The sequence below is a fragment of the Mercenaria mercenaria genome, chromosome 14 (assembly GCF_021730395.1).
Source record: "Mercenaria mercenaria strain notata chromosome 14, MADL_Memer_1, whole genome shotgun sequence".
Lineage (NCBI taxonomy): Eukaryota > Metazoa > Mollusca > Bivalvia > Venerida > Veneridae > Mercenaria > Mercenaria mercenaria.
Genome location: NC_069374.1, coordinates 16,464,105 through 16,536,193, shown reverse-complemented (window position 1 = coordinate 16,536,193; position 72,089 = coordinate 16,464,105). Strand labels below are relative to the sequence as shown.

Genomic DNA, 72,089 nt, shown 5'->3' with positions numbered 1-72,089 from the left:
GTTTGAGACAGAACCATGTTTTATTTGAGAGAGCAATCATGTTGTTCGAATCACTTCTCAACACTTTTTCGACATATGTCTCTGCCCCAGCGTAGTCGCGCAGAACAAAGCATAAGAAAGAAATCAAATTCCATGCTCTATGCCATTCAATGTCTGTATCATATTCTTCAGACCATTCTTCAAGCAGAAGTTTGTCTTTTATTTTCCTAATGTCTTCCGTACTAACTGGAAGGTTTTCAAAAACATCAAAGCTTGAATGATACTCCTTAAGCTCTGCTAGTATTTCTTCCATTCCGTTCTTTTGAAATGACATGCAGTGTACCCTAAAAGCAAAGAGATGCTAAATAAGTATTATCGAACAATAAAAGAATAAGTCTTAAGTACCCTTATTAAAAACAATCATGTCGGAAGCAAGCGTGAAGAGGATAGACTGTACTTTAGAAGTACGCCGACATGAGTCAAAGGTCAGTGAAAAAGCACCTAACAATAAACGAAACTATTTTTGTTTCTCCGGACCCTGTCTTTATCATTTATACTAAAACAGGAGTAATATTTATAACCAAAAATGATACTTAAAATGCTTATTTATGTTTTCCTACAGAAATCAATGCAGAACCGCGTAGCATTAAAAATTCTCCAGACACCGTCTTGAGTAATTTGTAAGCGAACTAAAGTAATCTTGATAAACTAAGCTGATATCTCGAATGCAGATTTCTTTATATGATTGATTTTTTACTCACATAATATAAGTATTGTAATTATGTAACAATTGTTGTCCACATATGTTACCTAACGTTCGCCAGCTTTAGGGACGGAGGGGTAGTGTAATAAATATTTAGCTCCTTCGTTTTGACACCATCAAACTTTGGTATGACATTATATCAAAATAAATGTAATACTGTTATCAATTATTAAAACAATTGTTAGGTTGGTATATCGCATGGCGCTTCATGACCTTTTGATCTATTCCATATAAAACATAAGTCAGCTAGATAAGTCTGTAGATTTCTTAATATTGAAGTTTACTGGTGATTATTTTATAAATGTGCTATTATGTCTTTAAGTATATATCGTTCAAATTTTGTTTAAAATAACCGTAATTTAAGGAAATCAAACTTTCAGCATTGAGTTTTTTTACGACCTATCAAAGAGTCAAGAATTGTTTAAATATAAGCGAAAAAAATATATATCATTGTTTAAATACAAGCGAAAAATGTAAGTCATCTGATAAAAGTGAACATTTATCATTTATTGATTAAAAGAAGAAAAAGTAAAGTATTATATAGTAGAGAGTTTGAGATTTCAACCTTCGCCTTCCCCTTCAACGTCTCTCATATATATTTGTGGTAAAACGTCACCAATATGCGTGTATTTTATTTATATCAGACGTTGCTACTAAAGTTTTCCATGTAATTTCAAGTAAGCCTGAGACTTCGTTTAATTACTATGTGAAATAAAAAGCTTAGTTTCAGGATTTCTGCTTATTAAGTTATTCTATTATCCATATGTATAACTGGACTAAATTTGATGCGAAACACTATCAATAAGTATAAGAATATTGAAGTTTTGTTTGGCTAATGATCTTAACTAAATACATTGAATTGAACCTGGAAGTATGAAGTCATCAACTGATTTTGAGAAACTTTGAGATTTTCTTCAAACTTTAACTTCTACGGCATATTTGTGTCCTCAGGCGGTATTGATTATACCAGATGGGCCTTTTTGTCGTAAGAAGTGAAGTTTTGAACGTCCGAAGATGTGATATCACGAAAGTCAAAACTTCAGTCTTTGTACATCTACTCTGTCCACATACACGGCATCAAAGACTGAAATCTGAATGGAGGCACATGGCATGACACTTGAAAAATGAATGATAACGCGCGATTATCATTTGGTGGAACATTTTATTTTAACTTCCAAATAGAATCGATCCGTTTCTGCCGGACACTTAATAAGACAATTGCGTTTTAATTATAAACGTAAAATGGTACTAGTAAGACGGAATTTTTTTTTGAAATATCAGACAATTTTAAATCTGTGATATCATGATGCGAGAGGTTTCCTGTTAGCCGTATGGGATAGCTCCATTTTTTACATGCACGGAGCCAGAACATGGGAGAGGGGCATTTGGGTCAATCCTCCTTTGATTCTTACATTTTACAAAGAAAATCGGTCTTGAAACTCGGTGTGACTACCCCCCTCTTAACGTTGGTGTCCTTCTTACCAAAATTCCTTCATCTGCACATGCTTTACTTATGAAATAGTATATTCAAACAAATACGTGTATATGCCCACATCTTATTTTGTGCGACAATTTTCGTCTCCACCTAACAGTTCTTGACTGTTTCGCTAGACACATGGTGCCTTGGCACGATTATATTGTGCTGTCTGAGAGTTTGGCATTATACAGAGTCAAACTGAGTGTCATGATGCCAAAACGTATGATATCACGAGAGTATCTTACATTTGTTTCAAATCGCTTGTTAAATGTATTCATAAATTGTGTATATTGGCTCATGTTATCAACATATCTTTTAAAAGGTTAGATTTTCAACAGGAACAGTCTACAAGTAAAATGCGTCTTTTAAGGAATTCGATGTAGAAAGTACCAATTCAAAGTAAAAAAAAAATTTAAGAAAAACTATGAAATACTAGGCAACAGCCTTTTGTGTTTGCTTTATCTCATATATTTAACTTCAAAGTATATCGAGAAATGCATTTATTGTAGTTGATGTCTCATGTTTTTGTTTAAAAAATATTAACTGTAATATATTTCAAGAACACCATCAACAATAGAATACGTTGATATGATTATCATTTTTATTTCCTCTCATGTATGATTTACAATCATGCATTGTATACTGACATCATTTTATATAAAATGTTGTTTGTTTTTTTTTTTTTTTTTTTTCTTTTGTTTTTTTTTTTTTTATTTTGTTTTTTTGTAATCGCACTAATATCCATGCGATGATTATGTTAATTGAAATGTTTTTATTTAATTTTCATTTCTAAAACCTCTTGTAAAAGTCCTGCACTTTCGGACAATTGATATCAAAATGCACGAGAAAAACGTTCATAATTACAGATAAATTGAATGGGCGGATTAAAAGAAGTAAGGTTCATTCTAAAGTTTGAAATCTCAAGGAATTTCAATCGAACTTCAACTTCATACGTTAACCTCGCAAGAGACGTTGAAGGGGAAGGCGAAGGTTGAAATCTCAAACTCTCTATTATTTTAGAGTTGCCTTCCCAGTTTGTTTGCTGGATATTGCCTATACTATGTGGTGTTTGTGAAATGTTTTCACTTGAATTCAGATGAAAGAATAAAATGAGCGATTGCAATATGAGTTATTGCAGAACTGTTTCCTTTTCCGAAGATAAAAGAGAAAACAATTAAAACACATAATTTCATTACTTGCACTGTGATTCATCTGAACAGGACTTTCGCCTAGCAGAAAGAGTCTTCTACCTTAGGGTGCATACAATAACATTAAAATATGTTTATTTTTTCTTGAGTAAACTAACTTATATCTATTTGTGGTCTATAAATAAACTACTCTACATCTTCTAAATATTACCCTCCATCTATATAGCCAGTGTCATATTGGAGAATCATTTCTATATTATATATTAACTGGTTCTTGTCATAGAAACCACATTCATAAAATTGAAAATATATCGAATATTCTTATTAAATCTCTTGTACTTTTAAATTTACCGGTATTACAGAATAAAAGACAGACAGAGAGACAGACAGACAGACGGGCACAGAAGCGTACAAAAAAAATCGACGTTAATCAAATAATCCTTATTGTCTGTAATGTTTAGTTTATATAGTCTTTTAGCTGTCGAATTAACCGGGATCATATCTTTACTGCTTGTTGACATAAAAACCACATTTTTTAATACAACAACAATATCAAACTGCTTATATATTCTATATATTGCTTTCTATCTACTTATATACACATTTTCAGATAAATTTATGTTTTAATTGTATAAGATCCGCTTTTTTGTGACAGACACACGGACGGACTGACGGATATGAGCACACTTTAGGTCTTACCCGGTAACACACCTTAAGGGGACTAATTACAAAATGAACCACAATGCATATGAAAATGGAAATTTATACAATTTCGTATGAAAGAGGTATATACATTGTTACATTACACAGAGACCGTTTTTACATGTAGTATAAATCGAAATTAATAACATGATTTTAAAGAACTATTGGGCAATCAGTGTGATCTAAACTGTATAATATTACTGTGAAATGTTTCAGATATTTTCGTCGGTCGTGAAAATATCAAATATATTTTTACTGTTTAGAAACTGATAAAATGAAAAAATTCGTTAAAATCTGAAAAAAAAATAACTTGTTTGTTTTAAATGTTGTGTTAAAATACCTTTCACTCATAACCTCCATTGTAACTCTTAAGATATTTATCTGGTGTTCTATATATTTCAGAAAATATGCAAACATTTTTATTGCAACGGTTTGAACTATGAACATGTATATTTTAGGTTTTTAAGCTTATGTTATTTCAACATTCCCCACAAATGTAGCAAAATATTTTTTATAAATACCTGTATAATTCTACACCGTCAAATGTACTAATCCAACATGTCTTTTGTTTAACACTGAATCAGATTTAGAAGACATGAATGATTGTAAATTGTTTTCTATACCAAGATATTGTTTAAATCTCATTTAAAAGCTTGCTGTTTATCTGCGTGTAACGTTAAAGGTAATAATCGGTACAATTAACTACTATATTTCAATAATAACATGTCAGACTATAATCTTATCAGATTTCATTTTGTAACAAAAGCGAAACGGTTTTTTTTAAAGCGGGATAGAATCTATATAAGCAGTTATTTTCGTGCTGGTTCTCGATATAAGCAGCTATGTCAATGCCAACTCTTGTCGGAAATAAAGATACCAATCACAAAAGCTTATAATATCTTATATATGTAGTTATTATCATGCTAACTCTTGTTTAAAGATAAATAGCATCTCAAAATGTAACCTGAACTCTACATACGATGACCACAAAATTAATTTTCATGCAAGTTATATTTTTAAGCTACACAGTTCAATCATCCTATAATTAATGTGGATTTATTTATTTTCAATTTATGAAATTATCTGTTCTGTGCCATTTTGAAGAATACTAAATCTATATACATCTCTCTTTCCATGCTCAGATGTTACTCTATGGTGATGAAACCCTATTTCTTTGGAGAATTCTTTGAATTCCACATAATTGAACGGCGTTATCTGACTCTAGTATCTCTGGAACATCTTAGGTCGCGAAAATTTCACGTAATTTCTAACACGTTACTGTATACCGGATGTGGACCTCGTTTCCTCGACCACTGGATATCTCGTTCTCTTATCAATAATCACTAAATTATAGTGACCATCTGCATACGGTCCTCCGAAATCCATTGATATTGTTTATCACTCTGTCTCTGTTATCTCAGATGACTTGACCGGTTCTTGTTTCTGCTCCACAATTGATACCTGACAGTGATAACATCTGGAGATTTGTATTCTCAACCAGACCATTTAAACCTTGAGACCAATATTTAGTTCTCAACATCTGCTTTGTCCTGGTTATGCCGAAATGACCCATTCTATGAGCTGCTTCTACAGCCGTATTCTGTAGTGTCTCAGGTACAACTATCTGTCTGAACAGTTGTTTAGTATCGTTCCTTTGGAGCGATAAGGTGATGTCTTACCAAATAGTATGGTTTCATTTTTGGTCGCTTCTTGTGTTTTTCCCAAGCATTTCCTCTTATGCGGTCCAAGACATCTTGAAGAATGTCGTCTTTTAATGTGGCTACTTTTACTCGTTCAATCATCGGCCCATGTTCGTTATCAACTGACATGTTGATCGTATGAGCTGTACGTATTATCGGGGTCTGCTTCACTAAGAGGATGTCGCGATAAGTAGTCTATTGGACCTGCTTTGTCCTTGCGTGGTTCATATACCAATTCAAAATCATTATCTTGCATCTCCATGATTCATTTCTCGCTTCGTGATGGCAATTTAGCATCTGTTTTTTAACCTTGAACATTGCTATCAGCGACTTGTGAGACGCATTCGTCTTGAACCTTGGTGTTCCGAGAAGATACTTATCGTTTTGGTTTATTTCACAGCAAAAGCATTTTTCTCAGTTTGACTGTATCGTTTCTCTGCCTGATTCTTTGACCTACTGATATAAGGTATAGGCCGCAATCTCTGGCTTGTCTGGCTTGTCTACTGGAACAGACCGGCTGACAGATCTTAATGAAAAATAGCTTCATTGCGGATTATTATCAGTTTCCTTAGATTGAAAAATGCGTGTTGTGTTGTCATTCGGTATGCTGTCTTTCAGTGTTTGAAATGCTTTCTCTTCTTCAGGTCACAACGAACGGGATTTCTTTCCCTGTTTACCCTCGTAACGGTGCTGTAACTACTGCATATCTCGGAATGAATTTTGAAAGGTAACCTATAATACCTAGGAAACTTCGAACCGCGTTACTTGATTCTGGTGTTCTGCATTCTTTGACTGCCTTGAGTTTTTTATAAGTCGGTTTAAGTCCATCGATTGTGAATCAGTAGCCATAAAATTCTAAGTCTTTCATGCCAAATAGAAAATTCTGTTCGTTGAGTGTTATGCCAAGGTCTGTTGCCCTCTGTAGTACTGCTTCTACTGTTATGTTGTACTCTACCATGTTGATGCCGCCAATCAGTATTTCATCCATCTGGTTCAGACAGAAAGGAATAGTTCCGAACATTCAAAACATCGCTTCGCCGCAAGTCCTGTGATGATTTTTCCTAAATATCAGTCTTTTAGGCTTCATGTTTCCCCACGGCGTGCGAAATTTAGCCATCGATCTGGAATCTGGATGCAACATGAGCTGGTGGTATCCTTGTTTCAAGTCCATTTTCGAGAATACTTTGCAGTCATGAATTTTGTAAGTAACATCTTCTACTACCGGCGCTTGTCAGGTTCTGTTTCGCTCAAAGTACCTGTTTGGAACTCGTAGATCACCACTTGCTCGTATCATGTGCGGCTTAAGTTTCTCTTAAGTATCTCAGGTTGGTTTAGTTTGAACGACAAGTGGAGAAAACCAGCTCACGGGTTCTCCAGGTTCCACCTTTTCGAAGATGATTTTTTTCATCTATGCATTCATTTAGCCATATTTCAGAGGTTCTGGAGGATATTATGGAACATGCCGCGGTTTCTAAGCAATTGCTGAAGCATCAGTTTTTATTGAATGGTCTCTGTGCGTTTCTTTCTTGAAGTCTATTTATGTTATATGATCTGCCAGACCTGCAAACTGCTGTGTTGTTGAATTTTCCGCATGTATCACATTTAACCATAAGCAAGGCACTGCTCTTTTAAAAAAGGATGTTCCTGTCAAAATGTTTACAGTCTTTACTTTTGTCATTGTCTCGTTCATCTCTTGTAGCCAAATGTCTCTTCTTTTTCTTGTTTATCCTCGCAATGTCTCCTTCCATCTGGTTTGTATTTGAACTTAGGTGTCTTCTTGAAGTAGCACATCGCTTAAAGCTTCATGAAATGTCCGTTTTTTATAAATGACATTGCGTACCATGTTTGAGTTGCTTGTTGTTTGCATGATATGTTCCAGGATATGACGTGCTGCGTACTCAACAGTACCTTCTCCACTCATAGGTCGCATTTTGAATAAAAGATATCTATGTTTATTTTTCTTAGGCGAAAAAAATATTCTGTGAGCTTACTCTTCAGCTTCTCATATTTTGTCTCGGTGTCTTGATCCGGCAAACGTCTACTAAGCCTCTTGAGTTCTGGCCCGCCGTAGATATTGCATCCATATCGTCATCCTGTATCCAAAAATATCTAAGCTGCCTTTCAAAATCATCTAACTTTCGTCCCAAGAGTCGCCCGTTTCTAAGTGGTCAGCATCAATGGATATCAATTGTCCAATTTTACTCTCTCACAGTGAAAATGTATTTGAAGTTTCAACAGTTACTAAGATATAAGCTTAGTAAACTACAAAATCTTAATGAAAATATGTAGAAGCATACGAAAGGTTGAGTGCAACAGCTCTACCTGTTTCTCCGAATCATCGAGTTGTAAACTGCGAAGTAGTGTCTGTCTTAATTCATTCGGCACTTGCTGAGAATGAGAATCGGTTGTTTGATGATGAGGAAGATTTAACATTTGACTACTTATCAGAACATGATATATCATAGGGTGACGAAAATGATGATTAGTTTTGTACAGTTGTGACGATACTAATACTGACGGAGAAGAAGATGAGGATGGTGATTATGATAATAAGGATTCTAATGCATTTACATGTTATTTGTCAAATATCTGAGGTGTTTGTTTTACTACATATATGCCTACTAAGTATATATGTTGTCATGATCATGACAGACATAAACCAAACTTGGTATCATCAATAGATTGTACGCTCATGCTTGGTAATGTGCAGCTAATGATATTTTATCATGTCATTACTATAACAACTGTTTGATACAGCCTGTCTGAGAAAAGCAACCTTTCTAACACTGTGTAAACTTATGTTAAAGTCCAAAGACATCAGATTGTGTCTGCCTTGCATTTAAGAGTTACAAGTAACAACGCACACATACTGCACTAAAATATGTCTTTAAAATCCCAGATATTGTAAAATAAAAGCGGAAAAACAAAGGCTTACCTTGTGTTCTGCTGAATATGAATGAACAGTTTTAATTTGCTGCCAAGTGAAATTTTATCCGACGTTCAGTTGCAAGCCTGATACCCATTCTCACCAAGCAAACGTTAGATGTGACTTAAATACACACGTCATAACGCCGCTTGACAGAAAAAATAGGAATTACCGTTTCTTTGATGATTTTAATCAATAGCATTCCATTCCAGATGCATTATTCCTTGATTCAAGTGCAGAGAGTTATTTTCCTGACAAACGTTTGTTTAACATGAGTCATTTTCCGTTTCTACGAGCGTTTCCGTAATATTTTTTTTTGTTAATTGCAAATACGATAGGCATACGCTATACATTAGTGACGTGGCCTCACGTTCCTAATAAGAGCACGGTTATAAAAATAATACGTTGTGCCCTTTATTTCGCATGAAGGTAGAATAAAAAGTTGTTAATAATGGCATGATAAATAGAATAACAGGAAACTGTCTTTTAAGAAAGGGATGGAGCTCAGCAAGCCACGCTCTTTCCAGGACCATATTTAGCCTCGTCTGAGAAACCCTTTCTCAAAAGACAGTAACCTGTTATTCTCTATTTACGTGTTTTATCCTTTTTTAGTTGAAATATGAATCTGTTCGGGCGATTTCTCCTGTGTTTATATGTGTACAAGTAATTCCCAACGTTTTCAGTATTACTTGCATCTTTTTCCTAAAGAAATGATTTCACTCAAAAGCATGTCATATAATCGTTTTGAACTAGATTCAGGAAGAAACAGTACCGAGTGATGCTCAAATTTCAATCATAAAAGAAGGAAATATTTTTTTTTTGTTAATAGTCATACTATTATTCTCGCAGTGTACGATGTCACAGAATTTAGTTCACTGGAACCATAAATGTTTAGCACATCGTTTAAGGTCACATTTACCCTTAGTTTTGTTTAAAATACAATCACACGTGATCATCTATTGAATATTACAAATGTCCTTATGTAATAAAAGGAATTAAGTTGAGAAACATTGCATTTAAGGAAACTTTAATTATCCGAGAATACTTCGGTATTTGAACAGCAGAAGGACACTTTGATGGATTTATGCAAACCGCCTAGCAAACTAGGTTAAAGTCTTTTACCCAAAAAGAGGGGATGACCTGTGTAATCATCAATAAATTTGCAGGTTGAGCAGAGTTTTGTGACCTTAAATTCAGTTGTTGTTATTGTTGTTGTACTTTCTATCAACTGAAATTATATTGATTTATGCTTGTGGATATTATTTTGACATTCCTGCCAGTTGCTCATTTAGGAAAGGAATGATGAATATCTTTTGGGCACTACACTTTAAATGCAGTTTTGTATTTTCGGAATGGCAATGCATTTGAATAGAGAATATGAGTAAAAGTCTAATTTTTGAAAACGGATTTAATTTTAATTCAAAAATATGCAAATACAGATATAATAATAAGGTGATTCATGAGCATGAAAAAGAGACTACATTGGAATCGTGTCTATTTGTTTCTTTAAACTGGCGTGCCTGAAGATAAACATCTTTATTATTAGCCGTTTAGAAAGATGTACTTTAAATCTCGCTGTTTCCCACCCTTCTACTTCTTTTTAAAGAGTCAACTTGTTTCAAGTATTATTCTAATTTTATCTAATCTAAGGGCTAATTTATTTGAAGAGAAATGTAAACTATGATATAATGCTGCAAATCAGTTTACGATTCTGTAACATTCAACATTTTTTTTTGTATATAACATATTGTTAATAGATTATCTTCGTGATATGAGCAAAATCAGTATATTGATCAATTAAGAAAGTTAAGGGGAGACGAAACCCTTCTTCAAATCACTTGCCCCTTATCGATGTGGGTTCGAGCCTCATTCGGGGCGCTGAATTCTTCATGTGAGGAAGCCATCCAACTGGCTTGGTCGGTGGTTCTACCCAGGTGCCCACTCGTGATGAAATAATGCAAGGAGGGTCATCTGGGGTCTTCATCCACCATCAAAACTGAAAAGTCGCCATATTACCTATAATTATGTCGATTAAATTGTTAATATATGTTTTTAAAAAAATGTGTCTTTTCTCCGACATCGTGCAATGTTGACAAAGGTGGTCAGTCAATCTTTGGACCAGAACCGTTAATTTAAATGTTTATTGTAACAGTGTTTATTATGTTTATAACCCAATACTCGACCCTTTTATCCTTTAAGCCCCCACCCCCACCCCTTTCTGTATTTAGCATTTTGTATTTTGTACTTGTTGGATTTTTGAAGCAACCCGTACAATATTTTTACGTTACAGCTTCTTTTTATTGCGAGTCTGCTTTGCGATGCATGGCTCTGTGGCTGTATTTGGAGTGTTCTGTGCTTCCGGGAAAATACCCTTACCCTTTTTATATACCATGAACCTTACTTATGGTATGGCTCACTAAGTGAATCATTTTGTTTTGTACTGCTGCATGCTTCATTTAATTTGGCAATGTTTGGGCCACTATTCTTCATTATATCATTTTTATTAAAAGACCACTTTAATTTGTTATCATTTAATGTATTAAACAAGAACACTTCAACTCTTCAAATTTATGAAAACTTGAGGGAGACGTAAAGGTACCGTCTAAATTTCGAAAACAAATTTAATACATTAAAATGGAGGCGTACTCCTTAAAGACGTGCTACAAATTAACTGTATTCTTTTGCATTTCTATTATGATAATTATACATGATTTGCTTGAAAAGACTGTGAACAAAATGGAATAAAGTTACAAATTGACAGTGGCATATGTAAGGCCAAGACATTGTGTTAAATATCTAAACATTTTATTGAATGAATGTAGCAATATGCACATCACTTGATGTATTTGATGTATGAAGTTTAGACCGCATTTTGTTTCAACAGGGTAAAATAGTTATTTATCCATGTTTCTAAAACTATACAGACAAGGATTGACTAAATAAGTTTTGAGATGAAGTTATGAAAACACATTAATTCAGAGTTGACCCAAATTGTCAACTGTCATCTTGTAGTATAATTTTTGTTATACCTGTATTGATAAAACGATGTTCACGAAGTTAATGTGAGAGGGAAAGTAGGTTGTGGTGGGTCTTTAACAAAACATGGTTATACAATAGGTAAGCATCAATATAATTACACCTTTACTATTCATACCAATTATGTATTACATACAACACCTTTCTCATAAATATGACAATACTAAGTGATACTTCGTTTTATTATCATACTGTTAAAAGCTTTATTTATCAACAAATCTGCTGACAAAACATCTGAAGTAAAAAAGCAAATGTAAATCATTTACAATAGAATATATCTTTATTACCACACAATTGTGACAGTGCAAGGGAAGTAAACTAACAGATATCTCCGCTTGAAAGTACCTGATAAATACATACACCTGACATAAGTGTTGTCGTTCTTTGGTTAGTACGATACATGTATAAAAAACTCTCAAACGTTTAACATCAAAATTAATTCATGTAATAATATTTTATTTTATCTTAATATATCTGCCAAATTTCTGTCTAACTTCCTTTGGGATGATTTTAATTTTAGTATTGTAAATTTTTCCCATTTGGATGGGGATGTACCACAGGCTACAGCTTATGGGGTATATATTTCTCAATTAATTCGGTTTGCCAGAGGGTGTAGTCATGTCAAGCATTTCAATGAACGTAATCAGTATATTACAAGTAAACTTCTTCAGCAAGGCTACCGTTATTACAAATTGCGTAATTATTTTGTTAAATTTTACTATCGTTATTCTGATTTAGTTTCAAAATTCAATAGTAATTTAAAGACACTTCTGCGAGAAGGTATTTCTAAACTCGTTTTTATGGGGATGTGGTTTACAAACTTCGTAAGATCTTGGGTCATGGTAATTTTCCAAATGTGTTTGGTAAAATTATAAAACGTTTTATTAAAAGAGGTAACGACCCAACTGTTTTGAGACATACCGCATGTTTAGTGTTAACCCGTTTACAGTTGGACACTACGCTTCCCTCTTTGATTGTGTCTGACGGAAAAGAGGGAGGACTCTATGATAAGCAGTTTTTAAATCCTACCAGGACAGAACTGTTTTGATATCTGTCTTCTGGCCTGTTTCGTCGGGCCCTTAAGGGTGTTTCTCTTGTTGCTCTGTCTTCTGAAAAAACATTTAGTACATACGTTTTTTGGTTCTAAATGTTTGCTTTTTATATATTTATACCCGAGTATTTTTGTGTTTTACATGCCATGCTTTTTTGTTACTTGTGTTAGAGATTCACCTGGAGGGGATTACTTTTGTTTACACTGTCCCGTGTCTTTGGAACATGGTGGGGGTAAGAGTGAGGTTGGGTGCGCACCATAAACCGGTTTAAGCTTCCCAGTGGTGTTTTTGCCACTGTGCGTTCCAAGGCGGTGCCCCACTGTGTTCCTTTGTTTGTTCGTTTTGTCCTGATGTGTTGGCTTTGAGTGTGCGCGCGTGTATGTGTGTGTGTGTGTTTGTGGTGCACGCGTCTCCGTGCTGTGGGTTTCTTTTTGGGGAGGATGCGTTTTTGGTACGTGGCATTCCCTGTTTGATATTTGTCTTTGTTTTTTATGTGTATATATCTGTCACTTCAATCTGAATAATAACATGGTATAATAAAATGTATTTCATAAAAACTGTATGCGACCGCTTGGAAACATACGTTAACAGCATGAAAGGTCTGTAAACAGTAATATTCCACCTTGATAGATAAAAATATTTATCAACTTATATCTTTGATAGTGTGCCATTTCGAAGTTATATCAACTATTCTACATTGTATTCATGTGTGTCTGTCGTTTCTTTTCAATAAAATTGTTTAATAAACTTAATAAAATAAAAACAGTTTGAAGCATGAAACGAAACTAAGAAACATGGTAGCACACTCGTTCTATTGAGACTGTTCATGAGGGGTATTCATTTAGTACAATTGAGCGTTTTCCACCATTCCAAAGGACTAGAAAATATATCAAAATAGAAAAAGTGGAAACTTCACAGGTCGCTCAACATGATAAATACGAAAATGTTGCAGGCTACCTTGAGTCCAAGTACGGGGAGATGTTTTGCAGCCGCCACGTGGCACTTAAGGTAGTTCTGCACGTTAGGATCGATTGATTAAATTCTGATTTTTCAAAACTTCGGAATATACTAAGAAAATTCAGCAAATAAAAAGATAGTGTCGTGTGCTTGATTTTTTGCTAGACTGATTTGAAAAATTTCGACCTCATGCAAGTTTTCATAATGGGAGTCTGTGGGAAAAACGCAATTTTCAAAACATTTTCGCAAATAGAAATATTTCTACAATGTAGATTTTAATGAAACTTCTCACAGTCATAAATAAACATATTTCCTAAAATATAGTGCAATAAAATGTATAGGTCCCTGTGCTTATTTTTGAGATGTTTGGCTACGATTAAAGTGAACCGCCTATTTCAAGCTAATTTTAAGACATTATTTTGTATTATTGAACGTGTTAGATGTTTTAATATCATATTTTAACTTTAGAAAGATAGTAACAGTGCCATTTTAATACACTTATTCACAGGTTGTCCTTAATTTGTAAACTGATTTTCGTTTAAGTGCGCCGAATCCAGGCATTATTCTACGTTTTCCGGAACATGATTTACGTGAAAAAAACAACAAAATCATATCGCAAAGATTCAGGTGTGTATATAATAAGCTATATAAATAGATCAATGATAGGCTTGAAGTCAGTAACTTTAGATAAAGGCTTTTTAAAATGCTTTTATTTTTGTGATATTGTTGTTATTCGTCAACAAAACGCCGGTTGAAGTTCCTGATTGAAAACTGGATGTTTTTCTATGAGTCTATCTAAGTTCAGGAACTTGACGAAAGGGCTATTGATAACTCTTTCACACTTCTACAAGTATTTTCATTCTTGGTGAAGTCCTCAGGGACAGTATGAAGTTCCATGTCGATTATTCTATAACCACGAAACATGTCAGGGACCGTATCACGGGTTATTGTCTTTATAACCATTATAATACTTGATCCTGTTTCCCTAGCTTCAACGATTGATTGTAGTCGTTCCATTAAGTGCCTCATACGGTTTGCTACACTTTTATCATCAGCGTCAAAGTCAAATATAATCATGAAATGGTTCGATTTATTCATTTCATCTGTCATTCCCGAAAGCATAGAAGTTCCAGGAAGTAGTCTATCTGTTTTGAGTGTTGTTCGCAGTCCAAGTCGATTCATGATAGCCATCAGTTTCTTACCATTCTCATCGTCTTCGGTATTACATAATATGAATATGTCATATCTTTCTTCAACTGAAGCAACGTTTGGCGTTGCATTGGCTTCATTGATGTTGTTTCCTTTTCCTATTTCAAGGGCCCGCTGAATACGATATCGTGCTGTTCCGTCATATCCTTTTTTCAAAGCATCTATTCCGGCTTCTACATAGATTTGCAAGCACATTTCTTCACCCATCGTATCACCCACATTTGGTAACGTGCTTAGAGCTATCATTGCATCATCGCACAAGCCTAAATCGAAGTATTTTTCCACTTTTTCTTTCAATATCTTAACGCTTTCATCCTGAGTCTGTGCTATTTTTTCTAATTCTTTGAGAACTTCAAGTGCCTCTTGGTGTCTGTCCATTTTTTCATGCAGAAAAAGAAGGTCTTCTTTATTTTCTTTCGTGCGTGCGTTCCCAATGATTGATTTTAATGTAGAGGCAGATTTCCAGCAACATTTTAGCGCTGGAACGTTTGCAACTAATCTACATGATATTTCTATTGAACTTTTCAAATACATCTTCAGCTTTTCTTCCATGTCTTTGCGTTTATCATTTCTATGTCTTTTTCTAAGCATGTTGCGAAGACAAAGGCCCGCCTGTTCATAAGCATTAGCTAAGTACATGCGGGAGGAATGTTCATCTTCATCTTTTATTACATATTCAAATGATTTAAGAGCTTTTCCAGTCATCCCAAGCTGCCTGTAAAATAAGCCTTTGTCATACATTGCTCCTGTGTTAAATGCTATTTCAACTGACTTATCTAAGTGCTGAAGTATCATATCAGCAACATCTTTATTCTCCGTATAATCGATAGATTTAAGATGAAGTGTTGACTTTACAGGCAACATTTTCCTTGCTGATCTTTTCCCCTGTCCCTCAATTGACATATTCCATAAACCATATTTCCTACATCAATGTCAAGTTTCCGCTTTAAAGATAGGGCAAGATGATGATGCGCATGAGAGGTGCCTTTAGTTTTAACTGCTTTTGTCAGTAATTCTATCGAAAGTTCATTTTTTCGAGCATATCTAAAATATTGCCCACTCTTTTCAAGAACGTAAACATCATTTGGAAAAATATCCAAAGCAGTTCTGATGTATTCTTCTGGTTGTTCTGGAAGATCAGCGTTATCTAAAAGTATTTTCTGTACGGCACGGGGTGAGGTTTTCAATACATTGTAAACAAGTAAACCCACATCAGCATATGACCTTGCCTGGAATCTTTTGACACATATGCTGGAATCTTTTTGTCTTAGACTAATAATACGACAGTAAAGTTTTATCACACGCCGATAGTTGTCTAGAGAAAGGTCAAGTTCATCCTCATTAAATGAATTACTTAGATTTAACATTCTTTTCTCGACAAGCGCATAACCAAACATCCAAACAGAGAAGTAATCAGTTGAAAGTTTGCGGTCCACTTTTGTTTCATTTCCAATAATTCCATCGCACTCATCAATGATGTCCTTATACAAGCGTTTAGCTTTGTCATATCCTTTAATACCAATGCGTGAGTACGTAAACGCTATATCAGCTTTGGCGACTAAACATGCAATGTTATTCTCTTTATGTTTTTCAATGGCAACGTTTGAACGACTGCTGACGGTTGAAAATGCAATACCTCCCATCGACGACGTTGCAGTGATATTGTGCGAGAACGAGATAGAATGTTGGCACTTGCCAACTAAGGAGAAGTTAGAACTGTTCGGTACGTGTAAGCTTAGAGTAGAGAACAAAGAGATCTGTTTAGGAACTGCAGGCGAGACTCTGTACTACGCCGAACTGAAAGTGATGCACTTGAACGAGAAACACTACGAGTGCCTAAACACGCAACGCTACGTTCTGACAGAAGTGGCTAAAGACGAATCAGATAAGGCGAACGAACATAAGAATAAAAACGATGGGAAAACGGACGTGGATCAGAGTCCATTGTTTGCCACTCTGACAAAGTCGCAGACGGCTCTGTTTGACGAAGACAATCCTCTGTCTAAATTCTCGCGCATTCGAGACAGAAACGAAAACATCAAACAGTACCTATCGCGCGTATCGACCGAAATGGACGAGTTGCAAGACAAGATGAACTCGTTCCTCTATCAGATATCACCGACGAATAACAACAGCATCGTAGACGAAATGGTGCGCATAGGTATGGAAAGCTACCTGAAGAACATCAAACCCAAGATGGAAGAATGGGAGAGAAGGATTCGAGATCACCTGAACAAGTTTCGCATGCACGCCGTAAAGCAGTTGGCAACGTTACCAAAAGGTCTGTACGAGTTTCAAGAACAGGCAGCGGCACTGAACGCCGACAACGACATGGACATACAGGAATTCATCGACGACATGTCTTCCACTAACGTGTCTAAAGGGATTAGCGTTCCGAACATCTCGCACTTGCAAGACATCGACAAGTCCGAAGCCAACGTGAAACAGATGCAAGAAAAGATGAGTCAGTATTTCGAACTGGCCACAACTTTCATGGGTTATCTTCGAGACGCACAGAAAGTGATATCTAAGTTACGCATCGACGACAGCATGAAGGAGCTTCAAGTGAAAGCCTTGAAAGAACAAAAGACCGAGATCGTGAAACTGGCCACCAAGTACAGGGAAATGTCGAACAAAAGCGTCGACACGTACAGAGAGCAGTTTCAGTCGGTCAAAAAAGAACTCGAGAGATACGTTGACTTTCAAACGCAGACGGCGGAGAAAACTAAGCAGCACTTTCTGAACATAAGAGACACGATGCTGACTCACAAAGGCGAATGGATCGACAAGTTTCAAGAAAAGAGGGACAAACAGACAGAAAGGTTGAAACTCCTGGAGGAGAACTTTGCCAAGCGCTTCGACTCCATGACGAACCAGTTGGACAAACAAGAAGACTTCGAACCTCAGATCATCAAGGTGGAAGGTCGCGTGAGGAGAGACAATCTAGACAAACGAATAGACGACAACACGTTGCTGATGTACAGAGAAATGCTGAAACAACTTTGGAAGGGAGTGTTGAAAAACCTGGTCTGCATTCAAGAGACGGTCACCAGAAACGGTATTCAGTTATACAACGTCGACGAAGAGCAGGTGTTGCAAAAGTACGTGCTGAATTTCTTCAAGCTTATCTACGGTCAGGTTTTCTTCGTCAACCGCAGAACCCTGGACGAATGTGCAAGAGTGTACGGCATTTACATCGCAATCGAGGTTGCGGTTAAGAAGATGGTGAAGCTTCCGATCGAACAGACAACTACAACGACAGTCAAACGTAAGAGTTACGACGACGACCGCGACGAGAACACTGATACAGGCCTATTGTTTTCGAATTAAACTATTTAAGGTTCTAAAACATTTTTGTAAATGTTCACTTTGCTATGAGCCGCAATGCAATAAAGCAGTTCATCAAAATCATGAGTCAGTTTGATAATTTGGACGATAACGGCATTGACTATGAGGCGAACAATCTGTACGATGAATTCAACAACACACCTAGTGAATCGCACAAGTTGAACGTTGTCGAGTCAGAGAAGAAGGAAATAAAGAAGGCTAAGCGTAGCAGTAGCAGTAGACCGTCTCTGTTACTCGACGATCCATCAGTAAACGATAACACGAAGATTGACATCGACGAGTCTGTAATCGAAACAACGAAGTCCGACTTCTACAAGACATTCAAACGATTAGTCACAAACTACACCAAAGACTGGATTCGTTCTGTTTACGACCAAAACAGGCAAAGCATTGAAGACAGGCAAGAGAAACTTGATGTACGAGATGTTACAACAAATCACGATCACGTTGATCGAAATGAAGACAAACATACAGACACTCCTGTCGTTCCTGTGAACATTCCGTCCGATATTGACAATGAACACGCCGCTAATGAAGACATCTCAATTTCGGATGCAGGTATTTCAGCTGCGGCAGGTACGGTCATCATTGGCGATGCTAGTATGTCTAGATCTGATGACACAGTGATACTTGATAACTCGAACGATGATCGTGTCGACAAAACCATTCACCCACATGATAGCTTGGACAAGAAAGACCTCGAGAATGATATTGGAACGGAGTCCAACGCAAACACACAATTACTTGCATTGACCGATTCGCCCGAGTCAATAGAACCGAACGCGTCAGCTAGCGAAGATACGTTACCAATCTTGCACGAGGAAGAAGAAAGCAATGCAGACAAAGATAACGCGTCTGATTCAGAAAGACAAATGCTAGCATTCGATACGCCGATTGTCCAAACGGAACAAAATCCATCGATTGATGAACAGACAAAACCCACGAAACAAGCGCTTGATCATATACCGACAATTAAAGAACCTTTGAAACTAGAAAAGCAAGATGTGAAATTAAAGATCCTAAGTCCCAAAGCCATCGACATGACACTGGCGGACGAGAAAAACCTCAGAGGTTCAAATAGCGACCTTAATGTTACGCCTTACGTCCAATATGTGGCAAACAAGAAACTCTTCGAAGACGAGGAGCTGGCGCCTGAGCATAGAAAGCATCAGTGCTTCTCTTGGAATATTGTGGCTCTGTTCTTTGCACAATTTGGTGGCAGACACGCAATCAGCATTAGTGACATAGAATCGATCATATTCGGTGGTACGTTTCTGTACATGAAAGCCGACGAGACTGTCGATCCAAACTTCTTACCAAAGAGTTTAGTCTATAGAAACGTGTATGCACGAGTCTCGAAATTGAACGAGTCGCTTGGTGATTACGATATAAACGGTCTCTGGGAAGGCATTCAACTAGTATTCGACACTCACGCCTTTTGGTTGCTACTGGTGAACGAGCATCACAGTTTCGCACTGTTTAGATTACCCGACGCGTTTTATCTTTTCAATCCACACGGAAATGTCAAAGTAAACTTTGCGGCTCTGACTGGTTATAAAACCATAACAGAACTTATCGTCCACGTACAATGGTTGTGCAACCGCACAGACAGATTCAAGTTACTTCCTATTCGACTGACCAAGGACGAGACACCGTTAGACATCAGACACATCAAGTTGGTCAATTCATTTCAAGTCAACGTAGAAGATATTGCAAACGAAAGCACCAAAGTGTTTAATCGTTGTTACAAGGCCGAAAGAGTAACGTTTTCGATATTCAACACGAGGAAATCGACGGACTCTGCTAAGAGTGCTGTGTATTCCTGTCTCGCACTTATCTATGCTACGTACTTCGATATCGGTTCGAAAATCGACGAAATGATGGTGTATGGCAATCTGCTCTACAACCAGATGCTTTGTCATAACAAACGCAAAAGGCATATCCTACCCATCGAGCTACCACGTTACATTCAAATTCAAGGCATTGGAATCAGAATCCGACTAGAAACGAAGACATGCGTGGGAAAGGTAGATAAGAACCTTCTGAAGCAGTTAAGTGATATCATCGAGTACCACGGAGAACAAGAAAAACTCATACTTCATTTTGTAGAAAACAACGTGTGTCTCGCTTTGTTCGGCAAGGACAACAAGTTTTACTGCTTCAACTCTCAGCCACACAGTGTAAACAGCGGACTGCTCACAGAAATTGGCAAGCCCGTACTCCTCCATTTCGAGACAATCGATAATGCATGCGATTACATTAGCTGCTTCGGAGAGGATTACCAACTCACTGATTCCAACTTTATAGTCTACGTTCTGATGTTTGCTAGAGTGAACGATGCAATCGGATTGCATGCAACCGATGCTGCTTTCGTCGAACTACCCAATGCCACAGACACGTTGCAGAGGAAACGTGCAACTAAAAGAAGACTGCTAGCCTACGACTATCAAGGAAGCTCGCTTGAAGCGGACAGTGTCGAACAAGAACCCAAACGGATTAAAATAGAGCAGCCACAGACACTTTTGATACAAACCGAGAACACAATACTTGATCTTAACGCAGACATGTCTGTGGAAAGATTCGAAGAGACGAATTATCAACCAGAGCCGACACGAGACACGAACGTCAAGCATATCAGACAAGTACGCTTTCAATTACCAACCGTCGACGAAACCTTACCAAAAGTGCCCGTATCACAACGTCGACGCAAAATTATCGCCAAGAGACAGAACTCGAAACGTGCACTAGATACGGCCGAACGAGCAAATAAAGATAAAGGTGATAAACGTGATAAACATGAGAAACGAGCTAAACAAGCGAATAAAGATAAACGGACTAAGCCAAAGACACACGCGCAGGACAAACGAAATGCCAAGTTTCCAGATCTCTTTCCAGCCGACATATCGTCGGATCCGCGGACTAGTAAATACAGTGCCGAAATATCACAGATAAAGAAAGTGAACGATACCCTTCTTGACACTGCCAAACACGTTAGTGAACATCAAACCGTGCTAGGTGATATACAAACTCAGACCGACGTCTTGAAAGATCAACAGAGAGAACTAGTAGAGGCCATCGAGGAGTTACGCGGTCTCTCTCAACTGCAAGAACAAGTGACGAAGTTGAAAGAAACTCGAGACAAGGAGAACGTCAACGATCTAGAGGCGGCCAAGTTACAAGCGGAGATTCAGTCGACTCAGATGGAGCACGATATCAAATTGAATCAAATACAATCGACCATAGCCATTGCTGAAATCAAAGCAAAGAGTCAGGCTTACAGCGTCAACACGCAGTACGAGCTGGGTATAGGCAAACTGAAACTGGACGCCTGGCAGACCGAAGTTCAAAACTCCATGAATAGAGAAACGTTGAACAAGAACCACGAACACCAGTTTCAGCTGATCAAAGTGCAGTCCGAGATCGAGAGCGAGAAACAGAGACAAAGAGATTGGTACAAGACGTTAGAAAACGATCGCGAACGAAAATTCAAACAAGATCTTCAAATCAGCAAGGAGAGAACGAATCGCGAGATAGAAGACCTTAAGCTGCAGTTTGCCGGTCAGCTCGAAATGAAGCGATTGGAGTCGGCCGCTCTGTTGACTGAACAGAAAGCAAACATGGAACGATACAAGGCAGACTTGCTTGCTCAGGTGAAGAACAGACAGATCGATAAGCAGGACGAGAACGAAAAGCTCAAACTGCAACTGAAACTCGACGAGTACAATCTCAAACTACAAGACGCCTCGGCCAAAGCGTCCTCCAACAAGTATCTCTTTAGGATGAATCCAACACCTTTCGCGGCTTTCGAGTTTCAGTTGGAAAAGTCGGCCGACGTAGCACCGCACACTGTGATACACACGTTCGAACAGTTATGGAACACGCAGTACGAGGTCGACATGGATCCGACTCGAATATTCAAATATAAGAAGGAATTAATCAGCATTGGCAAAAAAGCAGTTGAGAACTACCCTAGCTTCTCTGTTTACATGACCAAAGATCTCACAAAGACGACCGTGGAACGACGTCTAGCGTATTGTAGCTACTTCGGTCGACCGGGAATGTTTATTTACAAGACGGCACCTACGTTCACATTCACGAGACACCCAACGAAACCCGGTCACGTGCGACTGCTACTCGACAGTGCAAAGCGAGAAGTTCAGTTTTCTATTCCTAGGTACTCGGTGACCAACGACGGATCTCATGTAATTGACATGTTAGAATACATGAACAAGCAGATCGTCTTTCCCATCAACGCCATATACAATATCGATGTGCACGCTCGCGATGAAGTTCTGTTCAACAACAGAATCGTGTCTTGTCCAGAACTCATAAACGATGTATTTCACAACGAACACAACCACGAGTATTCCGTGCGAACTTCATTACACAGTCACACGTCATTGTCTAACGAACAGCAGCGAACGAACGTCATTGCTAAACGATCTACACCTATCTACGTGAGCGACAATCTAGTTGTGCTGCCGAAACTGAGAATCATGCCAATAAAACGAACCACAAGAGTTCAGATTTTCGCTTGAAAAAGTTATTTTTTGTCATTCATTTCGGTTATTAAAGCATGCTCTTAACTCAAACTAGATCAGTCTTCTGATGTCTCTCATCGAGTGAAGATGTGTGATTCTGCAACAGCGGATGACATTTTCTTCATTCATGACATGACAACGACTACGTTGAGCAACAAGCAACTGTTCGCTTATTGCTCCAGCAACAAGATTGATGCCAGCACGATACCTGAACACGTATTCAACCACGTGACGCGGAATCCGCAAGGTGAAACAGAAGTGGTAGTGATTCAGTGCTACGAGTGTGACGAAGGAGGAAACGTTCGACAAGACAACAAACATTTGGTTACGGTGATAGGTCAGCGATATACTCATTACGTGTCGGATGAGAGTAGAGGAACGTTTCGTGGAACCGTTGCTGCAGCTGACGAATACGACTTCGTGAACAAGCGTTACAAACAGCACACGTTCAGGCGCGAGTGTTTCTTCAGCGAAAATGAAAGCAACAAGAGAGTATTAGAACTGTTTGTGAACAACGAACGCGTCTATGGCAACTCGCACAAGTTCATCAACGAGTTCTGTTACGACTTGTACGAGAACTATACGAACGCTGATTTCAAAGGCAGACTCATTAAGAAGCCAAAAGGTTTCGAGTTTCCTCTGCTCATGAAAATGCCTTACGTGCAATCGGAAACTGTCGTGTTCGGAGATGCCAAGTCGATACAAGTGGTCGACGATAGTCATATCAAGGACTACTCTTATCAGCACAAGACGTTATCTTTTGACATTGAAACCATAATGGTCGATGCCAACGGAGATAAGATCGACGACGAGATCATACAAATCAGTCTAGTGTATCAAGAAGGAGACAGACTGTACAGAGTCATAGGCTTGACTGTGAACGACGCATTAGAAGGCAGTGATTACTACGATTACTCTCACATGCGTAGGTTCTTTAGCAACGAGCAGCTGCCTGAACCGGAAATATACTGCGTGCAGAACGAAAGGCAGCTAATCGAGAAGTTCGTGCATCTGGTGATCGACGTTAAGCCGGACTACCTTGCTGGCTATAACGTTCTTGGATTTGACTTACAAGTGTTATTGAAGGCAGCGGACAAGTACGACATAGACCTTGTGCACGACTTGTCTGCAATGAACGGTTTCGGCTTCAACAAGTTTCTTGTCGCTAAAGCTCTGAAAGCATCGAGGTTGAGAAAAACGAACGGAGACATTTCTATGCTAGAAGACAACAACTTGCTAGAACTGAGCTATAAACTGTTTCCTGGAATGTTAATTAACGATCTGTACCGTTGTCACAAAAACGAAAAACTTGACGAGTTGGCAAGATCCAACTTGGGTGTTGGCAAAGAAGATGTCAGTTACGCTGAAATACCTGTTCTTTTCTATTCGGACGGATCAAACGGAATAGTGGATCGGAGTAAACTGCTCAAGTATAACCTGGTAGATTCTCTGCTGTGTGCGGCGTTGATAAACACAACTGACAATTTCAGCTGTTATAAGTTTTTCATCACCAGTTCGTACAGTTCTAAGATTCCTCACTCCGAGTTCTTCAACACGCAGAAAACGCCTATGCTCGCACCTATGTTTTATTATTCGTTCAGAAGAAAGGGCATGTTGCAGAAGATGAAACTCAAACCGCTTAGAGTAAACAATAGGTTGTGCGTCGCTCAACTACTCAAGTACTACTTGTACGATGTTCGCGACGTGACGCATCCAGATACTAGAGAACTGATAGACAAGTTCGAGTCGGGCGTGATCAAAACCAAAACGATCGAGAAGCACTTTGATTTTCACGCCATGTATGGTGATCGCAAGAAGATTGACTTTTCCTTAGCTTTGCAGATACTGAAACAGCAGTTCGAGAACGCTAGGTCGAAAAACACGAAACACGGTGGTCATTTCTACACGTTGACACATCTGATGCTGTATGTGAGATTTCTGACTGAACCAACTGAGAACGAATACGATATCGAAGGTCTCATCGATGCCTACTACAAAGACAAGAGATTGGGCAGATACTCACCCGTTAACGTTGCGAAGGGCAGACGACTGAATCAGTACAAGTCGGATCTGATAGAAAAAGAACAGTCGCTTACTAAACAACTGGCAGCCTTTGTCCGCTACTTGTCTAGACGCACGATCGCTGCATCTAACACAATCCGAAACTTGGTCGACGATTACGTGAGCAAAGAACTGAAACTGAAGTCGCAGTATACCGACGACATAGCTCGCTTTGCAAAGTACTTGAATTCCAACGACGATGGTGTCTTAGGACAACCTATTAGAGATTTCTTGCATAATTACAAAAATGGCTTGTGTGGTCAGCGATTTCGGGATCACTATACGTGCGAAACATTCTGTGAAGAAGTTGACAGTTTGATAGGTGATCACTTGTTAATGGAATTCGATGAGAAAAGCAAATACGACGGAGCCTACGTGTATCTGCCATCGCCTGGTGTTGTGTTCGACAAACCGATTGCTTGTCTAGACTTCTCGGCCATGTATCCGTCGATAGGAATCAGTGGAAACTTTGGACCCGAAACCATTGTGTCCAGAAAAACCATAGTTAGCACAACTTGAAAAAGAACGAAGACTACACCATGATCAACATTTTTGTGCGTGATGATCATAAAGAAACAGACGTCAAGCGATTGTCTCAAGATGAAGCCAACAACTACGTCTGCTTCTTAACGCCCAAACACGTGAAGTCAACATACTGCGAGGTATGGGAAGGAGTACTGAATGCTCGACTCAAGTACAAGAGACTGATAGGTACGTTCGATAACGCTAATGACAACGTGCTTGTGAAAGTGAAGAGTGACATGCACAAGATCATAGCTAATTCCTTCTACGGTATCCTGCCACACATGGGAGAGGGCAAAGTCAGCGCTTGCATCACTTCTACGGGTCGTCAACACATTCAGAAAACCGACTGGTACTTGAGAGACAAACGTAATGCAGAAACAGTGTATGGCGATACCGACAGCGTCATGTTTCATTTCAACATGACATTTGCTGAGCTCTGCACCGCGTACAAGGACAATAGTATTTTGAACAAAGGTTGGATATCGATAGACGATCGACAGGATATAGATAAGTTCGAACACGATCCCTACAAGCAAGCGTGTGTAATCACTAATGCGATATCCAAAGGTGTTGCGAAGGAACTGAACGACCTGCATTATCTCAATCCAGGCAAAGCCATTTTCAGACCACCGAGCAAACTGGAGCACGAAAAAGTGATGCTACCTTTCGTCATTTTTGGTCAGAAACATTACTTTGCAAAGATCATGGACACCGACCAAGAGAACAGCTACATCATTCGCGGTTTAGAAGCTCGTAAACGAAACCGTCTACTTGCCACCGAGGAAGTGGAAACGGCCATGTTTGGAGATTTGCTTCAAAGGAAGCCGAGTACGTGGCGAACGTACACTGTAGCCAAAGACATTGTTACTGGCTTAGTGGAAGGTACCATCGATCTGAAAAAGATTGCCTCGCGTAAGAAGATCACAGTGACTCGCAGTCGGTTAAACAACTCAAAAGCAGACGCGGGTATCGACCTGTTCAACAGAATGAAAAGTAGAGGCGAAATCGTCGACACTGGTGGTCTCGACAAAATTACTGTGTACACCGTAAAAGTGATCAACGAAGAAAACAAAAAGTTAAGTAAAATCGAATCTCTGGACTACTTATCAAACTTGCAGAGAGAAAACAAACCACTACATCTCGACACCCGTGCTGTTGTGAAACAAACTTTGTCCGAGGTACTGAAAGTGATGTCTGTTATACATCCAGAAACAACCTACAGCCACTACAAAGATTTGCTAAGTCTACGTGTTGCTCCCAATGCACAAGCTTGTGAATTCGAGTTGTTCATATCGCCAGAGGCCGTGATGCGACAAGTAAACGAACAGAAACAGAAGCAAAAGAGTAAACAAGCGAAACAATTGTGGAACAATACCCTTCATGGCTACTTCTCAGAGCAGCGTGATTCGACTTATTCGCAAACGACTAAACGGAAACTGGAAGATGAAACACAACAGTTTCGGTCACAACTAAAGCCAAAGAAAGTGAAACAAACTACGCTGTTGGGAGAAGTGATCATGGATGTAAGCAATGAACAGGCCTCGAGGAAAAAGAAAGTGAATACAACGTCAACGTGTTCTAGTAAAGAGAAACAAGCAAAACAGCTGAAGTTAGGCTTTGTAAAATGAACATGAAAAATAACTATTTACGTATGACGACTTCGCGATCAGAAAATGTTAGATGAGTTATAATCATGCATGTCAAAGCCATTATGACAGTCTTAATTTTGTCTTATGTAAATAAACGGGCTATTGCTAACACATCAGTTTGTGTTTGTCGTCAATGCAATATGTTGCAAACTGTTGGAGTAATTGCGGACGGTCGTTGCTACTTTATTGAACGAGGAACTATGAACAGTGATCGATATATCAAGATGAGATATCCAAAGGTGACCATGAAACGCTTTTCCGAGCTTAAACCATACGACTGGAAATGGCTGGACATACTTAATATATTGACAAGACGTTTTTACAACAAATTTGGTCGCACTCTCATTGACTTAAGGATTGATGAAAGGACGAGCTACATACAAGATTTGATGAGACTACCATCATTCGATTTGAATTTATTACAAAATGCGGTTTATAGATCTACACGGAACATTCTGTACGACAGATATAACCAGATGTTCCGATACCTAGAACCTATATTGTATACTGATGACTTCTTGCGTCGTGAAAATGAGATTTATGAACCTTACTTCAAGCCAAACAGTATACCTAGAATAGTTAGTGTGACAAAAAAATCAAAAACAAAGGAATGCGATATCATTGAAGTTACAGACCGCAACACATTCAATTTTCTATCGGATTACCTTATGTCTTTATTCTCATCCGAGACAACAACTCCTTTCGACAGAGGCATATTCGTCATCAAATTCGATCCTGTCAAAGTTAATTTAACGAGGCAAGATCATTTCATGCACGTTTCAACGTACACAAGTCGCACAGAACCAGCCGGTTGTCATATCATAGATGTCACCGTTGGTAAAATATTTCAACAACCTGATTGCGAAACGGCTAATGCACTAGTCAATAAACACTTTTTCGAAAACGAGAAAGATGAGCTACACGAGAGACCATATGTGAAATTCTGCCTACGCAAAGACACAGACCTAAAATAACTTCATAGACGCATCGTATCTGCTTGAAAAGTGTACATATTTTCATTAACGCAACATAACTTCTTGAAAATGGGATACTGCAGGGAGGTGCATTTACTCCAAAGTTATTTTTCGTACAAATCCTGTATATAAGGAACTTCAAAAATAGCATTCGGACTTACTTCAAATCATGCCTGATTCTAGTACAACTGAAAACTTTTGTCAAACACTAGCGCGCAGACATCGCACAGATGTATGTGTTTATCACATTCGACCCGCATGACGCCTTTTCTCGTTTCTGTCGGAACAAGCATCAGTGAAACTTTTGATGAAAAAAAAGTATTAAAGGGAAATCGAAATTTTCCCAAGTCAGTATAATAACTGGTGTTCATCAGTTTACTCCTCACATAAGAATGAAGAGAAAACGAGAACAGATAACTTTGTGGAAAGCCGCATTTGTCAATGGACAACAAACGTTCAAGTCATGGATTGACAAAGCACGAATGCTGGAATTGAACTGTGACGTCTCGTCTGCAAGCTCGACTCATTACTCGGATCTGAATTTGAAAAGCAAGTGTGCGAGAATGGAAGACAAGTTTATGTGTACGTTTTCTGTCGGTATTCGACCTACGTCAAAGCAGAAGCGAACGTTGAATCAGATGCTCAAAGTGAGCAACTACGCTTATAATTGGTGCAATTACCTAGTGAAGGAGAAAGACTTCAAACCTAAGCAGTTCGACTTACAAAGAGTGGTTACTAAAACAAATTCAACAGACGTTCCGGCAGAGTTAAGACTTCCAGGAGACGACTGGTTTTTCGACAACAAGATGTCCTCTATCAAGTTGACCTCCTGTAAGAACTTTTGCACCATGTACAAGTCTGCTCAAACCAATCAGAAGAAAACAAAAGTCGATCTCAGAAACAAAGACACTGCTATGTTACGCGAAGGATCGTTCGAAGTGCAGAAATTGTTTGTCAGGCTACTAACGGAAAAAGACATACCAGACGAACGTGTTCGGCAATCGAGAATAGCTTTGATGCCAGAAAGTTTCTCCAAATCCAAAAAAGACTGGAAAGAAAGGTTTCTTCGGCTTTCGAAAAAAGTATCTAAGATACCGCCTTTGAGCCACGACATGAAGGTATGCAAACGTCCGAATGGGAAATTCGTACTTCAGATTCCGTGCGATCCGAAATACACGCGAAGGATACAAGCGCACACTTCTGACTCGATATGTTCCATCGATCCGGGAGGCAGGACGTTCCCCAAGTTTTACGTCTTCAATAAAAGGATTTCAAATAGGCCCCCGGGGAGAAAAGAAAGGGTCTTCACAAGATCCGAGAAGATCGACCTTTCTCGTCCCTTGGAGTACGCTCAAAAAAAAAAGCGAGCAGGCGTATAGAAGAATCGGACAACTGAAAAGCTGCATGAAATTGAAAACGTCGTCGACGTGCAATTGAAACTGTGCTGTATGGTAAGAATTACAAACTGGTCGTTTTTGGCAAAGATTGGTTTCGTCCATCGGAAAAAGACAGGCCGAACCATTGCCAAAAAAGGCAACGGGACTTCTCTATTGGGGGGACATTAAGATTGGGCAGAGTATTCAAGGTCCGTGGCACGGACTGCAAAGCGATTCCCAACCCCGGAACTTTTAACTTAAAGCCCTGGGGGAAAATTTGCGGAGTAAAAGAACAACAAAACTTGGGGGAAAAATTGAAAGTTTATTTGGAAAAGTTGAAATTTACAAAACTCGGGACGTAAGGGGAGAAACATTCTGTGTAAATTTTTGAATTTTTTCCCATTCGCGCAAAACAAAAAGAAAAATGCAATGGATTTTTTCGGGTGATTCTATCCCCTTGACTAAGATCAGAAGGCTCAAATACATTTTTGCACGGTTTTGCATTGAAAGTCTGGGGAAAAGAATGTCTCCGGGTCAATGATTATGCAAAAAAAGGAAAAACGTGTATGATATATAAGGAATTTTTCCGAATTTCGACCTTCAGATCAAACTGGAGTCAATGGCCCCACGTCGTAGGCTTTTGTTTTGGGACACTTCTTGTAAACTGAACGTAGGGGATTTGCTTCAGCCGTGAAACATATTGGTTATCAAAATTCCCAAATATTTCAAATGTTCATGGATCATGGGACTAAAAAAAAAGTTCAGTTTGAGCAAACCAAAATGGGTTTAAAAAAAGTTGGAAAAAAAGATGTTCGTGTGGGAGGTGGGGTTTTTGAGATGGATTTTCGTGCGGGAAAAAAAAGAAAAAAGGGACGGAAAAAGACCCCCCCCCCCCCCTTTAAAATGGGGGTGTTTTAGGGGTGAAGGTTCTTTTTTGGTGCTTTTGTTGCTGACTTGTTGTAGTATTTTAAAAAGATGCAGTTGGTAACCTTGGGGCGGTGTATTGTCTGTGTTCTGTTGTTTCTTTGATGCAGCGGTCGAACAGGTCCTGCCACAAAAAATGACAAGAGCAGTGTCGAAGTGGATTAGGAAATTTTTGCTCTTAATGAAATTTTTTTTGCAGGCGGTGCCTACGTGTTAAAACAAAAATGGTGCCGCCGGGGCGATTTTTTTAAGGGTTTAAAAATTTTTATAACATTTTCACTTTAAAAATGTTGAAAGGATGGCATCTTCTATAGTAAACAGATGGAAATGCTCGGGGGGTATTAACAAAATGTCGAATTCCTTTAGTTCTGTACTGGGAAAGCGTTTTCCGACCTCAAAGTGTCGATTACGAAGCAATTTTTTGACTACTCTTGGAATTTCGGTAAAAAATTGGTGGAATTATTACGTTACATCAAAAACAGGCAAGTTTGCCCCTAGACTTTAAAAAATACCGCAGGAAATATTTGTTTGATGTAGAGTGTGCCTTACGTGTTTTCTGATGCAAAAAAGTGTTGTCGGAAGTACGGGAAATTTGCAAAATAAGGGACAGACTTGGTATGAGGTTATTCCCTGGATGTAATGTTAAGGAAAAAAATGGTTTTTCATTCTGGGTTTGATTTGGGTGGTGAAAAAACCAGTTTGGCCCCAAAATTCGGATTTATTGAAAAAATTCCACGAGGAACCCAAAAATGGGTGGAGAGAAAAGGTCTATGTGAACGTGTTAACTTTTTTATTGGCCATCACGTTGCCCAAAAACTGGAGTAGAAAACAAAGAATGGATTAGGAAAAGAAACTTGAGTGACTTTAAAATTAGGGATAAAAGGGTAAACCGACGCCAGATCAACCAATGACCCTCCCTTTAGGTGCGTCACATTAAACTGAAAAGGGCAGTTCGGGTTTTGTTAATTATAGCTGAAAACCAGCAAAAAAAACGATTTGTTTAAAAATTGACTTATTGGGCCCCGTTGGGTTTTTTCGTAACAGTGCAGTGAATTTTTTTATTTATTTCTTTTGGTGTTAGTTATTTTTACTTTGTGCCTATATGTCGATTTATTTATTTCTGAAAAAAGAAACCAAAAACAAGTGAATGTTTGCTTGAATTATTATCGTAGTTTTTTTAAAACCCCTTTAATACTGTTGTCAAAAAAACGCGTTAAAACAAAAAACATACATGGTACTTAGACGTTTCGACGCACAACGAGGCATCGGCAATGATTTTCATTATTGAGTTTACTTCGCCATTGGGTAAAAATCAAACACACAAGGAATCCCCGTTTCTTGAAATTAGATAAAAAAAAAGCGTTGTACGCATTTTTGAGCAAAAACAGCTTATAGTAAACGCACCGGTTCAAAATTTGTAAAATACAAAGTCTTGTTGAAAAAATTTGTTAAAAACCTTTGCATCAAAAAAAAACAGAAAAAAAGGGAAAAAGTGGCGAAATAACATGCGGTCAAATCATTTACCGCGTGTTAAAAACAGTGCGTCCAGTCACAACGCTTTGAACAAATATTTTTTCCCCGGTTTTGGGCTTTATGGAAAAAATTTGGACGATTTGGAGTAACAAAATAAAAAGGGTTTGGGTGGATTTTATGTCGCGTTGACATTTTTTGCTTTATAAGTTTTTTGTAGAAAGAAACATTTATTTTGACTTTTTTTTGAAAGGGCTTATGACGATTGATGCTTTTTTTGTCAACTTTGAGAGCTTTTTTTGTAAACGCGGGGGGATTTAAAAAAATATCTCTTTGGGAAAGAAACCCTTTTTCGCTAGCGTAATAAATGATGAAAAAATCTTGTTCTGGAAATTGGTTATATAATTTTTTTACCTGAAAAATTTTTTTAAAATTTTCGTGCGAAATGCTCGCGAAAATGGTGTTTTTAAAACGTAAATTCTTTTCATTTCTCAATGAAATTCATTTTTGTTGGTCTCATTCGACAGCAAAAACCTTTTTTTCTTTTTTCGATTTTAAATTTGTCAAAATTTACCAACGGGAAAAATGTGTTTTTAGCTCAGAGTGACGGACCGTATCCCGGGCTTAAAATGATGCGCCTTTTGCAAAGTTGAAACTTTAAAAACGTCGTAGTTTTCAATGCATGGTTTTAAAAAATAGCTGTTAGAATCAGAAAAGCCATTTTCCACCCCTAATAAAGCATGCAAAGTTTTGTTCCAAAACTTTTGTGTAGAAGATTTTTAACTCTGAAAAAAGGGGCGGAAATTCGTCAAATGGGGGGAAAAATGGTGATTTTCAGACGTGATTTTCTTTTTAATCCTCAATGTAAATTCGTGTCTTAGTCTATTTTATAGCTAAACCCTTTCCTGTTTTATGATAATTGTGTCTAAATTTACAATTTGGGGAAAGATAAAATTTTTGCTCCGAAAGAACCCACGGTAAACAAAAAATGGCCGCTCCGTGACAACAAGGTACATGTTTGGGCGAAATTCTGCAAAAAGTAAAAAGATACGAAACTGAAAATTTGATCCCAAAAAGAAAAATGTATCGTTTTACAATGAGCCTTTTTAGTTTTCTGCGACAAATTGCTTAAAAAAATCTTTTCAAATTGCCCGTCGTTCCCCATTCGAATTTTTTTGGGAAAACCAAGTCTTTAATTGACCGTTTTTCCGAAATCGGGGGGGTGACTGGGTCAGTGGGTCAAACGTGGGGGTTCAAACTGGTTCGAAAGGGGGCGGGGTAAGGGGTTTGCGCGCGAAAGTATTTTTTGGGAATAAAATCGTTTTTTTGTGTTTGCGAGGGAGGGAGCAAAAAATCTTTTAAAAATTAAAATTCAGAATGTCTGCTTGAAAACTACGGGATGGACGGGGATGGAATTCAGGAGACAAAATCGCATGCAAATATGTTTTTTTTCAGCTTTTAGTGTTTGAATCATGTACAGTCTCCCGGGTTTGTGATATGTGAAAAACCCTGAGTGTTTGGTTTTAAATATGGAAATTTTTGGATTTTAATTTTGTTTTTTCATTGTTGTAAAATTTTACTAAGATTTTGCAAAAATGAGTTATCAAGAAGTTTGTTTTTTAATGCTTTGCTTTATTTTTTTTCGCACTGTGTGTGTTTTTGTACGGCCAAGTGTCTCATTTTACAACCAATCAACTTTGAATTTTGGGGTGAATTTTTTCCACAGCAAAAAAAAAAGGTAAGATTTCACAATACTCAGCAAATATAAAGCCATTCAGCTTGATGCTGATACTGACATTTTTGTCATAGATTTTGTAAGGTGAAGAAATTCTCAAAAAATTTCAGTGTTATTCCCCATAGAAAAATTTTGAAAAATTTGATTGCGATGTTCTATTTCATTTTATTTTTCAGGTTGTTGTGAAGTGGTGACCCGCCCAAAAATGTTACAGCGTGGTGTGTGAAAAAAATTCCAAAGGGACAATTATGAAAAGCAAACAGGTTTCACATTCAACATTTGCCACAGCTAAAATAAATTTTTAAAAGTATAACACCAGTTAATTTTTTGTTTAGCTTGCATTTTTTGTGATAAAATTTTTTGGATTTTGGGACTTTCAAAAAAGTATTTTGTCGTTAAAAAATATTCATTTTTGTTTAGGCTGCGCTCACAGTTTTTGTTACTTTTTGTGACGAACGTGTGGTGCTTTTTATTTTCGAGAAGCAAAGAGATGACTCTGTGATTTCGTATTTAAAGTGTATTGTTTTCTTCTGTTGTTATCTGCCGTACCCCGAGGCAATGCCGTAAAAGGGCATACTATTGTTAGTTTGCTTTTTTTTTATCTTTTTTTCAACAGTCACTGAGAAAGTACCCCGGGTGAGGTTTGGTATGTTTTTCGTATCATGGTCTTTTAGCCCCTCCCGCTGTCCGAAAATTTTACTATGCCGACTTGTTTGGGGGGTCATGTCCATACCCAATACTAAGTAAGGGTATTCACCCGTGGGAATGAACAGTTCACTCACGCTGGTTGTACCTTTTCTTATTTGTGTACTTGGTAGAAAGTGCGGTCTACAATTCGGAGAAAATTTTTACAAAGTAAGGTCTTGGCTTTTCAACGTGACACGTTGGAAAAATAGTCAAACTGAAAAATCTTTTGTGAATCTTTTTTGAGTATTAGAAAGGGACTGGAGGTAGTACTTCGAAAATTTAAACGTTGTAAAACCAAATGATGCTGACTGATCATTTTTTCCTGCGTCTCCCTTTGTATTTTTTCGGCTTTTGTCCAACTAAATGTCTTTTTACGAATTGCAGTCAAACCCCTGATATGTTTTTTGATGAAAAAAGTTGCACAAAATATCTCAAAGCGAATAAAGCGTTTTAAATCTTAATATTTAGAATTTACGAGTTACATCTTTTTTAAAAAACCCTAAAAAAATTTTTAGGATCTCTATAAACCCTTTTGAGTAAACTGTAAAACAAAATCTTTAAAAAGATCTATCAACTTCGTGTCAAAACATAAGCGGCTTTATGATAGCAAAAGTTACCAGAGATTTGAAAAGCTTTTCGTGCAATGTATTTTCCGTCCTTACAGGTGTTTTGGGATTTTTCCCAGTCCCCTTTTTTGGTTTTTTGATCGGCAGGGTTTTTTAAATGTAATGTTGGTTGTAATCACCCGATCTATATTTTCGAGGGAGCGAAGCGGTTAGGGAAAATTTCTTAACCCGACGCTGCGAGAATTCATGGTTGGGTTTTTATGCCTTTTTCTCCGCCAAGGGAAACCGAGTTCCTTAATGAGATGGGAATACACTCTTTTTGGGTTTCCTAACTGTCCGGACGCCGCAGGAGATGATGGGGGGGCATCGAATGTCTATCCATGATACCCTCCCTTTTGTTTTTGGTTTGATTGGATTGAAATTACTGTACCATGTTGGAATTTTGTCCCCATCGTCACAGGGGAGTTTTCATTTTCTCACTATCTGTTGCTTTTCTTTTTTCCCAAAATTTTGTGTAGGAAAACAAAAAACAGTGTTGGAATTTTTTCTAAATTACTAATGCAAAACCGTTGTTGAACACAGTGTCCTTAGGGGAAACTTTTTCCCAATCAAAAAGTGATACCTAAGAAATGTCAAAGCTTATGTGTTTTTTTATATACCGGAGAAATTTTCCAAAAAAAGTCCACCTTGATAGTTTTTGTATATGTAGGTTTTTATGTTCCCGGGCAAAAAGCATCAGTGAACTATTCGAATTTTTCCAAGGCGGAGAAATTCTCCTATTCAAATGAGATGCATACGAAAAGCCAAAGCATTGTGCCTTGTATGTACGAGGCACATTTTCCAAAACAGTCCACCCTTTTACTTTTTTTTTGTATTATGGATTTCTGTTTTAGTGAAAAATTATCCTCATATGGTACATACAGTGTTTTTTGTTTTAGGAAAAAATTTTGGATTTGGGCATTTCAATTCATGCAGGTGGTCCATACTGTGTTTTTTTTTTTTAGTTTAAAAGGAAAAAGTTTGGGATTTGGGCTTTCAACCCTTGCAATTTTTGGGGCCCGGACTTTGTTTGTGTCTGCCCGTCAAACAATTGAAAACAGTTGTCCACACCCAAAACCGAGGCGATGCAAAAACACGTCCGCTCTCGGGTGTACAATTGGTCATGGACCATTGCAATTGGGAAAAAGCTCGACGTGATTGGTCAGTTACTTTCGGTAGACTGTCCCGTTGGGCGAAAACCCGTTGAAAGCATCAGCCAATCAAAACGTTCGTGACGTCCCCCGTTTTTATTTTTCGGAGCAGAGCCCTTTTTAAGCGGCTGCACAAGCTCAGTTGTTCAGTTGGCGGGGGGGGATTCCCAAAAATTCAAGGTTTTTTCCCCGTCAGTTTGTTAAGATTTTCTAGTGTTAAAATGTTCAAGTTTGGAGTTAAAAATGTTAAATTTGTGGTGTACAAAAAAACAAGCAGATGAAGAAAGCCCGGGGGGAGTACTTTTGGGAAAGTCGGTCGCTCTGTATGTACACGTTAGGTTTTGTTAGGACACAAAAGACTGAAGCCGTTGGGTGCGATGCCCAAGTCTTTGGGTTTGGGGAGAAATTGATCCGGGGTTTCGATCATTGGAATGTCAGTGTTCGGGCGTAACACTTGGGGAGGGAATCGCTTACCGCAAAGGAAAGACGGTTGAGCTCCCGTCCCCCTTTGTGGTGAAAATTTTCCCGCCCAAGACAGTGGGGTTCCTTTGTTTAAGACACTCGAGTTGTTTTCTTACTTCGAGGTCGTCTGAGTGTTACTGTTTGGTCTTGCATATTGAGCTGCGTTCCGATATGGCGGTTTGACATGGTCACCGTTTATCGTTCAGGTTTTTTCGTCGCCAGAAAAAGCGTAGCAAAAACGAACCCATTTTTTTTCATCTTTTTTAATGGTGGGCAATGAAGTTGTTTGAAAAGAAGGGGCGGTCTTTGCAACCTTGTTAAGTTGTGTTAAAATCTTTGGGTATGTAGTTATGTTTTGATGTGTTATGTCTTAAAAGTTGTGCACAACTTGATTTTGCTATTGAATGTTCTTTCTCTCTGCACAGGACTTTGTCACTTTTATCATTAGTGGGGATACGGAAAAGGGAGTTTTGTTCCTTACTTGTTTAGTTTAAATTTTTGAAAACGACTCTTGGGCCCCTACATGCTACATGATAGTGTAAAGTGCTCAAAATTTTAAAAAATTTGGGAAAGCAAGCTTTTTCTTGTAATTGGGGAAAAAACAAGTCTCAAAATTCAATGTTGCATCTTGTGTACGCTTTTTTGACCGTAAAGTTTTACACAATGCGTGCAACTTTTTCTCTCTTCTCTCGCTCTTCAAAAAAAAAAAAAAAATCAAAATTCTTGCTAATGGACGAAAGGCAACCCAAAAAAATTTTTCAGATTGCTTTTTTAGTCGCTGGGTCAAGCGTTTTAAGTTTATAAAACCGACTCTTTTGTTAGTGGCAATGCGCTTGTCAGGGAATTATTTTGGAAAACCTTGCTTTTGATTGTCGCAAATAAACATGCCAGTGCCACGTTATTGGAAGGGCGACACTTCTTATTGAGACGCCCGTACCCTTTGAATAGCCTTGTCGTCCGGTTTCCGCGGCAAAAATATCGGGGGATGGGATGAATGTCTTGTGGGTCTGATTTGTCAAATTTTAAAGTGACTTTGGCTTCAAATTACTTTCTTTTTCTTTTTGGGACTCTTTCCCAAATTTCTTTTAAAGCTACCCTTTTTTCAAGGCCCTGTGTTTTAGAGTTCTATGCTTCCCTTTTGGATTCTCAGTTTACAGTTTGGGCTTGAGACAAGCCGTGACAAGTCTGTAAAAACAGAGTCGAAAGAAATTTGGTACTGTACATTTTTAAAAGTGATATTGCAAATTTGAAAGAATCGTCGGCCTCCCCAGGCGGTCGATTTGTTTTTTTTGAAAAAAAAATGTTAAATTTTGCTTTTAATTGGACGCGTTTTTTATGGAAGTTAAAAGTTTTTGAAAAATTTTTAAAAAGACTTGTTCTGGAAGGGTTGCTATGATCTTTTTTTGGGTTTGTTTTGGTCGTTTTCTTTTAAAAAAGGTTTGGATCTTTGGTAAAAAATACAAATTTTTCCAGTTTCATAAATTTAGTTGGTTTTTTGGTATGTTGTCCTAATTTTAAAGAGCGTCATTTTTGCTTTTGACTTTGTGCCTTGTATTTGCCAAAAAAAAAATAGATGAACTTTTTTGTTACTGCCTACAAACAATCGTTTTCGAAGAAACCAAATTTTCCAAATAGGGACTATTAAGACAGTTTTGTTTGCTTTTGGATACTATAATTAAGGACCATGACAGATTTTATCAGATTTGAGTTGATGAATTAAGATTCCTTAATTCCTATGTATAGTTACTCACGCTTAAATATTTGACTAAGGATTGTGGGGACTAACCAAGGGAGAACAGCTCGTACCTTTCTACTTGTGGTTAGAATTTTGTAAGAGCTAAGACGATGTAGTGCCTCTATAAACACATGAATAGATCTCGTGTGCACGAATACATGATTTTGATTATTGTTTGTTCTCTTTTGTTGGGCTTAACGTCAAACCGACCATTCTCACCATCAGATGCTCGTCAAAATCCCGAGACGAACTATGGAACCATCAAGGACCTCTTGGTATGCGAGAATAAACCGACACTGTTATAGGTCATGTGATGTCTTTCAAGCTTTTGATGATGGAAGGAGACGCCATGTGCACATCCGAGCACTATTTTAAGCACGAGCCAAAGACCTTCCGTAAGCCAGATGTATGGTTTCTTCGTTGAAAAAAATCTTTACTCCAAGTCAGCGATGTGGGGAGAGATTTGAAGCCTACGAAGATCCCGCTCCCGAAGAAGACACCGCACCAATGAATAAGATAACCGAGTGCATGTTAACCGACACTGTTATAGGTCATGTGATGTCTTTCAAGCTTTTGATGATGGAAGGAGATCCCATGTGCCCATCCGAGCACTATTTTAAGCACGAACCAAAGGCCTTCCGTAAGCCAGATGTATGGTTTCTTCGTTGAAAAAATTCTTTACTCCAAGTCAGCGATGTGGGGAGAGATTTGAAGCCCACGAAGATCCCGCTCCGAAGAAGACACCGCACCAATGAATAAGATAACCGAGTGCATGTATATGCATTTCATTGAAGACGACACACGATTACGTAAGCTAACACGCCAGTAAATCAATCTGCCGTCTAAATTCGTTTTCGTACCTATGCCACGTGACTTCAGTTTGCAATCAAACTACTTGATAACGCATTATAGATAATTTATCAAAGTAGAAGATTTATGCAACACCTGCTGATTGAACGAGAGTGTCAATTTCTTTCACTCTGTTGATTGTGCTACGCTGAGTGAAATGTAGACAAAGCGTTTATCCTAAACGACGCTGTTCGCAGTTTTAAAGCTAACTTTGGCTCAGTATATATTAGCAAGAATATTGATATACAATTGTATCTCAAAATGATAAGTAAGTTATAAATATGATAAAAAACCTGTTCAAATACATTGTATCAACATATATCAAATTAAAGATAGAGCTGAATACGGCCTGCGTATCACATGAATAAGGGTGTAATAAGAGTCTTTTATGTAAGAAGTGCTTTTTAAAAGATTTTCCTTGTTACAATTGTCGTCTGTATATGAAAGGTTTCTTGCTTTTGTGACTTATTCAGATTGCATATTAAAATGAGTACTTGTTTGCTTTGATATATTTGTTATAAATTATTAAACTGATTTATTATATATGAATATTTTTCTTTAGTATGGTATGCAAATATTGAACTCAGTTGAAATCTGTTTCATTATATATGCTATATAATTGAATGAATCTCATGACACTGAAATGAAGGTACGTTGCATACAGTTAATCTATGTAATATGATTACGGTCAAATTTTGCTTATGAAAGAGAAATATTGAAATAATTACAATTGTATGTTTTGCTTGATCTTCACTTTTTTTATAGGTGTGACGTCATTGTCCAAAGATTCATGATAGCGAATATGCATTGTTAAAGCGGGATCAGTTGGCCTATTTTAGAAATAAATAGAAATAATAAATAAAAAATTTAATTGATTTTTTTTTTGTATTTTAATCAAAATTTTTTTTTGACTCTTTTTAGGCCCGGGAGCCAACTTTGTCCCAGCTGACAAATTTGGGCTGGGGGGCCTAATAAAGAGATAAAATTCTTTTTGATTAGAAAACAGAAAAAAATAAATTTAAAGGATTTTTTTTTATTATTTCATTTTTTTTCTAAAAAGGCCAACGCCCCGCTTTAAAAAATGCATATTCTTTTCAGAACTTTGGACAATGACTAAACCCCAAAAAAAAAAGGAAGATCGAAAAAACATACAATGTAATTATTTCATTTTTTTCTCTTCATAAGCAAAATTTGACCAAAATCATATACATAATTAACTTATGCAAACCTTCTTTCATGTCATGGTTTCATTAAATTATATAGAAAATATATAATGAAACGTTTTCAACGATTTCAATATTTGCATACCATACAAAGAAAAATATTCTTTTAAAAATAAATCAGTTTAATAATTTAAAAAATATATCAAAGCAAACAAGTACCTTTTTAAATCAATCGAAAAAGCAAAAAAAGCAAGAAACCTTTCATATACGACGAAAAATTGAACAAGGAAAATTTTTTAAAAAAGCCTTTTTACAAAAAACCTTTTAACACCCTTATCATGTATACGCGGCCGTATTCAGCCTACTTTATTTGATATAGTTGTACAATGTTTTGAACGGGTTTTTTATCTATTTTTTTAAAACTTACTTACATTTTGAATACAATTATATAAATTTTCTTGCTAAAAAAACTGAGCCAAAAAGTTAGTTTTAAAACTGCGAACCGTCTTTAGGATAAACGCTTTTTTTTACATTTCACTCAGCGTAGAAAAAAATCAACAAGTAAAAAATTTGACCTCCGTTCAATCGGGCAGGTGTTGCAAAATCTTCTACTTTGATAAATTTTCTAATGCTTAAAATAGTTTGTTTTTGCAACGAAGCACGGGGATAAAAAAACGAAAACGATTTAGACGGAGTTTGTTTTTCGGGCGTGTTATTTACGTAATGTTGTCGCTTCAAAAAAAGCAATACAGCACGGTTTCTTTTTTCATTGGCGGTGTCTCTTCGGGAGCGGGATTTTCGGGGCTTCAAATCTCCCCCCACCCCTGACTTGGAGTAAAGTTTTTTTCAACGAAGAAACCATAAATCTGGCTTCAAAAAGGCCTTTGGTCGTGCTTAAAATAGTGCTCGGGGGGGCACAGGGGATCTCCTTCCTCATAAAAAGCAAAAGACATACAACCTATAAACTGGGGTTAACATACTCGGTTATTTTTCTTTGGGTGCGGTGTTTTCTTCGGGAGGGGGATCTTCGTGGGCTTAAAAATCTCCCCCACCGCTGACTTGGAGTAAAAGTTTTTTTTCAAAAAGAAACCATACATCTGGCTTAGGAAGGTCTTTGCCGTGTTTTAAAAATATCCCGGGATGTGCACATGGCGTCCCTTTCCATCATCAAAGCTAAAAAGACACCACTGACCTATAACGTGGGGTTTCCGATACCAAGGGGTCCTTATGGTTCCATGTTCCCCCCGGGTTTTTTTTGACGAGCATCTGATGGGTGAGAAGGTCTTTTTGACGTTAAGCCCCAACAAAAGGAACAAACAATAATCAAAATTGTATTCGTGACACGAATCATTCATGTGTTTATAGAGGCACTAACTTTTTAGCTCTTAAAAAATTCTAACCACAAGTAGAAAGGTACGAGTTTTCTCCCTTGGTTAGTCCCCCAATCCTTATCAAATTTTAAGCGTGAGTAACTAACATGGGAAATTTAAGGAATCAATTCATCAACTCAAATCGTAAAATCTGTCATGGCCTTAATTTAGTATCCAAAAAAAACAAAACTGCTTATATCATTTTTGGAATTTGGTTTTTTCTCGAAAACGATTGTTATTTTAGGCAGTAACAAAAAGTTCATCATTACACCAAAAAATAAAGGGTTAAAGGTGATTTCTGGGAAGCCAAGCCCAAAAACACAGCCCCAGAGCCCGCATTTACTAGTAGGCCCCAACAAAAAAAAAAGCTGTAATGGAAAAAATTCAGACGGTTGCTTCAAACTCCAACAGTACATTTTAAATTGTTGATTGTTTGGTTTCCTGGGGTTTGGGAGGTTAAGTTTATGAGGTCGTTTTTTTTGAAATTTTTAAAAGGGATATTTGGGGGTTTTTTTTAAATTTTTTGAATGTGATTAAACTTAATCGCATTAAAAGTGTCCCCGTGGGTTTTATTTGAGGAGAATAAACGGGCTTTTTTGTTTTTCTCAAAACACGAACTAATGGCAACTTACAGACCTTTAAAAATCCGGGCATTGATTTTACGTCTTGTACATTTTTTCCCAATGAAACGGCTTCAAGGGGGATTGGTCCTTGGGTATCTAGGAAAAGTTGGTGAGGTTAGGGTTAGGTTTTAATTTTTAAAAGTTAATGGCGTGTTGTTTTTTACACAATAGAGGCCTACTCTCACGCTTTTTTGGGGGGCAAATTACTGTGACAATCGTCTTGTCTTTGACATAACATAACAAAACATAAAAAACACATGTTAAAAATTTCTTCGTTTTATTGTTTTCAAAAATTTATACAACATGATTTCCGTTACGCGTGAAAATTGCGAAAAAATGTCTCTGAACATTTTGCGTTTCTTCTAGCGTTTCAATGAACTTAAAGGGCACGGCTTGAAATGTTTTTTTACCACCTCTCTCATAACCTGTCCGTTACCCATTTTCGACAAACGACAGTAAAATTTTTTTAGCCAAAATCCAAAAACCCCCCCCCCCCCCCCCCCTTTATTCTCGCGACAAGGTTTTGAGTTATCTCCCCCAAGTTGTATGCAAATTCTACACAAGTTCAAGAATCTAATCATATTTTCGACAAAGCTGTCTCGTAATTTCCAACAGGTTTCGCAAGTCCGAAATGAACGCACATTTTGTGTTCGAGTCGTGCTGAAAAAACCCTACAGTTTTTTCCAAATAACCGGGTGACATCTGCTGAGCCAATGTATGCTCTGTCTCTTGAATTTTCTTATTTTCGTCATCTTGTTTTTTAAATGCATACCCAGATTTCGAATCTCTTTCAGTTTTTAAAATGCTAATAATGTTCACTTTCATTCGCCAAATTTTTGGAAAAATTTTTTTTGCATCTTGACAGTTTGAGAGCTGAAAATTAAAATGAAGCCATGCCTTTTTCCCCCCGAAAAGTACCGAAACTAACTTTTTCAATCTATCGCTTTCTGATTGGTCAATACAAAGTAGGCGTGGTTTAAATGCCACTTTCTGATTGGCCAAACAATTTTCGCTAGAGGGAGTGTGTGGATATGCATTCTTATGTCATTCGTATCAAACGATGAACAGTGGGGCCGCAGATTTAGACCATCATGAAGAAGCCGTCGACAACAAGGAAAGTTGTCTTATACAACAAAAGGGGGTAGTGAAAGAGTCAAAATTTAATCGAAAAATAGATAAGTGAATTTGCGTCAACAGGGGATCGGGACATCCCCTTCCTTATTCAAGAGTACATGTCGGCACATCGAAACGAACTTGTGGAAAAAAAAATCAGAGAGGGGCAAACGAACAGATATGTCGGACGAATAGCTGCTGCGGACCCCTTTTGGAAATCAAGGCTTGCTGAGGGAAAAAAAGGGTTGACACTTTGATTGAGTTTTTACACTTTGAATTTGACAGTTTAAATTTTGAAATGAACTGATACTTTTACTACTAATAGACTTGTTGAATTGCCCTGAAAACCCAACTTTGTAAAAAACGACGTTCGTTATTTTTCTGTTTCAACAATATGGAAAAAGCGAAGAAACAGACCCAAACAACAACACCATCGCAAAAGCGAGAGGACAAGACGAGTTCCAACATCATCAGTCCCCCCCAAGTAGAAACCAAAACATCCGTAAGACACAACAAAACCCTTTTTCACGAGGCTTTCATCAACGGTTCCCAGCATACTTGGCGAAACGGTTTGGGAAAAGGGGGAACTACTATTTTGGGCCACAGAGAGCAGTCTAAGCAAGCAAGAGGAAAGGGGACAACTGAGCTAGCCCATATCTTTCTGCACAAAAAGATCAACTTAGTGCCTTGGGTCACACATTTGCAAGATTGTGCATCGTAAAGAAAGGAAGGTGCTTCGAAATCCCAAAAATAAGATCGAGCGTAAAAGTAGACAAACCGATTGATATTTTTGCTTTGTTCTGATGAAAGATGAGGACATTGGAAATAAAATGTTCAGAACAGGCCGTGTCTTACTCTGTCATAAAAATGCAAAAATAGCAACCCCTTAGGTTTAGAGAGATTTTGAAAAAATGCCCTAATCCGACCGGTATGTCTTTTTTTTTGTACAATTTACAAAGAACACTTCACGAATCCTTTATGATTAAACTTTTTCTTATAGATACGTTCACGCCTTGAAAAAAAAAGGGCAAGTAAACTCATAGGGAGAAAACGTTGCAAAAAAATGAGCCTTGTATTGTTATAAAATTTTCGTGGGTAAGAAAAACAAGCCAGTTTGCTAATCACCAAAAAAGCGTGATTTCTTTGTTTTTAAGTTTTGTCCCAATTTTAAAAAGCAAAAAGATGGTCTAAACAGGCATCAAGGTCTTCACTGTAAAAAAATCGTGTCCAATTCCCCGATGAATTGACTTTTCGTTTTTCAATCATAACTAATCAAACTGGGCCTGAGGCGACCCGAGTATTCGTTCAGAAATCGCAAACCCCTTTTAAAAAAAAACATCCCAAATTCTATGGCTCGCGTTTGTCCAACTTGTCCGGGGCTGTTTGGGCCCACGTGACTCAAGAAACCTTGTCACGGCCTCGAAAATGGTCGCATTAAAAAAAATTTGGGATAGAGTACCAAATGTAAACCAAAGTCACTTTCAAATTACAAGATCAGTTTTTCCCCAAACTTTTCTGCCAGTCCCCATACTTGCCGCGGCACCGGACAAAAGGCTATTCAAAGGTGTTTTGGCTTCATAGAGAAGTGTCGCCCTTCCATAAAAGTGGCACTGGCTTTTATTTTTGCAAAAATCATAGCAATGGGGGGCCAAGAATTCCCCTGTACTAGCGTCATTCCTATGAGACAGATCGGCTTTAGTCTCATTAACGCTGCCCCACGCGACATAAAAGTCAATCTAAATGAAATGTTGGGTTGCCGCCCGGCCCCTTTAAGCTTTAAAATTTTTGTTTTTTTTTTTTTGAAGAGCAAGAGAAAAGAAAAAGGTTGCATCGTTTTATGTACAGCCGTTACTGCCAAATGAGTGTACATTAGATACAAAAATTTGAATTCGAAGTTTTGATTTTTTAAATTACAAGTAAACTTTGTTTCCCAAGTTCAAAAAATTTTGTGTCACTTATGACATGTAGCTTGTGAGCAAGCCAAGAGCTTTTCCAAATTTTAAAGCAAAAAAAAAAAAAGGATACAAAAAACGCCCTTGCCGTCTCCACCACCAAGAAAAAAAAGTGACAACCCTTTGAAAGAAACACATTAAATAGTACAAAAAGGTAAAAAAATTTAAGATTTAACAACTAACATCTAAGACATAACTTATTAAAAAAATTTTAACCTTTTTCTTATACAAGGGTTGCAAGGTCCCGCGCTCTCTTTTCAAAAAAATTTGCTTTGCCCTAACATGCAAAAAAGTAAAGGGAAAAAAATTGGGGTTCGTTAATTGGTATCGCATTTTTCTGGCGATCTAAAAAGCCCCGAACGTCAACAGGTGACCATGTCACCGTCAATAGGGAAAGCAGCATAAAATAAGCAAGACTCAAACAGTAACACTCAGACGACCTCGAGAGTAATATATAAAACTCGATGTCATTTCAATCAAGAAGACCCCCAGCGTCTTAGGCTGAAAGATTTTCGCCCAAGGGGGCAGGACTCAACCGTTTTTCCCTTTCGGTATAGCGAGTCTCCCGCCCAAGGGTTACGCCGAACCGGGAACCCCAATTGATCAAAACCCCCGGGACAAGTTACCCCCAAAGATTTTTGGCATCGCTATGCCAACTGTTTTCCCAGTCTTTTTTTTCCTAATCAAAATCCTAAGGTAAAATACGAGACGACGCGACTTTGCAATATCACCCCAGGCATTCTTCATCTTTTTGTATCTTTTACCACAAACACTTTTAACTCCGAACTTGAACTTTTAACACTAAAAAACTTAACAACTGACCGGAAACCCTTTGGGAATATGGTGAAATCCCCCCGCCTAACGAAAACTGATTTGGTACCCCGTTTATAAAGGCTCACCCCCGAAAAATAACAAACTGTACTTCCAAACTTTTGTTTGGGCTGATAGCTTTAAACGGGTTTCGCCAACGGGACGATCTACATGAAAGTAACGACCAATCACGCGAGCATTTTTTCCTCAAGTTGCAAGTGTCACAGCCCAAATTGTTCAGCCTCAGAGCGGAGTTTTTTGCATCCCTCGGCTTTTGGTGTGACAACGTGGTTTCCAATTGTTTGATCTGGCAGAACAAACTGCCTAGCCCAAAAATATGCACGATGGCCAAAATGCCCAAAGACAATTTTTTTCCTTTTAATATTTAAAAAAAAAACACGGTATGGACCACCTTGCATGTGGTTAATCCCCAAAATCCCAACTTTTTCCTAAATACTTAAAAAAACACGGATTTTACCACCGGGAGTATTTTTTGACAAAACAGAAATCCATTATACAAAAAGTATCAAGGGATGTTTGGAAAACGTGTCCCGACATACAACACAATGTTTTGGGGAAATATCGTATGAAACATCATGTTGAAATTTAGAATTTTCCCTCCTTGGACAAACGATAGGTCACTGACGTTTGACCGAAAATAAAAATCTAAAACTATAAAACTATAAGGTGGACGTTTTGGAATATTTGTCCCTAACAAAACACATAACTTTACATTTTTTAGGATAATCGTTTGATTAGGAAAGTTTCCCCCTCTTTGGACACGATTTTCAACAACGTGTCAACATATAATTTGGAGAAAATTCCAACGCTTTTGTTTTTTTTCCCCTACTGATCGAATTTTTTGAAAAAGTTAGCAACAGGATAGTGAAAAAATTTAAAAATATCCGGACGCATGAGACAAAATTTTTCATGGTTTAACATTCGTTGTTTTTTCCCCGTCAACAACGCGGCGTCCGAACTAGGAACCAAAAGAGGGGGAAAAGCCATCTCAATAGAGGGAACGCGTGCCCCCTTTGGGGAGAAAAAAGCACTAATCCGGGCCATGTTTCTCGCGCGGGGGAAAATAATTCCCCATACCGGCTTCGCCCTCGCCAAATACGGAGGGGGTCTTTTAAACCACTTAACCTTTCCCCATCCGATCAGAATCCAAACAAGGGGGGAAAAATCTCAACACCATGAAAGGGGATGGGAAAAATTCCCAACACATACCAGCATCAAAAAGCATTTCAAAATCTCTGAGTACGTTCGCTATCTATACCTTTATGGTCAGTTTGGCATTCGATTTTTTGATGAGTCTTATTGAGGGGCATTTTGAGGGTTTTCACAATCTTTTTGCATTTTTTATTTCTAAAGAGGTAACTCTGTCATTCTTACTATTAAGAGTTTCGCTTTATTTGCATTAAGATCTTGAAAAAAAGGTATCAGGGGTTTTGTCGCATTTCGATGCAATGCATGTACGGTTTTAAAAAGGCTCGTGAAAATAAAAAAAAATAGACGTTCGGGGAAAGCAAAAATGATCTCAAAAAGATTTTTTTGTTTCAAAACGTGTTAAAATTTTCGAAGTACATATGCCTTCTAATATTCCAAGAATTTTCTATGAAAAGTTTTTAAATTTTGACTGTATTTTTTTTCCAACGGCACGTTGTTTTTGCCAACGACCCTTCTTATGTTAAACCCCAAACTTGTTGATAATCACAAATAAGAAAAGGGCAACCCGTGAGTGAACTTGTTCTTTTCACACGGGTAAATACCCTTACTTTAGTATTGGGTATGGCCCGTGTCCCCGGGAAACAAGTGGGAAATTTTAAATTCGACGAAAAGAGGCTTAAGACTCATGATTCGGAGTACTTTTTACAGTGCTGTTGTTACAATTGATAAAGAAAAAGCAAACTCAAAAAATAGTGTCCCTCTTTTACGGGCTTGCCTCTTGTACGGGCAAATCAACAAAAAAAACATACACGAAACGAAATACATCAGGTCTTTTATTTCAATGGCAAAATGTCTATCTCTTTTTTTTTTTAAAAAAAAAAAAAGCACACGCACGGAACCTAGCTTTTGTCTTTTGGCAGCCTTAAATAAATAATAAGTCTTATATATTTATGACGTGATTCAATTCAAATAAAAAGAAATACTTTATGCTTTTTAAAATTCAAGTATTCTGTTTTCTGTGCTCGAAAAATTGAAACTAACAAAAAAATTTTTGCTCATATTTTAATGTTTTCCGCTAACAAAAAATCAAATGTAAAATGACATTTGATACTAAAATTTCTTAAAAAATATCAACACTACTCCTACAAAATTTAAAAAAAATTTTTCAAGCATTAAGTTGAAATTAACATTGTAATTGGGAAAATGAATAGCTACCTGAGTTTTCCTCCACAATTTTGCATAAAAGCCTGCACCCTCACTTCAGTTTGAAAGTAAAACGAGACATCTTGGTCTGTGAAAATCAAAAAGTCTCTGAAAAAGAAAAAAATAAGCAAAACTAGAAATCAGGGGTTCTTGAACTTCAAGGCCCACGGCTATGCATTTTTACTCACAAGTTGATAAAAAAATTGGTCTAGTTTTTTTTAGCTTTACAGAAATGACAAAAATAAGTTAAGCAAAAAAGCGGAATGACACGTACTTTTTAAATTTTTAATCTATCTGCGAGTATTTGTGAAATTACCTCATTTTGTCCCAAAATTTGCTGGGGAAAAAACAGTCACACACCATTCCCAATACTTTAAAACTTGAGAATTTGGGATGTTCAAATCAACCCCAGTTCTCTGAAAAACAATAAGCAAGCTTTAAAAAAACAGTACTTCTTGATAATGCATTCGAAAAGTCCTATGCTTTTTCAAAATAATTATGAGACAAAATTTGGTCTAGAAATTTTTTCCATTAGTAAAAATGGACTAAAAAAGTTTGGCTATTCTATGACAATCAACATTTGTAGCCGAAACATGTTTCAGTGCCCCAAAAAAAGTAAATTTTCCAATTCAGTCCGTCAAAATGATTTTTTTCTTCAGACCAAAAAACTTTTGAACACGGGGTTAGGGATTCCACCTTGTGGCATCCCCATAACGAAATTCAACGCTATAAATTCCCCTTGGGCGGGAGCCATTTTAATTTCATAAAACTCGAAGAAAAACCGACCTACCTTTGCTGCAGATTTCGCCCTTAATTCCCATCCCACCCATCCTTTGGGTAGTTTTCGCGGCAACATTCTGAATAAAATTTGTCACAAAGATTGTTCAGCTCCCCCATCTGCAAGCACAAAAAATGTTTTTATTCCACGAAATACGTTCGCGCGAAAAAGCCATTACTCCCGCCCTTGCTAAACCCATTTTGACCTCACGTTTGACCCCCGTGACCCAGGTCACCGCCCAGATTTGGGAAAATAGGGTTTTCTAATTTTGACTTGGGTTTCCCAGAAAATTGGAGAGGGTGAACGACAGGCAATTTGAAATCAGTTTTAAGCAATTCTGATCGCAAAAAACCAAAATGGTCTCTTGTAAAGCGGAACTTTTTGTTTTTGGGGTATCGAATGGCTTTTGGTATTTGTTTATTTTTTGCAAAATTATCGCCCAAACATGTCCTTTTTTCACGGACCCGGCCCTTTTTTGTTGTTTACCGTGGTGTGTCTTTCTGAGCTAAAAATTAAGTTTTTCCCTAAATTGTAAATTAGACAAAATTTCAAAACACAAAAGGGGTTTAGCTATAGAAGAGCCCAAAACCGAATTTCACGAAATTGAAAAAAATTACGTCTGAAAATCACTCTTTTTCGTCCTATTTTGAGAATTCCTCCTTTTTTCAGATTAAAAATCTACTACACGAAATGTTTTGGAAAAAAAATTTTTTGCATCATTTATTAGGCTGGTAACTGGTTTTCTGATTCAAAAGAAATTTTTATTTTGTTCGTGCATTAGAAAACACGACGGTTAAAAGTTGAAAATTTTGCAAAGGGGCGCACTTTGTTATGCCGGTAATACGGTCTGCCCACTTCTAGCTAAAAATCACTATTTCCAGATTTGTGAAATTTTGACAAATAACATCAAAACAAGAAAGGGTTTACGTCGAAGAGACCAAAAACATGAATTTTCATTGAGAATAAAATAAGAATTCCTTTAAAAAATCACTCATTTTCGCGAGCATTTCGCACGAATTTTGAAAATTTTTCGGAAAAAATTTTAAAAACCAAGGTTTCAGAACAAGTTTTTGCGCATTCTTACGCTGCGAACGGGCTTTCTTGTCCTAAAAAGAATTTTTTACTCCACGCGTTTCGAAATAGAATCTCAAATTTTTGACAAAATTGCATCATTCTGCTCATATGACGTTGCACAAAAAAGTCAAAAAAGGGGTTTTTTTCCTACTAAAAACTTATAAAAGCAAGAATAGTCTTTCGCTGAAAAAATCCCCCAAACCTTTTCTTTTTGTTATTTCCAAAATCGTCCAAATTATTCCATAAAGTCCAAAACTCAGAGCAGAGAAACTTTTTTCAAGCAGTTGGACTGCCCGCACTTTCATTTGTACGCTGAAAGACAAACCCGTCACATTTTGTTTCGCAGACTTCTCTGTTTCACTTTTTTTTTTTTTTTTTTTTATGGTGTAAAAAAAGCCTTGTACTACTAAACAAAAATCCCTGGGTAATGAACATAATTTTTGAACCTGTCCCGTTATTGAAATAAGCTGTTTTTTCACAAATGTCAATGCTTTAGATCAGAATAAACCGTGTTTGGCACAAAAAATGATGTTTTAGAAAATAGTCTTTTTATTGACGGTAAAGTGTTACGGGAACATTGTTACCCCTTTTACCCTTGGGGCTTTTTCGCGTCAAAACTGGCGCAATGTTGACTCGTGCCCCTCTGGTTTTATCTGTAAATCAAAATAAAGCATTCTTGTGTTATGCTAGTGTTTCAGGATAGTCAAGTTTACCCTTTCTGATATAAAAGTGTAAGTGGTAATTGTTCATTGAAAACAAACAAAAAAAACAACAAAACAAAACAATGTTGAAAATACACTTTTTTAAAAATGTTTATTTTTTCAAAGATCTGTAAGTAATTACAAATACATTTTCTATCCCCCAATTTCTAAAAAAGGTGACACAAATAAAGTTGAATTTTGACGTAACCTATCACTCCATCAATTTTTTGGGCCGTCGAATTACAAGTACAACCGAATTGGGTTAAAAACTGGCTCACACCATCGGTTCTATATCAGAATGAAATACTCTGTTTTTCCCCTTAACTTTAAAACCAGGTAGAAACCTCATTCCAATTCTTCCCTTTTTTTGCTATTCCTCTACTTCAGACAGACCTTTTTTGCATCAAAAAATCACGAAAGGGCCACTCCACACAATCAAAATATTCACGCGGGTATTTTGAAAAGTCTAGGTCAAACTTGCCCTGTTCTTGATGAGGGTAAATAATTCCATCCAATTTCTACCGAAATTCCAAGATTAGTCTATAAAAATTGCTTCGTTAATCAAACCCCCTTGTGATGTGTGGGACACCCTCGCCAGTACTGTACAAAAAGGAATTCGACATTGTGTTGAATACCGCTGACTTTTTCCCATCTTTTTTTTACTATGGTCAGATCCCCATCCTTTCCCCCCTTTATTAGTGAAAAAAAATTATAAAAATTTAAATTCGTCCAAAAATCCCTGCGGCAGCCTTTTTTCCTTTCAACACAGGGGGGCACCGCCTTGCAAAACGTCAGTGCAAATCATTTTTACTGAAAAAAGGGTGTAATTTTAAGTCTTTTTTTATTAACCATTTCCAAGAGCATTTAACGGGGGTCAGTTCTTTTCCAATAGGAAATTTATTAGACCAAAGTTACCCTGGAACTCCCTCGCCAGGTTTTACCCCCTTATTTCTAACTCCATTTTACTTTCATTTTTTGACAACATTTTGCAGCAACAAAATATAGAAAAACGACCTTCCTCAAAAAACACCCCCTTTTAAAGGGGGGGGGGGTTTTTTTTTCAGTCATTTTTTTTTTTTCCCCGGACAAAAATCACTCTAAAACCCCTCCCTGCCCACAAAACACCCTTTGAAATCCAACTTTTTTTAAAATCCCATTTGGTTTGCTCAAACGTGAACTTTTTTTGCCGTTTTTAGATCCTGCTTTTTTATAATATGACATTTTTTTGAGCAACCAATATGTTCACGGCTGATGAAAAACCCTCACTTCATTTTTACAAGAAGTTAAAAACCAAAAACCTACGAGTGCCCATTGACTTGAAAGTTTGATTTGAATGTGTTGGAATATTCGGAAAATCTTGGGAAATTTTTCATACATTTTAAACCCTTTTTTAATAGACACATATTCTTGCGGTTCTAATACTAATGTTTGAAAAAATTTACGTTGTAGTTAATCTTGAGGGTTTGAAAAGGTTTCTGAATGCTGTAAATAAAATTGCTTATATACGGTTTTTTCGAAAAAAAATTTTGATAAATGCCCCCCCTGCAGTACCCCATTTTCAAGCATTATTTGCGTTTTATGATTAATTGTCAAGTAGATACAAAGCGTCTATAAGTCGGTCTTTGCGAGGGAGAATTTAATATGGCCTCTTGTGTAGCCATCTTTTCGTTTTTGAAAAAGTGTTTATTGACAGGCATTACCGTTTCGCAATCAGGGGGTTGAATATTTTACCACGGTGACATCTAAATTTTGACAACCGGCTGGGTTTTATGCGACTTGTGTACTTAAACGTGCTGAAAAGATCTTGCCCCTTAAAAAAAACTTTTCAACGAATTTGATGACGAATAGCCTCTGTGAAAGGATTGTTGTCTCGGGTGGAATAAAAATAAGGTAATCCCATAGAAAAAAGAATGTGTTGCGGCTGTAACTTAATGATATCGCATTCCTTTGTTTTTGATTTTTTTGTCACACTAACTATTCTAGGTATACTGTTTGGCACGAAGTAAGGTTCATAAATCTCATTTTCACGACGCAAGAAACACAGTATACAATAAGGGGCTGGGATCGAACACTGGGTTTTTCTGTCGTACAGAATGTTCCCTGTAGATCTAAAACCGCATTTTGTAATAAAACAAAACAATGATGGTAGTCTCTCAAAACTTTTAGAGCTCGTCCTTTTTTCAATCCTTTGTCGAGAGAGTGCGACAAATTTTTTTGTAAAAAAGCTTGTCAAAAAATTTAAAATGTCCGCCCTTTCCAGTCGTATGGTTTAAGCTCGGGAAAAACGTTTTATGGCACCTTTTTGGGTATCTCATCTTTATTATCGATCACTGTTTTATATTCCCCGTTCAAAAAAGTAGCAACGACCGTCCGCAATTCTCCAACAGTTTGCAAAATATTGCATTGACAAAACACAATGATGGTTAGCAAAAGCCCCTTTAATTTTCATAAACAAAATTAAGACTGTCATAATGGCTTTGACATGCATGATTATAACTCATGTAACATTTTCTGATCGCGAAGTCGTCATACGTAAATAGTTATTTTTCATGTTCATTTTACAAAGCCTAACTTCAGCTGTTTTGCTTGTTTCTCTTTACTAGAAAAAATTGCGTTGTATTCCTTTCTTTTTTTCCCAGGCCCGTTCTTGCTTACATCCAAATTTTACCCTCCCAACAGCGTGTTTTGTTTCACTTTCTTTTTCTTTTGTTGTGACCCAAACTGTTGTGTTTCATTTCCCGTTTCCCCTTATCGTTTGCGAATAAATCGAACACGCTGTCTGAGAATACCATGAAGGGATTTTTCCCAAATTTTTTCGCTTTTTTACTCTTTTCTTTTGTTTCTGTTCGTTTACTTTTGATCACGGCCCCTGGCGATATGAACAACTCGAATTCACAAGCTTGTGCATTGGGAGCAACACGAATTTTGCAAAACTTTGTAGTGGCTGTGGGTTTTTTTTTGATGATAAAACCACTTTCTCCTCGGGAAAAGGCACAAAAGCACGGGGGTCGAGTTATTGTTTTTTTTCCTCGCAATTTGATAAAATAGTCCAGAGATTCGATTTTACTTAACTTTTTTTTTTCTTTGTTGATCACTTTACGGGTACACATAATTTTTTCGAACCCCCATGTCGACGATTTTGCCTCTCTTTTCTTCTGTTGAACAGGTCATACCCCCGTCTGCTTTTGATTTTTTAACCGACTGCGAGTCATGTGATCTTTTACGTAGCAACTTTTTTAATCGATGGTACCTTCCACAAGCCGTAAAAGTCTTTTGGCTACAGTGTACGTTTGCCCCCGTACTCGGTTCTTTGAACAAATCTCCAAACATGCCTTTTTCCTTCCTCGGGGGCAAGAAGGGTTTTGTTTTCGAGCTTCTAAACCCCGAAAGATTAGCGTTCTCTTCGTCGGTGCCATGATCTTTGCAAAGTAATGTTTCTGACCAAAAATGACGAAAGGTAGCATCACTTTTTCGTGCTCCAGTTTGCTCGGTGGTCTGAAAATGGCTTTGCCTGGATTGAGATAATGCAGGTCGTTCAGTTCTTTCGCAACACCTTTGGATATCGCATTAGTGATTACACACCTGCTTGGGGATCGGTTCGAACTTAATTTTTCCCCCCGCGACGTCTATCGTTCCTCCTTTGTTTAAAATCTATTGTCCTTGTAGGGGTCAAGCTCAGCAAAATTCATGTTTAAATGAAAAATGACGCTCCCGGGATCCCATACACTGTTTCTGCATTACGTTTGTCTCTCAAGACCCTCGGGTTTTTTGAAGTGTTACGACCCGTAGAATGATCAAGCGCTGACTTTGCCCTTCCCCTGTGCGGGAGGGTACCGTAGAAGGAATTTGCTAACTTTTCATGTCACTCTTTACTTTTTCAAGCACGTTCATTAGCGTTTCGAACGTACCTATCAGTCTCTTTTATGATTCTACATTCAAACTCCTTCCCAACCTCCATATTTGACTTCACGGGTTGGGCGTTAAGAAGCAAACGTATTGTTGGCTTTATCTTGAACAATCGCTTGACGTCCGTTTCTTTTTGTCGTACGCACGAAAATTTAACTGACTATCTTTGTTTTTTTTCATTTTTGCTCGCTATGGTTTTTTTTCGACACAATGGTTTTTGGGGCCGAATTTCCCCTGATTCTATAGATGGATCATGGCCGAGAAGTCTAGACAACAATCGGTTTTTCGAACAAAAAACACCAGGGGGGGGGGGGGGTGGAGAAACACGTGGCCGTGTATTTTCTTTTCTCATCGAATTCCTCAAAAGTGTCGCCTACAAACTGGAACTTCTTCACAGAAAAGTTTTGCACTGTATGATCCCGAAAACGCCGACACACAGGCATTTTTGTAATGTTAAGAAATCTCTAATAGGTTTCCCAAAACACCCTCGTCGTTGGAATTAAAAACTTTGCAAAACAGCTAGTCGCGGATACTGCGATTGTTTTTTTTTTTTGGGGGGGTTTTTTTTTTTTTGGGTTTTTTGGGGTTGGGGGGGGGTTTTTTTTTTTTGCTTTTTTTTTTTTCAGTCCACTTGTACTATTCAGTGTTTGCCTTCGCAACGTTTAACAGTACCCCAATTTCTTTTTTAGTAAGCATCATAGACCCGAATGTATTGTTCCGTTGGGTTCGCAGAAACCAAACGCATCTTGTCTTTTTAGAAATGAACCTTTTTTCGTTTTTTCAGGTTTTCGAACTCTGTTTTAGATTGCAAGTAAGGAAAACAATCTTTTCTTGCGTTTTAAACCCAAATGGGTGGGAAAATCAAATTTTTCTTCTCGATCGTTTTGGTTTTGATCACGCCCGACTCGAACTTGTCTATCAGTTCTCTAGTATCTGGATGCGTCACGTCGCGAACATCGTACAAGTAGTACTTGAGTAGTTGAGCGACGCACAACCTATTGTTTACTCTAAGCGGTTTGAGTTCATCTTCTGCAACATGCCCTTTCTTCTGAACGAATAATAAAACATAGGTGCGAGCATAGGCGTTTTCTGCGTGTTGAAGAACTCGGAGTGAGGAATCTTAGAACTGTACGAACTGGTGATGAAAAACTTATAACAGCTGAAATTGTCAGTTGTGTTTATCAACGCCGCACACAGCAGAGAATCTACCAGGTTATACTTGAGCAGTTTACTCCGATCCACTATTCCGTTTGATCCGTCCGAATAGAAAAGAACAGGTATTTCAGCGTAAATGACATCTTTTTTTCCAAAAACCCAATTGGGGTCTTGCCCAAATCGTCAATTTTTCGGGGGGGGAAACGGGACAGTCGTTAATTTAAAATTCCAGGGGAAAAAATTTATAGCTCGTTTTAAACAAGTTGTTGCTTCTAGCTAGAAAGTTCCCCTTCGTTTTTTCCAACCTCGATCTTTTAGAGCTTTAGCGACAAGAAACTTTTTGAAGCCGAAAACCCTTCATTGCGACAATCGTGCACAAGGCTACGTCGTACTTGTCCCGCCCCTTTAATAACACTTGTAACAAATCCAAGAACTTTTAGCCAAAGGGGGGGGCCGGCTAAGTCGATCACCAAGCCGAACTTCTCGATTAGCCCTTTCGTTCTGCACGCAGTTATTTTTGGTTTAGGGAGCTGCTCGTTTCTAAAGAACCTACCATTGAAGTAAAACGAGAATCACTGCCTTTTAATGCGTCGTTACAGTCAACCTATACTCTGTCAGTCGCTCCTTCTGATACCTAATGATTTTTATGATCTTCGTGATCTTATCTCCGTGACATCGACCCTTATGGTTTCAAAGTCAAAGATAACGCTTTTGGGGATAAGAGTAGTCCTTGAATGACTATGTCGACCACTTTTTATCGCTTGGATCTCCGAACACGACATTTCCGATGCACGTAAGGCATTTTAGAGCAAGGGGAAACCCAAACCTTTTTTGGTTCTTAATGACGCCTTTTTAAACAGCGTTCGATATTTTTTCGTACAAGCGTAACAGAAACCGTTGAGAACTTGTGCGAGTTCCCTAGACCTTCGTTGTTCACAAACAGTTCCAATACCTTTTTGTTGCTTTTTTTTCGCTGAAGAAACACCGCGCCGAACTTTGCTGTTTTTAACCTTGTTTACGGTCGATTGCACTGCACAACGGTTCCCCCAAACGTTCCCCTACTCTCATCCGACACGTAATGATATATCGCGGGCCTACACCGTAACCCCAAAGTTTGTTGTCTTGTCGAAAGTTTCCTCCTTCCCACTCGTAGCCGAAACACTACCCTTTTGTTTCACCTTGCGGATTCCGCGTCACGTGGTTGAATACGTGTTCAGGTATCGTGCTGGCATCAATCTTGTTGTGGAGCATAAGCGAACATTGCTTGTTGCTCAACAGTCTTTTCAGCATGAATGAAAAAAATGCATCCCTGTTTTCAGAACACACTCTTCACTCGATGGAAAACCAGAGACGATTTAGTCCGAGTTACGAGCATGCAAAATAACCGAAAAGAATGAAAAAAAAAACTTTTTTAAACGAAAATCGAAATCTTTTGGGTTTGTTTTTTTGGGATGATTTTTCAGTTCGGCAGCCAACAGATTGCGCTCACGTAGATGGGGTAGTCGTTTGCAATGAAGTTTTGTTCGCTGCGTTCGTTAGACCCAAGACGTGTGACTGTGTAATGAATTCGCGGGAAACTCGTGGGTTTTGTTGTTGGAAAAAAATCGTTTATAGTTCTGAAAAGACACGATTCTGTTGTTGAACAGAACTTCATCGCGAGCGTGCACATCGATATTGTATATGGGGTTGAAGGAAAACGATCGCTTGTTTCATGTATCTAACATGCAATTACATGAACCGTCTTGGTCACCATCCAGGAATAAAAAAAATGATTTTCCTTTTCAGTCGAGTAGCCGTACGTACCAGGGGTTTTGTTGGGTTCTCGGAATGTGAAAGTAGGTGCCGTCTTGTAAACAAACATTCCCGGTCGACCGAAGTAGCTACAATACGCTAGACGTCGTTCCACGGTCGTCTTTGTGAGATCTTTGGTCATGTAAACAGAGAAGCTAGGGTAGTTCTCAACTGCTTTTTGCCAATGGATTTCCTTCTTTTTTTAATACTCGAGAGGATCCATGTCAACCTCGAAATGCTGTTCCATAATGCTCGAAGTGGTTTTTCACAGTGTGTGGTGCACGTCGGCCGACTTTTCTAACGAAACTCGAAAGCCGCGAGAGGGGTTGATTTATCCAAAGAAAATCTTTGTTGGAGGACGCTTTGGCCAAGTCTTGTATTTGAGATTTTACCGTCGGTTTTTAGTTGGCGTTTGAGCTTTTCGTTCTCTCCTGCTTACGATCGTTTTTCTTCACCCGAGCAAAACAAATCGCCTTTTACTTCCCTGTTTGCTTTTTGTTAGCAACGAGCGGGCCCACTCCAATCCTTTATTTTGAGCTGACCGGGGAAATGCAGCTTTGGGCTTTTTATCCGGGATTCGTTCCTCCTTGCTGATTTGAAATCTTTGTTTAATTTTCTTCGCGATCGTTTTTTTAACTCTTGTACCCAACTCTTTTTCTCGTTTTTTCGCTCTCGATCTCGGACTGCACTTTAAGATCTGAAACTGAGTTCGGGTTTTTGTTCAAAGTTTCTCTATTCAGGAGTTTTGAACTTCGGGCTGCCGCGTCTGTTTCAGTTTGCCATCCCAGCTCGTACTGCGTGTTGACGCTTAAGCCTACTTTTGCTTTTTTTCAGCAATGGTATGGGCGATTATTTGATTCGTTTTTATTTCTTTCTCCATCTGAGTCGACTGAATCCCGCTTGTAATTGGGCCGCCCCAGATCGTTGACGTTCTCCTTGTCTCGAGTTTTTTTTAACTTCGTCCTTGTTCTTTCAGTTGGGAGACCGCGTACTCCCGATGGCCCCTACTATTCTCTCGTTTATCTTTCAAGACGTCGCTGAGTTTTTTTTAAACACCCAGCACGGTTTTGATGTTCACTAAGTGTTTTTGGGAGGTCAAGAAGGGGGTTTGTTCATTTCTTTTTCTGTGAATTCGGGAGTGTATTTACTAGTCGCGGACCGACAATGTCGGGAAAGAGACTGGAAACTTGGCATTTTTGTTTTTCCTGCGCGTTGTCTTTTCTTGTCCGTTTTCTTTATTTGCGTTTGCTCGTTTTCATTTTTAACAGTTTTTTCACCTTTATTTTATTTTCTCGTTCGGCCCCTATCTAGTGCACGTTTTTGGTTTTGTTTTGGGGAATTTTGCGCGACGTTTTGTTTCGGGCACTTTTGGTAAGGGTTTCTCGACGGGGGGTAATTGAAAGCGTATTGTTGATATGCTTTACGTTGGTCCGGTCGGCCGGGGGATAATTCTCTCTTCGAATCTTTTCCCCAGACTTCTCGTTTAAAATCAATATGTGTTCTCGATTTGTATCAAAAGTTTGTGGGGTGCCATTTTAAACCGTTTGGGGTTTTTGTTCGACACGTCCGCTTTAAGCAGCTTTCCTTTATAGTCGTAGGTACATCTTCTTTTAGTTGCCGTTTCCCTTTCAAGTGTTGTGGCATTGGGTGTTCGACGAAAGCAGCATCGGTTCATGCAATCCGATTGCATCGTTCACTCTAGCAAACCAAACGTAGACTATAAAGTTGGAATCATGAGTGGAATCCTCCCGAGCAGCAATTTTAATCGCATGCATTACGATTGTCTCGAAATGGGGGAACGGCTTGCCAAATTTTTGTAGAGTCCGCTGTTTACACTGTGTGGGTGAAGTTAAGCGTAAAAATTGTTGTCCTTGCCCAACAAAGCGGACACAGTTGTTTTCTACAAAAAAAAGTATGAGTTTTTTTGTTCTCCGTGGGACTCGATATATCACTTTAAATGCTTTGAAGGTTCTTTTTTACCTTTCCCCGCATGCTTCGTTTCTGGGTTCGATTCCAATGCCTTGAATTTTAATGTAACGTGGTAGCCGATGGGTGGATATGCCTTTTGGTTGATGCAAAGCAATTGTTGTAAAACAGATTGCCAAAAACCTCATCTCGTCGTTTTTCGAACGATATCGAAGTACGTACATAGATAAGTGGAGACGAATACACAACACTCCCAGCAGAGTCCGTCGATTTCCTCGTGTTGAATATCGAAAACGTTTTCTCTTTTGGCCCCTTTTAACAACGATTAAACCTTTGTGCTTTGTTTGAATATCTTTTACTTTACTTGAAATGAATTGACCAACTTGATGTGTCTGATGTCTAACGGTGTCTCGTCCTTGGTCAATCGAATAGGAAGTAACTTGAATCTGTCTGTGCGGTTGCACAACCATTGTACGTGGACGATAAGTTCTGTTATGGTTTTATAACCAGTCAGAGCCGCAAAGTTTACTTTGACATTTCCGTTGATTAAAAATAAAACGCGTGGTAATTAAACTGCAAACTGTGATGCTCGTTCACCAGTAAAACCAAAAACGTGAGTGTCGAATACTTTTGAATGCCTTCCCAAAACCGTTTTTACGTAATCACCAAGCGTCGTTCAATTTCGAGGGGCTCGTGCTCACTTTCTATGACTAAAAATCTTTGGAAGAAGTTTTGGGCGCTCCGTCGGCTTTTATGACAGAAACGTACCACCGAATAGATCATTCTATGTCACAATGCTGATTGCGTGTCGCCACCAAATTGGCAAAGAACAAGCCACAATATTCCCAAAAGAAGCACGATGCTTTCTTTGCCAGGCGCCAGCTCCCGTCTTCGAAGAGTTTCTTGTTTCCACAATGACGTAAGGGAACATTTAAGGGCTTTTTGAACCTCTGAGGTTTTTCTCGTCCGCCAGTGTCATGTCGATGGCTTTGGGACTTAGGATCTTTTAATTTTACATCTTGCTTTTCTGTTTCAAAGGTTTTTTAATTGCGGTAAAAGATCAACGCTTGTTTCGTGGGTTTTGCTGTTCATCAATCGATGGGTTTGTTCCCTTTGACAATCGGGGACGGGAAAGTACATTTGTCTTTCAATCAACCGTTTCTTTGTCGCATTGCTTTTCTTCTTCCCGTGCAAAATGGTAAGATCTTCGCTAGCTGACGCGTCGTTCTATGACTCGGGCGAATCGGGCATGCAAGTAATTGTGTTTTCCGTTTGGGCCCGTTCCAAAACATTCCGAGGTCTTTCTTTTCCAAAAAACTATCATTGGGGAATGGTTTTTTTTCGACCGATCAACGTTCGGTTTTCAAGTACCTGTTCTCAATCTAGAATAAGACGCCAATGATGACCGTACCTCCGGCGAAATACCGCATCCAAATTTAGATGTCTTCATTAGGGTTTCTTGTCAAACGGACGGGAATGTTCCGGAAAAGACGGGTATCTGTATTTTGTATTCATTTCGTTTAAAAGTTATCGAAACTTTTGCAAATCTCGTACTCATTTCACTTGCTTGTCTTCAAGCTTTGCCTGTTCTGGTCGTAAACGAAAGATCCATCTTTGGGGTGTTTGTGACTAAAAGTTTGAATGTCTTTAGAAGTCGGACTTTGTTGTTTCGATTACGACTCGTCGGTCAAAATTTTTTTGTTATCGTTTACTGAGGACGGAGTAACAGAGACGGCTACTGCTATGCTACGTTTGCCCCTTTTTTATTTTCCCTTTTTCTCTACTCGACAACGTTTAACTTGTTGAATTCACTAGGTGGTTGTTGAATTTATCGTACAGATTGTTGCCCCATAGCAATGCCGTTACGTCCAATTATCAAACTGACTCTGATTTTGTGAATGCTTTTTTGCATTACGGGCCTAGCAAAAATGAACATTTTTCAAAAAAGTTTTAGAACCTTAAATGTTTTAATTCGAAAACAATAGGCCTGTATCTGTTCTCGCGGATCGTCGTCGAACTCTACGTTTTTCTGTCGATGTAGTTTCTGTTCGATCGGAAGCTTCACCCTCTTCTTACCCCAACCCATTGCGAGAAATGCCCTCACTCTTGCAAATTCGCGAGGTCTGCGGGTTTACGAAAAACCTGACCTAGAAAGCTTGAAGAAATTCAGCACGTACTTTTTCAAACCTGCTCTTCGTCGCGTTGTATAATGAATACCGTTTTGGGGGACCCCCTTTAATGCAGACCAGGTTTTTTTAAACTCCCTTCCAAATTGTTTCAATTTCTTGTACATCAACAAGGGTTTTCGTCTATTGTTTGTCTAGATTGCTCTCCCCACGCGACCTTCCACCTTGATATTGAGGTTCGAAGTCTTTTTGTTTGCCCAAAGGTTCGCGTCGAGTCGAAGCGTTTGGCAAAGTTCTCCTCTAGGGGTTTCAACCTTTTTGTCTGTTTTGGGGCTCTCTTTCCGAACCGTCGATCCATTGCCTTTTTGAGCACATCGTGTCCCTTTGTTCCAGAAAGTGCGTTGGTTTCTCCGCAGTCTGCGTTTTTAAAATCAACGTATCTCTCCGTTCCTTTTTGACTGACCGAAACGATTCGTAGTGTCCCCCGCTTTGTTCGACATTTTCCCGTACCTGGGCAAGTTTTCACGATTCCCTTTTTGGTTTTTTCAACGTTTTACTTGAAGCCCCTTTATGCGTGTCTAGCGTAAAATTAGATATCACTTTCTGTGCGTTCGAAGATGCCCATGAAATTGAGGCATTCGAAAAAGCCACTTTCTTTCATCGTTTCACGTTCTTCGGACTTGTCGAGTCTTGAAACTCGATATGTTTGGAACCCGTCCCCCTTTTAAAACTTTGGAAGACATGTGTCGATAATTCCGTATGTCCTGTTGTTTCGGCGTTCAGTGCCGCTGCCTGTTCTTGAAACTCGTACAGATCTTTTGGTAACGTTGCCAACGCTTACGGGGTGCATGCAACTTGTTTTAGGGATCTCGAATCCTTTTTCCCCCTTTTCCCCTTGGGTTTTATGTTTTTTAGGTACTTTCCCTACCTTTGCGCACCCTTTCGTCTAGTGCGTTGTTAATCGTCGGGATATCGATAGAGGAACGAGTTTCTTGTCTTGCAATCGTCCTTTCGGTCGTTACGCGCGTTTGGGAATGCTTCAGTTTTCGTTTTTGTCTCAAGCGCGACAATTTAGACAGAGGTTGCTTCGTCAAACAGACCGTCTGCGACTTTTTCAGAGTGGCAAAAAATGGATCTGACCCTCCGTTTTACCTCGTTTTTATTTATCTGTTCGTGCGCCTTATCGATTTGTCTTACCACTTCTTTTAGAACGTAGCGTTTTTTGGGGTTTAAGGGCCCCGTATTTTTAACGTTCAAATGCATCACTTTCAGTTTGGGGTAACAAGTCCCCGCCCGTTTCCTAAAAGACCTTGTTCTTACTCAGCTTTTACTACCGAAAAGTTTAACTTTCCTTAGTAGGCAAGTCCAACATTTTTATCTGTTCTCGCACAAAAGACGCAACGCGTCGATGGGGGGTATTTTTTTCAACAGTTGCAGTTGTTGAAACGTTGCCCTTTAAAAAAAAAGATGATCTTTTGACCGTTCACCGTTCGTTATCTGTTTCAGACACTTTGCGAACAGGGACGGCCCCTAAATCATGTCCCATTCGACGAACAGTTTGAACTGCTCGGTCATGTTTAAAATTGGGAAAAGAACGCATTGAACAGTGTCGATCACGTTACCAATTCGTTTAGATACCTTGACTTTTACGTGTTCGATGGATTGTCCCCAAAAACGATTCGCTGTACACGACAGACAGTTCAGGTACGGAATGCCTTTTCCCTACTTTCCCAAACTTAATGCGACACACCTTTTCGCCAAAACCTGTATATTTAAAAAACTGTGCACCCCAGGTACTTCAAGAACTTTGAACGTCGACGTAATGCAACTGCTGCACGTAGTCAATGTTGTAACCGGACCATTGTTTGGCACAACCTTTCTCTTCAATGTACACGCGGTTGTGTAACATCTTTTGAATGTTCAACGTCTTAAACGACGGCGACACAAGAAATATACTTTTCACTAAATTAGGATCCGATCTCTTCTTACAATGTACGTGCAGGATCTCGTCCAGTTCTTGCTCGTAATTGGCAGTTGCAGAGAACGACGTATAGCCATCTCTGTGTTTGATCAGTTTTACTTGTGTTGCACTGTCCTGTAACTGTCGGTACAACAAGTCATTTTCAGCTTTACGTTCATCATCTTCATTTTCATGCTCGTCCTTAGACGAAGCCTGTCTGAAATCTACGTCGATTCGATTCGCAGCCATGTGTGCGTGTTTTCTCTGTGTTGGACGACGTGCGTGTTTTTTGTGTTAGACGACGTGCGTCTTCTTGCAGGTCCAACATTCGGGAATAATGAGTATTAGTCAGCACTATTTCTACATATACAATTTTCTTAAGTCAACGTCACAAAATTCGAACCCTTTATCTTCAAGTCCAAACAAGACATATTCACAGTCCAAACCCCGTTATATCGTAATCTACCAAAAGTTCTCTCCCCTTTCCCCATTTGGTCCCAAAGACTTTTTGAGAGTACGAATAAACATTTTTTTTGAAGTTGATATTGAGTTTTATTTTAAGGTTTTATTTGTGTTTGAAAAGAAATGTTTTGATGTTGCATACTTGGTTTTCTGGAAAAAGATTTTAAAAAGTCCCCAAATTTGAACAAGTGGTGGTCTTGTACACCTTTAAATTTTTTAAAGGCTACAAAAACATCAATAAAGAAAAAAAAAGGGGTTAGAGACAATATAAAATATTGAAAAAGAAGTTGAACTAGATGAAAGTAGAATTTCGATGTTGATTGCGACTTGAAACTTACAAAGGTGACAGAGAACAAGAAATTTCAGACTACGTTTCGAAACTACCTGTTGACGTTGACAGATTTGAATGCGACGAAATTATCAGACGTGACGAATGCAATTTAAAAGCAATTTTAGTCGTAATCAAGGGATTTAAAGTAGACAGAAAAAGTTCCAACCTGGGTTTAAATTTTTCTTTTTAGTGTCCGTCGTTGGGTTTTCCGATCAGCTACCTTTTATGAAATGTTCTTCATTGACGGGTTTAAAATGTCTGAACAAAATAGAAGGTTCCTTCAATACAACACTCACTTTCCCTAGACAAACACTCGGTATCGAAAGCTAATGTTTGTTTTTCCAAAGGGGGAGGAGATCACCCAATTTCGTGGGTCTGAAAGGGGAAATTTCAAATAACAGTCGGTAAAACAAAATACGCAAAGCGACATTTGTGCGTGCCGAGCAATAGTTACGGCTCAGGCACGTATTGAGAAGCATTCAAAATGGAATAGCATACGTCAGGGACGTAGTATACAAGAAAAGCTTGCATTGGAACTTCACGAACGAGCAGGAGTAGAAAAGAAAGTGTGTGGTATCCCTGAGTTGAAGAAGTTTCAAGACACAATGTCTGAGTACCAGATTTTTGTGCTGTCAAAAGAACATTTTAATGGTTTCGTATATGAAGGACCGGATGGTGGAACACCAATTTATCTCTATTCACACGACAATCATTACGATGTGATCACATCAATGTCAGGATTTCTGAATCGTGTGTATTATTGTCAGAAGTGCAGGAAGGGATATGACCATAAAGAACAACACGGATGCAACGATCCCTGCAAGACATGTCATCATCTTCATGACGACCGTCGTGATGACCCAAAGATATGTAATGTTTGCAATCGCAAGTTCATAAATGAGACTTGTTTCAAGTTACACAAGAAGTTATCCAGAAGTAAACAGTCGACTTGCAAACAGTACAGAAAATGCGAAAAATGTAAGGTGACCATCAACTTGAAAAGACACTCTCGTACACACAGGTGCGGTGAAAAGTACTGCCAATTGTGCAAGGATTTCTTCATGCCCGATCATCGGTGTTATCTGAAACCAGTTGAGGCAGATGCTCGTAAGTCCGCAATGCATCAAATATACATATTTTTTGCTTTTCAGTATGTCATTGACGAGAGTAACCAATGCATCAAAGGATTCAGGGCGGACGAGAACAATATCTGTACCAATTGTAAAAAACGTACGTGTAGGGCAGCTAGTTATAGACCAAATCTGTGCGTCGTTCAGAAAATCTGCACTAGATGTCTGGACAAGTATGAAATCGACGACGAGTCTAAGTGTAATGTCTGCGACTCAAATCAACTCGTATTCGATGGAGAAAACACGTCAGAAACATTTTGCAAATGGCTGTTTCATAGACGTAATTACGGTGCGACTGTGATATGTCACAATTTCAAAGGATATGACAGTTATCCAATACTGAAGTACTTGCACAACAATGCAATCTTACCGAAGGTCGTTACGTCAGGAGCCAAGTACACATCGATCAAGGTGAAAGAATGTCGAATCAGATTCATCGACTCTCGCAACTTCCTTCCAATGACACTGCAAGAGATGTCCGAATCGTTCAATGAAAAGAAATTGGTAGATGGATACTTTCCTTATCTGTTTAATCTGAAGAAGAATCAGTCTGTCACGTTGCAGAGTCTTCCCGATGTTTCGTATTACAATCCCGACGACATGAAACAGAACGCTAGAGACAAGTTCATGACCTGGTACGAGAAACATCGCGGCGACAGCTTTGACTTTCAGAGCGAACTGTTGAGACACTGCAAGAGCGACGTTGATTTATTGAGACGATGCTGCATGAAGTTTCGTTCATTATTCATCGACATAAGTAAGAAAAAGACGTTAGCCGGAATCGATCCATTCGAAAAATGCACGACGATTGCTTCAGCGTGTCATCTCTTGTACAGAGCCAACTTCCTCAAGCCCGACACCATCGCCATCATACCTAGTCACGGGTATCGACCAGAAGAAAATCAGTCAATGATTGCCTTTCAGTGGCTTTCGTTCATAGCTCACAAGCGTAATATACAAATTCAGCACGGACGTAACGTTGGCGAAAAGGAGATTGGGCCGTACAAGGTGGATGGTTATTACCGAAACGAGAATGGAAAAGAAGTCGCTCTGGAGTTTCATGGCGATTTTTGGCACGGTTGCAACAAGTGTTACGCTCCAAGTACACGAAATCCGGTGTTAGACTGCACGATGGGAGAAATGTATCAGAGAACCTTGGATAAGAAATCGTACATAGAGTCGCTCGGTATTATCTATGAAGAAATGTGGGAGTGCGAATTCAAGAGACAAATCAAAGAGAACTCTGAACTGAGTGAGTTCATCAAGTCGCTAGACATCGTAGCTCCGTTGGCTCCAAAGGAAGCATTTTTTGGCGGACGAACGGAATGTTTCAAACGTCTCGAAACAGCTTCATGTGACCGAGAGATCAAGTACTACGACATTACTTCTCTCTATCCGTACATCAACAAAACTGGGAAGGTTCCTCTGGGACATCCAAACGTAATCACCGAACGTTTCGACAGTATAGACAAGTACGAAGGCTTGATGAAATGCAAGGTGCTTCCACCTGCTCGGCTTTTCATTCCGGTGTTGCCGTTCAGAGCCAACGACAAGTTGGTTTTCACCTTGTGTCGCACATGTAGCGAAACAAATCAGCAAACAGAATGCATGCATTCAGATTCGGAACGTGCTCTGACTAGCACATGGGTGACAGACGAAATCAAAGTGGCTTTGAAGAACGGTTATCAATTGTTGAAAGTGTACGAAGTTTGGCATTTCGACAAGATATCTCAATATGAGCCGGATACTAAAAACAAAGGCGTGTTCACCAAGTATATCAACACGTTTCTGAAACTGAAACAAGAAGCTAGCGGATGGCCTAGTCATTGCAAAACCTACAAGGACAAGATTCAATACATACAATCCTACTACCAAAAGGAAGGTGTCAGACTGGAGTACAAAAAGATCGAGAAAAATCCCGGACTTCGAGCACTGGCCAAGTTGATGTTGAATTCGTTTTGGGGCAAATTCGGTCAGAAATCGAATCTCACTCAGTCTAGTTATGTGTTGGAACAAAACGAATTCGTAAATACCCTGACCGCAGGTTTGCAAGACGTGAAGAACGTAAGACATATCAACGAAGAAGCGTTGCAACTGGATTGGGCGTACGACGATAACTTCATTGTATCTTCATCGCAGTCCAACGTCGTGATTGCAGCATATACCACTGCTCAGGCGCGTCTGAAACTGTACGAAACGCTTGTACGTCTTGACAAGAGAGCGATCTACTGTGACACAGACTCGGTCGTGTTTTTGACATCACCTGGCCTTTGGCAACCACCTCTGGGAGACTTTCTGGGAGAGTTCAAGGACGAAGCTGCTGACAACAGTATCACTAGTTTCGTCGCGACAGGACCTAAAAGCTACGCGTACGAGTTGGCAAAGTCTGACAAAGACGGAAACAGCTCAATATGCAAGTTCAGAGGCGTCAACCTGAACTCAAAGAACGCCCTTCAAATAAATTTCCAAACTCTTCGAGACTTGGTTGTTGGAAACAGCTCCGAAATGTTAACCGTTACAGATCCGCATGCAATGAAGAGACTACCAGGAACTGGACAGTTATTGAGCATTGCTCAAACGAAGAGCTTTCAACCTTCGTTCGATAAACGAGTCGTGGTTGAAGAAGTGAACACCGTTCCTCACGGGTACAAGTCATTAATTTGAATGGACATATTGACTCATGTTTTGGTTGACAAATGACCACATTATGTATGGAAATCGTATATATTGATTACATATCTTATGTTGTCAAAAAATAAAATTTGTGAAAACAAACATAAAGCATTAATTTACATTGACTTGTTCATTCTTCTACTGATATCTGAGCTGACCAGACGTGAAATATGTTGTACAAAATTCCTCTTCTGCGTTACCCTGAGAGCAATAAACTAGAAACAGCTGCCCGATTTTCACTTGATCATTACATCGGACATACTTTGGAAGACGGAAACGACTTGCATATTCTGAAAGCCGGATATGAATTGATGCGGGTTTCATTAGAGAGCAAGTGTCGAAAGGCGGCTGTTACGGATGGACGAAAAATCTTGGAAAATGAAACAGCTGGAATGGTGTTGTACAACACATCAAAAATGCAATTATTGATAATCAAAGTAACGGAAAAACTCGAAGTATATAATGTATATAGCTTCGTGGGACTCGCAGGAAATAGGGTTATTATAACAAATAAATATGAGCATGAAACATGGAATAGATTACCAGTAATCACGAACATACGGGAATGTTGCTTCCTACTTCCCGATGAAGTGAGACAGCCTATCGTGATTCCAGAAGATGAAGAGGAAAGGGAAGATGACTTTTCTGAATTTTGGCGTGTTTATGATGACTTTATCAGATATGAACTTGAAGAAAAACAAGATCTGGCCATACAGGAAAGATTGAAGACAAAAGCACATAATATTTTATCTACCTCGACCGTCGGATCCTTTGTCATGTTCAGATTTGAATATAAAAGGGATCACTTTACGTACACAGTCATCATAAGATCACTTACAAAAACTAGCAATGCGTTGTACAATGGTGTATTTGAATGTAATTCTTCAAGGGTTACGATATTTACACTTTTTGAACTGATGAAATGTTTCAAACGGATACATCCTGTACGTACTAATGTCTCATCACTTCAACATCTTTGCAGAATATCAATAAACAAAACATTGTATCCTGACAACTTATCTAATATTGACAAATTACCATTACCAAACCTTTTGAAGGATTACTTGAAGGAATATTTTTGTCCAGTTTAGGCTTTGAGTTATCTGATCGGTGAATCAATAAAGATATGAGATCAATATCATTTTGTGTGTTTGAGTTTTATTGTACTAACATATCAAGATCGAAACACTTTGATGCGCCCTTTCACCAAAACACGACACATTGGACACTTTCGTAATGCAGGTGAACACATTGCACAGCTCGTTAAGTGTCCACATGGAAGAAAGACAATGTCAGCCTCTGAATCGAAACATATCTTGCAAGTCATGTTCTCTTTTAGTTGTCGGTTTTCGTCTTGCTTAGATATGATATCATCACCTTGGGTATCACCAGCAGTCGCACCTTCATCAATATTTTTTGACAAATCTTCATCTCCGCTCGTATCTTGATTTTCATCCGAAGATGACTCGTCCGCCATTTCCATCAGTATCTTACAAAGATCTCGTGCTCTGAAGTCGGTGTTACCAAACTGATCCATATATCTATGAATGGCCTTCCTGATATCTGTTTCGGAGTAATTGTATTCGAGACAGACTTGCGCCGCTGTTGTGCTCATGAAGTCAACGTTTTCTTGTGATGTATTTCGATGCTTCTCACTTGGCTTCTCTCCACGAAAGCATGCATCGACGAAAGCTTGTCCTTTCAGCAACAGAATATGCGGACAACGAGGATACCATTTCGCATGTTCCTCCATCGGCACTTCCCCATACTCGAAGTTTCGCAGTCCTCCTCCGCAGTAGTAGCAGCGAACTGAATCACCAACACCAGTGTAGGTTAGACCGGCTTCAACCATCGACTCTTTTGTGATGGGTATATGTTCTGGCCACTTTTCGAAGGACTCAAGTCGCTTCGCAGGATTTGCATATTGGGGAAATTTTGGAAAGTCAGAAATGATGCCATATTCCATCTCAGTGTTAACTTAACGAGTGATTAATTAAGACTGATTCTAAGTGATATATACTATTTTTGTTTATTGACAGAAAATACACAAAATACGATTCATAGAATTTTTCAACTCAATACTCCAATGTCATATTCAATCTGCACACGAGAATGTGAAACACTGACACATTTTAGGTCCTCATCGTAGCTGTCGCTGTCATACGATGCAGTGCTTGTCAGAAATGGTGATTTACTCTTCACGTTACATTTTCCATCAACTGTATGTTTTTGAGTCACTGACTTGATCTTTCCAGTGCTCGCTGAATCACTCTTGTTGCAATTTCTATTAAATACATCTTCGTACCGCAGTAGTAATAAAGAATGCTCCCTTGAACGAAAGTGGCGAGTCGCTTCACTTCGTTTGAACTGTCGTTTGCACACTGGACAGAAAACGTCACATTTTCCATCAACAGTATGACCTTGAGTCACTGACTTCGTCTTCACTGCGCTCACTGAATCACTTTTGTTGATTTCTCTCTTCAAATTATCCTTATATTGCTGTACTAACAACGCATGCTTCCTTGAACGAAAGTGACGAGTCGCTCCACGTCGCTTGAACTGTCGTTTGCAGACTGGACAGAAAACGTATTGAAAGGTCATAACGATGTGTTCAGCTCGAAGGCTAATTGGAAAATGATCCAGTGTAGCTGTAACTCTGATATATATGAAAAGATTATTAACTGCAAGACAAAGACCGTTTTTATCATGCAAGCCTTTCATTTCGTCACCAGTCATTGACATGGACAGACCGGATCATTTTCATAATTTGAGATATGAAGACGAATTTTCAATACTGTTGTATGATGATTCGCTGCCACAGAAAGCGAAGAACAAATTGATGGCTAAGTTTATTAACGAAAACATTGATCTCACAGAACACTTCATTATTGTCACGAAGGATAATCGTGCTTTGCCTATCAATTACGTTTGTCAGAAGCTAACGGAGTATTCCTTGACATATTCGGACGAAGATGGAATCAAGGAGATGAAAATGAAGTTTACTGATTCTGACGAAAATGGTGTAGACTTTCTGCTCGTTGAAGAAGACAATTATGACGACGATGGAGAAACCCTAACACGCTGTCATATATTCTTCTCAGACCGATGCACTAGCGACATGGCGGCAACTGCTTGCTTCTTGGTATTGCACTATGAGAATTACTTGTACAGCTGTGCATTTTCTCAATCTACTGAAACCAAACTGTGCTCGATTTTGATTCAACGTTATGGTAAACAACTCACTCCGGCAAACCTTCAAGACTTCTGGAACGAAAAACTCGAAATGTTTCGTGAGGGAGAGGTTAGAGAATGGAAAAGAATACGCGATTTAAAATTCAAAAATGTGAAATCAAGTGTGCGTTGTTCCACTGAAGTCAGTGCTACTATCAAAGAACTGTGTCGTGATAAATGGAAATATGTTGATGCTTGTTTCAATGGCTGTTTCGTCAAGTTGTTGTACAAAGATCGTTTCGATAAATTGAAAATGTATCTTGTGACATCCATTTGATTTTGAAATAAATATGTCAAAGAAAAAGATTATTAAAGTGATTCTTGTTATAAATGTCTCGTCTTTATCTTTAGTTTTGCATAATCACTCCGACCATGCGACCGAAAGGACATCTCTACGTTA

The 72,089-nt window shown here is 38.4% G+C and overlaps 2 protein-coding genes across 2 annotated transcripts; one reads left to right on the top strand and one right to left on the bottom strand.

Annotated features, from left to right (window-relative positions):
• Positions 1–65,260: 65,260 nt before the first annotated feature.
• Positions 65,261–68,449, top strand: LOC128548112 (uncharacterized). The gene has a single exon (XM_053522507.1). It carries the CDS (start codon positions 65,261–65,263, stop codon positions 68,447–68,449), a length of 3,189 nt encoding a protein of 1,062 aa, XP_053378482.1.
• Positions 68,450–69,632: 1,183 nt separating this feature from the next.
• Positions 69,633–70,424, bottom strand: LOC123543994 (baculoviral IAP repeat-containing protein 2-like). The gene has a single exon (XM_045330055.2). The coding sequence runs from the start codon at positions 70,422–70,424 to the stop codon at positions 69,633–69,635; it is 792 nt and encodes a 263-aa protein (XP_045185990.2).
• Between the last annotated feature and the right edge of the window lie 1,665 nt (positions 70,425–72,089).

Coding starts and splice junctions, on each gene's coding strand:
- LOC123543994 (XM_045330055.2), bottom strand. CDS start 70,424: ATGGAATATGGCATCATTTCTGACTTTCCAAAATTTCCCCAATATGCA.
- LOC128548112 (XM_053522507.1), top strand. CDS start 65,261: ATGTCTGAGTACCAGATTTTTGTGCTGTCAAAAGAACATTTTAATGGT.